Below are 72,089 nucleotides of genomic sequence, written 5' to 3' on the forward strand. Positions count from 1 at the left end.
ATTACATCTGCAAGGTAAACATATTTCATGTAATGTTAAAAAATTTGTTGCACTATTCTGCTTCCTCCCGGAAAATTTCAGAAAAAAATTCACTCGCGAAAATGTAAATATTAATAACCAAAAACAGGAGGGAAAAAAAAATTTCGAGCGAGAGGAGGGGGCGCCTCGGCAGTGGTTCGCACAGAGGCCGATTAGGGTAAGGCCGGCCCTGTGGGGACGAATGTTCTCGTGTAATTATTGCAAGGAGGTCAAAGTGCTTATGAACCACCTCAGCTGTTTTCAACCAACATTCACTTTACAAAGAACAAACCGCCGGAAGGGTCCCTCTTCTCGACTTCCACTTCTCCCAGAGTCCTAATATAGCAGAAAACAGTCTTGCGCTCCTAATATCTTACTTAGAGTAGCTTAAGGACGCTTAGTTGGCGAAATCAATTGAAGACAGCATTACCCTTTGTCTATAATATCTGTCTTTTTGAAATCGAGACGGCCCTTCAGTCTCCCACTGCAAGCATGGAACTCGGTTTTGAGACATCCATAGCGACGTAGTACGAGATAGCCAATTCAGTCTTCGATTTTAGGTCGACTTTGTTTACGCTGCAGTTGTTGGCTCACCGGAACTCACTTCAGTGCCGATCCTAAACAGCGAGTGGGGTCCGCAAAATGCTTCTCAGCCATCAACTGCGGTTCTAAGGTTGGAAACGAGGGCAGCCGACCCCCCCTTCTTTTTATTTCGTCTCTACTGCGAAACAGGATTGTGTGTATCACCTTCACCAGCTGAAAGACCATGAAAATGGCCGTCCTTTTTTTTCTTTTTAGTTTGCTACAGTTAACATTCTCCTCAATGTCAGACATCACTTCCACTGCTTGTTAGGACGCCGTGAATGTGTGTCTTGACAGCACAGAAGAGCACTGTTGTGTAGCCCTCCATTCTATGCAATGGTAAGGGTCAGTTAAAAAAAAAAGGATGAAATGACCAGCCTACAAGCGGCTAACAAATCGGCGCCTTTGGCTCTTAGTATGTTCTGTGATCAATAAGCGTGTGTATTCAGTGTGGCTGTCTATATGAGTGGCGAACTTGCCCAAACGCTGGAGTGTACGAATGTTGACCGAGCTAAACTCCTCAGCATGCTTAGACTGTCTTCATCATCGGCTTCACGCGCTCACCGAAGAAAAGCCGGAACGCGCAGAATCCCGCCGAGCTACTGCTCGCGTCTCATTTACGCGTTCAGCTTCCATTGTTGGCGTTTTCCGATGGTTTAGCATACACTGGATACTCGAAGAACGCGGGCGCTCGATCGAGTGACGAAACATACCTTGCAGCCAATTTCGAATTTCCCAGAAAAATGTAGTAAAAAATTTGTTAAAAATGATTCCAGCAGAAAAACTTCTTCATTAGGCCCACGCTTGAGAAGGATTGTCAACGCAACGCATGAAGCCTATTCGTTGCTTCTTAATTTACAAGTGCTTTGCTTCAGTATTCTCACCTCTGGGTTATATATAGTGGTGGTTTACATGGAATCGACGCCAAGCTGCAGTGGAGCCGGGAAATCGTCCAAGAAGCAAGGGGGAACAGCGCAAGCTACACACGGACAAAAAGGGGAGGACGAGATGTTTTTCTCGGTAAAAACCCGTAAGGTGGGTCGTCCATTTCGTGTAATAGTTTCAGAGACGGAGACCTGGCAGACGTCTGTTGCATCATTTTTACAGAGACAACTCAAGCTAATAACTGTTGACGACCCATTTTTGGTAAAAAATACAGGACCTCTGGTTGACTTTCTAAAAGCTAACTCCGAAATGACATTGACAGGATGTTCTATCGACGTAAAGGACTTATATTATTCCATCCCCCATGACGACTTAGTCAACTGCATGAAGGTCGACCAGCATGGAGCTATAAAATTTGAGCTACTGTCAACATACGTGAGATCCACCTTCGCGGAATGGAACTTTTCACTTTTCATTCAGAAGCATGGCATCTGTATTGGATCATCCATTGCACCCATCCTCAGTGATCTTTACTTGGCCATGAAAGATAGAGCGTTACTCAGGTCCATTCACGGAAGCAACGTGAAACAAATCTTTAGATTTGTGGAGGATTATCTTGTGTTGTTACAGTGTAAACAGGACGTCCTCCCTTCCGAAACTTCCAAAGTTCTTAGCAATTTTACAAGCACTCTGAGCCCATTGATTGTCACTCATGTACTTCCTACTAATGGCTTCATACGGTTTTTAGAATTGGGAATTTAGAATTGGGAATACGGTTTCTAGAAAATCATTCGATTTCGATTCTTTTCGCATTTCCATTGCTCCTGTTCTCACGATAACTAGAGTCAGCCAAACCGAGAGCGGATAGCAAAACTCGAATAAAATCGGGCTAATACAGTTGCAGTAAATCCCGAGAAATTATGACACTCCCTTCAAGAAACACTGACGCTCAAACTGAAGCACAAAGAATGGTTGATTGCTTCAAAAAGGCAGTTCGTGTGCAAATTTAGGAGCATTTATTGTTCTCATTTCCTGCCTGTACACAGGACTTAAAATTATTCTTCGTATTTTTTAAAGCACGATGTTACCAAAATTTATCGGCTAAAACCGTAGCAGGGACCTACACCATTAGTTTAAACTTAAGTGGTCGTGAATAGCTAAACATAACTGTATTGTTTTCTGCAAAGCAATGGGATAAAATCAATCATTATGCCAAGGTAACCAGATTTTTTTTGTTCGCGACTTGTAGGTGCGGCTACATCGTCAGTGAATTTAATTTCTCTCCCAAGCAAGCGCCAACCGTCTGCTTGTCCGCATCTACTGCAGCTGTTTCTAAAGACCATACATCAAATTGTTTTTCTTTTACGTCCGTCTATATTGCGAAACTAATATATTGCGAAACTAATCTCGAGAAAAATGTCTTGTTTATGGAACGGATGTAATTGGTTAGCAACTGCATATCAGTGCGTTGATACTCCTGATACGGCAAATCCCACACTATGGGGCTGCAGCCGAGCAGCCAATCACTTAATGCAGAGATTTAGTCGCTAACAAATGTTTGTGTGATATCAGCCAACTAGAAGTACGCAAAGTTAGGAGACAGAAGAACAAAACAAGGCGCAACAACGATTTCGCACTATTTTAAAATTTTGAGCCAAAACCGTGCAATTTCTCTTGTTCTCTCGAAACAGTGAAGCTGTTTGACTCAGACGCGGTTGCCCTGAAATAAAATCAGAGGAGAATTTAGTGTGCAGCTCCCGAAGCTACCGCCATGCGAGACATCTTTTTCACTTGCTCGTCTCTGGTAAGCTTTCATTCATAACGTGACGTCAATCATATTCGCATCCTCCTAACTGACCTGCACTGTCCCTCGGCAGGATTTTAGGCTTCCCAGTTGGCCAAAAACGCACACCACTGGTTCCCAACGAGAGTCTTAATTGCTCGCTGTGAGCGCACGGTAAACTCAAGAAACACGATTTTGGCACGCATCGGAAGCTGCATCTTTTCTATCAGTAAGTATTAGCATTAGATTTATTTTATATAATAAACGCTATCACAGTAGTTTCCCTACGGCAGTTTAACCGCGGGACAAACATTTAAAAACAAATCTTTGCTTCGTTTCTGAAGCATAAGCAAGTCCCACCAACATGTCCATCACAGTACAATACCTCATAATTTCCACAAAACTGACTGTTCAGAAGACTGGACTTAACTGTTTGCTCACGATAGTGATGACAACACCGTGCTACAGCTTGGCAGGGAAGATTTGTACTTGGCGGAAAAAGACGCGAGTAACGTTGTGACGCTGACATTGAACACACAGAAAAAAGGGTCTCTTCAAATCCTGTGAGTAATTAAAGCACCTCAAGTGAATGAGCATAGCTTTATTTCATCGTAACACAAGACAGGAAAGAGACTGAAGGAACGAAATAATTTTTACAGGGTGCGAGGTGTGGCATCCACTTTCATCGGCAGTTCTGATCATCAGCAACAAGAAATGAGAGGTCTTGCGAAGACGAATCGACAGCCGTGCTTACACAGCCTGCAGGCCTGGCAACCAAATGATGGAAGTGGTCGCGATGCTGTGACGGGTCCAGGATAACACTACATTTTCGGGTATGTAGAAGAGAGTCACAACACTCGCCTGTGTTTCTTTGACGCCGAACATGTGAATATGGGACCGCGAGCACTGTGTTTAAAGAATTGGCTCTCTTGAGGTACATATATAGTGAAACGTGTGCCCCAGCTCACGTCTTTTTATTCTTAGCACTAATTATATTGTTCACAGTTCCGTTACTCTGAAGGGCATAAAGAACGACAACCATTGCTTCGATATTCCTGTTGCTCCATTTCTTGTATACCTGAAGAGGATACGAAAAAGACCACAAAAATATCACGCACCTGATTCGATGGATGCTCATTGAAAAAGACGGGCTTTGATAGAAGCAAGCAATACGGCTCGTCACTGTGTTCATGCACGGCAGCCTCATATATGCCGCTCAATACCTAAGACCAACACAAAACAGAAAACTCGAATCTTCGCTCAACATATCGTCCATATATCTATCCTTAGCATAGCCATATGCAGCTCAAATCAGCGATATCAGCACGTGGGACTCTTTCACACTCTAGGCGAACGCACTTATTCTCTACGAATCAAGGATGAGAAATTTTGAAACGAATGGGGACCACACCCATCTATATCACAACAGTTATTCAAGGCTGTCAGCCACCACCCAATATCGTACTTGCGACCATTCCGAAAAATCTGCAGCCATGCCTTCATGACTGTCAATGTGACGTACAAGCAAAGCATCGCCGCAAGAATATTACGTATAGCAATATACATGAGTGCCACATGCTTTTAAATGGGGTCATACGGGCCACACAATATATGTACCTGGACAAACAGCACCGATCATTTATAAATCTGGGCCATATTACGAAATTAGAGGGCCTCTTAGATATCTTTTAGGAGGATAATGACGAAAGCCTACCCTTCCTCTCCTATCATTTACCTCTCACTGTTTGCCTTTAACGGCGTTCGTTGCAGTACTACATATAATTATAATTGGTTTACAGGAAAGGAGAGGCGGAGTATCTGTCACACTTTCTCCGACAGTGAGCGTTTGGACGGTACACCATCGCTCCTGTGGCTTAGTGTTCGTTGATGCGCGTTCAAGTGTGGGATTACAGATGGCAGGAACGCAAGACAAGATGAGATTCCTGGTTTGTCGATTCGAATTTAGCGGCTGGTGACGTCAATTCTCTGTAGACCAATCAGGTGCGCCGCTCGCGCGGACAGCTTTTGTCGACGACAGTAACATCCATTCAAGGCTTTCACGTTAATAAACTCAACATAACTGCATAAACCCAAGCCTATATATAAGAAATACAAGAAACCTCTGGTAAATAAACACTAAGCACCAAGCACCAAAAACCCGAAAATGAACATCTATTCCAATTTCAGTCAAGCCTTTCGAGACATGCAACGCCGGCTTGTAGAAGAAACCAACCCACACGACACTGTTATAGAATCCCGTCAACAAAACATTAGTCAGCTGCATTGGATGCCTGGTCACGCTGGAATCAAAGGAAATAAGTTCATCCAGCAACATTATCAGGATATTAGTTTCTTGGCCTAAACAAACGTCAGTGGAACACCCCACAGCATAAAAAATAAAAAATGTTTGAGATCACTGCGGCCAAACGCATTTGAGGAATCTGTAAGCACGTCATGCGTTAGGCTGCGCCTTGACGACACGGCGGCAGCTAACGTTACTAGACTAGGTTGAGCACGGCCGGTCTCAAGGGAGAGCGCGCTTCTCTCCCTCGAGACCAGCCGTGGGTTGAGTTGCCGAACTCTCCACAGGCGCCGCGTATCGCGTTCGCCTCCATTCCTTGGCTCGCCGGCAGATGGCGGAAGCGCCGCAGGCAGCTCTGTGCGGTTGCAGCACGGCGTTGGCGAAGGTATGAGAAGGCGCTGAGTTCCTTGTACAAACTAGCTTACGAACACGACAAACGTTACTAACGGTGTCTTTTTAATATTTGTAAAGCCTCGCGTTTAGGAGGCTGACTAAAAAAAAATTTGGAGGACGCTTAAGCTTCGCCTTCAAGAGTGGAACGCGATAGCGTTATTGCACCTCGTTCTCACCGCCCACTCATTCGCTCGGTAGGCTCTTGAGTGATCTAAAGAAAGGAAAGACGCTTGATTCTACAACCCGTGAGGGTGCACGGCGAAACGTCAGGGGCGAGTGGCGCGCCACGTGTCGGGGCAGCGCCGCACATTGCGAGGAGGGGTTCTTCTGTGTTTGCCGCAAGATGGCTCTGCATGTGCGCAGAGCGCAGAAGAAATGTAGCGGGAACGTACTTCGCTACTCGTGTAACTGCGACTACTGAAGTAACATGTTCATAATTAGCGATATACACCGCAGTACAACGTTCTACGGCACGTTTCTAAGGCAACACCGCATTCACTAGAAGCGATTTTGTACCGCCTTCAAACATCGAACTCGTGGCTGAGTGGTAGCGTCTCCGTCTCACACTCCGGAGACCCTGGTTCGATTCCCACCCAGCCCATCCTGGAAGTTGCTTTTTGAAGTGCTTGCCGGGATTTATCGCTCACGGCCAACGCCGCCGACGCCGACGACACCGGCTTTTCTGCGACACGAGCTCCTCAACGCTACCGTGTTAAAACTGTAAAGAGCTCTGAAAATGCTGTTGTCGCTTCAACAGCCTTGGCGTCCGCTAATCAGCTGTTGCTGGTTTTCGAGTGTGTAGATCAGTGTCATGATCAAGATTCCAATTACATTTTGTCACCGCCACTCACACGTCAAAGCTGCTTTTGAAAATTCGTTCGTTGCCTTTCAGCTCAGGTGGAGTACAATCGCGACCCAAAGTTAATGGGACGCCTGTTCTCGTGGTAAAAAAAAATGCTATAGCTCTGCCTTGAACAGTGACGTGGTATTAATAACAGCAGATAGAGCATGCACAGCGTCTCATACCTTAAAATATTTAAGACGACTGGGTTTCATGATTCCTTCGAAATATTTTAACCACAGTCGCTTCCCCTAAACACTTGATCGCGATAGCACATTCCACAGTATTTTAGCAGTAATTGGCTTTAGAACGCGCTACACGTTCGTCAGTCGCAGTTAACAGTGTTTGACAGGAAAACGCAAATAATTCGCTGAAGAATTCAAGTGGCAATGTGAAGGTCAACCGACTCGTTCTTTTAAAATAATGTGAATCCAAGGCACCATTTAATATATGCATGCCTTGTTAATACTTTAAAAGGCAGGTTTACACTGCGTGTTTTAGCGCTTAATTTTCTTTCCGACTACTGTTCCTAAGGGCGCGGGATCGAATCCTGGATGGAGGTGAAAAGCAAGGCGCCCGTGGGCTGTGCGATGTCAGTGCACGTTAAAGAACATGCGGTCGAAATTTCCGAGACAACGCGCAACACACTGAGAAGTCTTCCGAGTGCTTTCTCTTCTTTTCCGCTTCTTCTGAGAGGGCTTGGACAGGTAGGAAGGAAAGTTTGAGAAAACCTTCGGGACAGCACTTCCAACGAGGCTCCAACCTAGTCTAGTAACGTTGTCGGCAGCTACCATTGGCCTCGAGATCGAGCAGTGTCGCCACCTTGAGACGCAGCGCGAACCCTACTCAGTGTGGATGAGTGTTCGCGTTGTGTGCCAGCAGTGGTTTACGTGCGCGTGTGCAGCGTGTACAAGCGTGTCTTTTGTTTGTTTCGCGGCTCTTGTGCGCTTTTTTCTACCTATCTGCCTTTTGCAAAAGAAATGTGAGCAGGCTATCATCCCACGCTCCCAAAGGAAAAAAAAGAACATACTGGTCCCCATCGAGTGCCATGCTGGATATATAAGGGCACCATCAGTCGGTCTTTGGCGCTTATAATTACGTGACGCGCAGTGTCTCAAACGAAGCAATTCTGTCGGTAGGCGCCGTGTCAAAGCACAACAGGCCGCTGTCGTCAATACAACGCTCAGAAGTCGCGTATATTCTCGTTGCTGAATGGAATACCACAGCTACTGAGCATGCTGCTTCAGACAGCTTTTAGCAGAATGCAGTTTGAACAGGCCACTCTGTGTCCCCTGTATGCACGATCGAGTTGTTTGAGTACCTTCTTTATTATTATTTTTTTTTTTTTGCTGTTAACCCTCCGTCGTGCTGTCTCAGTGGTAGGGAGCTCGACTGCCGAGTTCGAGGAAGGGGGTACAATGGCGCCCGTTTTGCAAGCCGCTCCTCTGCTGTGGGATTTGATTGCACGTTAAACAATGCCTGGTGGTCAACGACACCGAAGCCCGCCGCTACATCGCCCGTCATAGCCGATGTCGCTTTGGTGCGTTAAACCCATAAGCTTTATGTTCTTTTTTCTTTTTTTTTTTATTTGCTGTTGAAGGTTTCTGTGCATTCGTAACAGGAACAGTGAGCAAATTTAGCTTTAGAGAAATGCTCGAACGTTGGAGAAACATATCTTCCCATCACCTAATTGTTACACTAAAAATTACATAATACACCTAGACAAATGTACTTCACCGGTAGCCTATTAAAATCCCTTTTCGTCTAAGTGCTACTGCTGTCTCCCAAGCAAACTCGTTTCTGACAAGGGGAGTAAAATATAGCTTCATATGGGCTTAACTATTGGTGTTTAATTCGGGAATAAATACATATTTATAGTAGCGTGATAAGACGAATTCCATTTCTTTCAGGACAGTTTTATATCCGGGATCATTTTTCCATGTAAACCTAATATTTTGCTTCGCATAAGATTGAGTCAGTGGTCAATAAGTATAGTGTTAAAGAAATCTTTGTCCTCAAAATTCCTTGCCAGAACATGACAGCGCCCATGCGCAGTGTTTTTGCGGCGTCTTTGCAGCTACTGACTCGTAGCCTGCACTTTATTGTTATTGAAATTTAATCGCTGATCGACCTAATTGTTGTCAAGCGTGGAAAACTGCTCTCACAAAGTGAAATTTGTTGGCACTGTAAAAAATCATTACAATACTAATTTACCGTTTATCATATCGTGACACACATATTAGAAATCCTTATACTTTCCTTCGTTTCAGGAACTCTTCATTGGCGCAGTGTTGCACCATCAGAATATCGGACATTGGCCGCAAGAAGCATTCGCCTTCTTGTGAGCGCGGTAAACTAAATCCACTCAGTGCTCTGCATGTGAGCAGTCAGCTCTCCTGTGCAGCGAGATTTCATGTACACTGTCGACGTAACCTCATTTTTGGGGAATACTTGTGCCTGGGTGTCTAGACAGAGTTGGCATGCACTCAATCTACGGAAACCCGCCGGGCAATACGTTGTCAGTGCTAAATTTAACCAGCTTAATCCTCGAGCTAAGTACGATATGTTGAACCAGACTGTATCTCAATTCTAAAGTCAGAGCATGAACCTTGCATCTGGGTGGGCTTGACACTAAATTTGCCTATCTCACACTCGTATAAGACAAGCGCGCACTTTTGAAAAACGACAAGAATAACAAAGCTGTCATTACGTAAGTTGTACACAGCAAAAATATCAGGCCCATGAGCGTGGTACATCGCAAAAAGCGTGCAAACAGTGAGTCTAAAAGGCCGGTAGTTGCGTGCCTTGTTTTCCTAACTCGCGCTTCTTTTCCGCATCATTGGCCAAATCCACGGATTTTCTTCCTGTAATACTGGAACATTCTAAACAGTAAATCACTAATGCATTGCAGAAGGCACGTATTCTTCGCCAACAAACCCGCCGTTAACTTTGAAGCAGACCTACGCCTCGTGCGTTTCTGCGAGCGCTGCCGATAAACACTATTAGAGTGAAGGTGGCGCCACCTCTAAGTCGATCTTGCGGTGAATAGCAACCACGTCTTTTGTACGTCATATACTCTGAGTATTTTGGCGTTGCTAAGATACTCAATGACGTCAAACCAGATAATGCTATAAGAACTTTGTCATTTTATGGTCTTATTTTGCTTTCAAATTAAGTCACATTTAAAAAAAAAATTTCATAACATTTTTATTCAACTCTTCCACATATTACACATCGGTCTTCTGATACGACAATCATCAATCAGGTTCGTCCACGACCACTCCAATTTATGCCCATATACGATCATGTGATCTGACGCGTCACACATGATGTCACACCTTTGACGTCATCACTCTCTAGCCAAACACCGTCTGACGCCAGACAGCCTCCTTTATGACCTTATATGGGCATATCAACTTTTGCAGACACTCAAAGTTTTGCAAAGAGATACAAACTTTTGCGGTGACGTCACGCCTTATGACGTCACACCGACGTTGACATAACACTCACGTCTTCTAAGACACGTGACCAGAAGTTCAGAACCGAAACCAAAAGTTGGCTGGGGGCCATCTTGCATCATTTTACACACATAAATAGCTCTAATTAACTAACCTAAATCGAAAGTCCTTAATTCCAGTACACCTTTTTTGATTCTCTATCCGTCGACACCATTCGTTTTCCGATATACCAACTAGTTCTCTTTCTAGAATGCCGATCAGTACTGGACACGCCAAAACTGCCGACATACCTCCTTAATGCTTACGCATTAATGATAAGCAGTGTGACATCACCGGGACAAGTGGCAAAACCGTACAAGCTTACCCCAGCCGCACACATCACGCAACACGGATTAAGCGCATGTTCTTCGCACAGGTCGAACGCTCTCTTTACCGCACTAATGCTCTGCAACTTCGGAAGGCGTGATATACCTTACTGCACCAACTATCCTACCATCAAAGAAGGTACAGAGAACATTCTGTACGCATTGAACACTCATTACATCTTATTTCTCTCATCCTCCTCTCCTTCCTGGAGTGCGTGATTGCACTTGTGCTCGGTAGATTACAAATGGGCCTTAATTAGTGGAGCTGGTGCTTTTGCTCACTAGGTCCCTGCCCTCTTTCCCTACGAATGAAGGCTTTCTCTCCTTTATGCATGCTGCGCTATCATTGTTTATCTTGCCTTGACAATGCAGCCTGAGGCTGCATAGAAAGCGTGGACACGAATACGTTGAAACATGCATGCAGGAGGATGCTTAGAAACCGCTATTCCATTTCTGTCTGTGGAAGTAGTATGTGGTTATTTTGTTATGCATCCAACAGGAAGGAAAAGGCGTTTGGGAGCCCCGGTATCTGCTCTCTGATACCTGAAGCATCTGAACTGGGGCGGCGCAAATAAAGGGATAGTGAGGAAGCAGTAGACGAAATCTAAGAGGTGAGCGATAGGGAGAAAGGGCAGGTAGGTAAAAATAGAAATAACCATAAATATATACATTGTGGCACAATGTGTGGAAATACGATCGCCAAATTTGGGAACACTGAGCATGAATTAGTGGCATCATCACCATCATCATCACCACCATCATCAGCAGCAGGACTATATCCATTGCAGGGCGAAGGCTTCTCCCATATTCTTGCAATTAACCCGGTCCTGTGCTATTTGCATACATATTACTCCTGCGAACTTTTTCACCTCTACCGCCCACCTGACTTTCTGTCGCCCCTTGCTACGCTTTGCTTCCCATGGAATACATGGTTACCCTAAGAGATCATCGATTATCCTCTCTTCGCACTGTATGCCCTGCCCATGTCCATTTCTTGTTCTTGATTTCCACTACAATTTCATTAACTCGAGTTATTTCTCTGACCCACTCTGCATGCTTTCTCTCTTTTAACGTTCTGCCTACCATGTTTCGCTCCATAGCCCTCTAAGTTGGCCCCCAACTTAAGTAGATCCCTTTTCGTTAGCCTCCCCGCTTCAGCCCCATAGGTGAGTACAGCTAATATGCAACTGTTATATACTTTCATCTTAAGCGATGCCGGTAAGATGAGTCAATCTGCACTTGCCAAAGGGACTCCATCCCAATCTTATTCTCCTAGATATTTTCATTTCGTGGTCCGGATCTGCGGTTACTATCTGCTCTAAATAGACATATTCGCTCATCACTTCCAGAGCTTCGCTACCGTTTGTGAGCTGCTGCTCCTTTCAGAGGCTGCTTAATTAGTGGCATGCATGTTTGTTATTGGTACAGAGTACATGAAACGGCAGTATATGATTTGATAGTAAAGTGTACTATACAGCTATCAACTAGTTTGCTATCAAGCTCGTTAAAATAGTTCGGACAGTAAAATATGCCACCACCTAAATAAACATTAGAAGTACAGTTGCAGCCCATTAGGTAGCTTGTCAAATGGATAAAACCGCGCAGGAGAGGAATAATAAAAGGCGCACACGAAACATACAAACAGTACTTGTGTAAGAACAGGATGCGCGCGCATACATTTTGTATGAATGCACTAAATGTTGGAGGGTTGAAACAATAGTGGCCGAGAACCAGCGACACTGAGGCTGCAGCGAGATGCAACGAAACCCGGCTAGGAGGACGTGCTGGAAAGTTTCTCGAGGATGCTGAGGGCATACTTCAGCCGCGAAAACAGCTTCGGCGGGCAGCCATGCTTCAGAGTTGCGATGCGGTACGTGTGAAACGCGCGGTCGCTGTCGACGTAGGACACAGCGGCCATCAAAGGACACAGCATGATCTTGGTATGGTCATGAAAAAAATTCATCTGAAAGGAGTCAAGGATATGTCAAGGTTATTTTGGCAGTATGAAAAGAACAACCACTGAACAAACACACACAAAAAAAAATGCCGTTTAATCTCCCTTAACTGAGCTATAGTGCTGCGATATGGCACTTAAAATTGGGCGCAGGCGCATGCGCGAGCGTCTGCTCGCGCAAGTCCAGATTTTTTTACCCCTTTCAAGTGTGAGGCAATTGCGGGATGTTGTAAGATACTTGTTATGCGCGTCACGATAGGAATGGTTCGTGCCTGCAATGCGTACCAAAACCTTGCTGTAGTTTTTTTTATGCGCGCTCACCAAGCAGTTGAATCTGCTTTAGAAAAACAATGGGATGGGTTTTTTTTAACAATTGTCAGGCAACAGCACAACTTAGCAAGTTACCTTTCACAAGGTTACTGATAGCAACTGTGTAAGCTTTTGACGCGAAGCATAATTTTGCTTCTGAAGTTTGTCCTGCGCTGACAAAACAACAACAACAACAAAAAAAAAAAAAAACAAGTCAGACTGCTATACAAAACGAATGAGCCGAGGTTATGGAAATGCAGAGCTGTAAGCTACAAAGCCGGCCAAGGGGAGGTACGCGCATACATCGATTGTTACTGTGAAGTTATAAAATATGAGCGAAATCGAGTTCAAAAACTCCCAGCAAATGCCCAAAATTTCTGATTATGTGCGCCAATCTCCCTCCCTCTCTCTCTCTCTCCATGCTTGAGAAGATATGTCCTGTGCGCGTATGCGAATGCTTACGAGAGGGCTGGCGCTTTGCATAAGTGTGTTGACATGTGCGTGCGTGGGTGTTTTGTGCCTGTCTACTGGCGTGCGTGTGCACGCGTGAGCGGGCGAGTGTGTACGAGCGTGAGTGTGTGCCTGTGTGTGTGCGCGTGATTTTATGTCTAGTACGTGCGCTGCAGTTTCAACTATGCATGTGGCGCCATTTGGGAACTGCCGTGCCAAATGGCGGATGTTTAACCGTGGCCTCCATGAAACTGGAAATGACGCGCCTGATCGCGGACGCCACTGGTTTACTTAATCTAAGGCTCCTCCATTTTTTTAAGGTAGCGACAGGTCTTGATCCAGCCGCCCCTCCCTCCGATAGGCCGGTTGGCTGCACGTGACCTCTTCGCCGCCAAGCTCCGCCCAAAGGGTCCAGCGGTGCTCGCTGCGCCGCTGAAATGCACGGCGCTCTGCGCTTGCCAGCGAGATATTGGCCGATTAGTTAAGCAAAAGTACTTCACATGCCTCTATTGCATTTTTAGGAGTGTATGTGCTCTACTTAGTGCTTAAGCGGACGCAAGAGTTACATCTCTAAACTCAAATTTTGAAGCACACGCGTGACATGCGGCTGCGCCGAGCTGCTGTGCTTTCGTCTGCCGGAACCGTGCGAAAGACGCGAAAAAGTTGTTTTCCATTCCTCGCGGTGACGATAATAGCAACAGAAGGAAGCTATGGCCTCATGAGATCGGGCATAAGATTTTTATGGCCACGGAAAACACCCGACTATGCGAAGTGATTTCTGTCTGCTTAAAAAGCCGTTCGTTTGCCCGAGATGGCCTTTGTTTGGGCATGCTAATTCATGAGCAAAATATCAAGAACGCTATGACTATGTAGCCATTACTTGTACTGTGGATGCCTAGTGAAAAGTCACTGCCGTGTCGCGCCCCCTTACTTTCCCCGAACAGATCAGGACTGCAATATAACGCGTGGAATCAATGGTGTCAAAATGCTCACAATGAAAATTCAATGCTTGATAATGCTTGTTATGGAAATTCAGACCATGCATTGATTAGTTGATTAATATAAATGAAAAATGAAACATTAGAAAAACAGGAGGGTGCAAGTGTGCCAAAATGATCGAAATAAAAAGTCAATATTTTCCTCTGCTAAATATCGGTGTATAAAGATTAAAAAACAAAAACAAAGATTTGTACCATAAAAAAGTGTAAAATCAACCGTGTGTGTGTGAAACGCTATTGAGCCATTGTTTTAACGGAGGAGTTTCGTGGCGTTGCATCGAAGTTCCACTGAACGCGCACAGGGACTCGTCAAGTTTCAAGAGGCGGCATCCAAGCTTACTGGTGACATTATTGCCCGACAGGCAAAGGAAAACAATATAAAGCAAATTAAGAATATAAAAGTGAGAAAACGTTATCCGTGAGCTTGAGCTCACTTTTTCTCCAAAATAAATATATTGGAATACTGTGTAAACGAAATAAACTCGAGCCAAAAAAGTGTTTAAAACGGAGTATACCCAAACGGTTACAAACGCAATGACGCCCATATTACATTAGAGCTTTATGCGCAACGACGTTCTCAAAAGTTGCAGAAAACTCGCAGTCTACTTATTTTTTAGTAAGGAAACGAGCCCAATAAGTTTACTAAAATATCGTTTCTACTTCAAGTTCTCCACTAACTTCAAAGCATAAGAATGAATAGTTTTCTAACCGCTGTACTGATGCGAATGGTTCAGTAGAATGGGCTGGCTCGTTTAACGCCCGCGTTTTTTTTTTCTTTTTTGGCGTTTATGCTGCACACGCATATTTAAATTATTATTCCTGTCCTTTGAAGCTTCTTGAGCAGGATAGGACACAACTCTGTTGAATTAACCGGTTTATGTGTGCACCGAGCGCGGCTTCATGAGTACGAAGTATGCACGAAAGAGTGCGGCGCGTCGTCTGCTAGCGCTGTCCCCTGGACCCCTCGAGAGGGCGCTCGAGTAGTTGTCGCTACCTTTAAAAAAATGGAGGAGCCTTAACGTAATCTTGCTTGTGGCGCCATCTGGGAGCCACCACGTCAAATAGCAGATATTTAACCCTACATAAATCTGGTTATAAGGAGCGAACTCGCCCACCGCGGTGGCTCAGTAGTAAAGATGCTCGGCTACAGACCCCGGGTATGCTGTTTCGAGCCCGACCGGTTTGAATCCGCTCTTATGTTTTTGTTTAGTGTGAAAGGGCTGCTCATGGTCATGGTCAGCCATTTGTCAGTCAGAGGCTCTATCATTCTCTGTTGGTTGGCGAACGTGAAGGATCCGTAGGGGAGACTCGCTCTTTGGAGCAGCTATATTGGACTTAGTTTGGATTATCCGCGCAATGTCACGTGGTTGTGGCCTCAGAAACAGCTTAGTCTTCGAATATTCGTTATCCATGGACTCACTACCATGTGTCACAAGCGCAGGGGATGGTGGCTCTAATCCACAAGTCTGGCGTGAGCACCTTGTTAACAAATATCGTACCAATGATATGTATAGCTTCGCGTATGAAATGTTGAAGCATGCCATATCCGCCGAAATTTCCACCCAACTGAACAGCCATTCCTTCTTTCACGGTTGCCAACACGTTTCCAGGAAGCGTTATTCGTATGAAAAGCAGCTGGCATCAATGCAATGTCGATCGTGTATTCTCAGACCTTACTAAAGCTTTGACAAGGCAGGACATCGTTCTTTAACCTAAGCAAATTAATCCAGATCATACATTCAGGAAGGGTTAACCAGTTTTCTACTAATCGCTCCCAACCTGTAGCATGTGACCAAAATGACTCATGCTTTATTTAATATCGTCTACTCCAGGGCTCCGCAAAGTACCGCTCTTTGCACATAATATTTCGAATCTATATTAGCAGCCTTCGCAGCAAAAACCGATCCCGCCCTGGCTTTTTTTGGCGATGAGTGTGCAACCTCATGCGAAAAACCGAACGCTTCTTCAGTCGCAGCGTTAAAACAATCACTGCGTGGTGTAGAGACTCGCTAATGATTTTACACGGTAAGATGTGTAAAAATGCATGCACAGCTAACTCTTCAGCCTTTTTGTGTGAACTACAAGGTACTGCGCTGAGCTAGCCATCATCATTAACCGGAATATACCCACTGCAGGCGAAGGCCTCTCTCACAGTCCTCTAATCCGCTCCTGAGCTACCCGCATCCATTTCACCCCTACAAATTCTTAACCTCAACCACCCACCCAACTTTCTGCCACCCCGTGCTACGAGTTTTTTTCCTTGGAATCTGATTTCTTACTTTAAATGACCATTGGTTATCCTCTCTTCACATTACATGTCCTGCTCATGCCCATTTCTTTGATTTCCACTAGAATTTTAATATCTTAAGTTATATCCCTGAGCCATTCTGAATGCTTCCTGTCTCTTAACATTACCTGCCGTTTTCCGTTCCATGGGTATCTGCTTTGTCCTCAAATATTTTAAAACTTTTCATTAATATCCATGCCATATGTGAGTTCTCGAACAATGCAACTAATGTTTACTATCCTCTTGAGCAATACCGGTAAGTTGCTTCTCATAATCGGCGAGTAGTTACCAAATGCGCTCAATCAAGGTCTTATTTTCATAGTTATTTCCCTTTTATATGGCGCGGAATTGGACCTGCGATCACTGCCTCTCTTAAGTAGACATTTTCGCCAACCACTTCCAGTGCTTTTCTACCTATGTTAGACTGCTGCTCCTTTCCAAGGCTGTTGAACATTGCATTAGTCTCCTGCATATTAATTTCACGCCTAGCTTTCTGCTATTCCTGTCTAGGTCATCAATCATAACTTGCAATCCCTTCCCCGAGTTACTTAGCAAGGCACTGTCATCATCGAATTGCAGATTGCTGATGTATTTTTCACCACCCTTTATCCCTAATGGCTCCTATTCTATGTCCCTGAATAAGTCTTCAAAGCAAGCAGCGAATACTAATGGAGAGATCGTGTCTCCTTGCCTAGCATCTTTCTTATTGAGAATTTTAGTACTTCATTATTTCTTGCTAAAATCGTACAAATTCTTCGACGTCTTAGTCGACCCATCATGGGAGCAGCACACCTAAATATGAATAGCAATCCTATTCATTCGAAAGTTTGCTTGAAATGAAATGTTTCGGACATCGTCATATCATCGAGTTTATTCTAAACTCGGCCATGCGACTTCTCCGTGCACTCCACTCTTGATTTTCTAGTACCCTCCTGCAAACCTAACAAGATATGTTTTTAATAACTACCATCGTACTGCCAGTACCCATAATATGAAAACTACTTAGTACCTTCTGCTGCGGTTATCGCGTGGTCCCACTCTGAAGCTACGGTTACTGTATGAATTTGCTGCCATGATACCTTTCAGCATCTGTTGTTTCAGTGACCCTTACACCATAGCCTGTCATAACGTTCCTACGACACACGCGCTGCGGCTCTAGGCCTCTGTGAGCAATAAAAGCTCTATTATTGAAATACGACTGTTTTACTTAGATAACTGCGTAATTATAAACAAGTAGCAACTTTCGTGCAGCTTCCTACTGTGGAAATTAAATGAGGCGACTTCCTTTACTAACACAGATACATGGCTTGTCTGCTCGAGCAGAAACCCAGACTGCACTGCAGGAGACTCCAGAGTGTACAGGTTGTAATAACTTCGTGTAGTCAAAAACAATTCCTGATTGCTTAATCGGCAAGTCAGCTGACAGGGGTATAGTGACGCGCGCGACCAACTCGCACATTCTTTTCGACTGCAACTGCAGATAACGAAAGAACTATAGCTCAACCAAGTCGAACACAAGGTACGATGTTGCTCTATAGTTATTTGCTTACAATATGCACCATCGAGCCCAACAAGAAGTTCTTGTAAACTGTAGATAAGTTCCTTGATCCGCTGTACTAAATATTCTGTGCATAATTATGAGAGGAGAGCGTAATTATGAGCGCCTTGCGAAGAAGTGCTTTGTATGTTGCTGCCGGAGTGCCTGCGCGCCCTGCAAGAAGGTATTGTTTTACAACGTTCCTGACGACGGAATTCGAAGCACAGTGCCCCACAAAAAAGTTTCTTCAGCTTACAAAGAGCCGTTCATTACACGCGAGCATGATATATCAATCGAAATTAAGCGCCTGCCTGCGCCAAGCGCCAGCCTAGAAAATGGTTCCTCTAGTAATGGGGCTTCTTGTAGCTGCGCATCGGCTAGAAATATGCTCTTCGCGGCTCTGTCGAATCGCCTGTTGCAGCGAGTGTTGCGGAGCCAGAGTATAGCTGTGGCTGGGCTGCAAGCGCCCCCTTCGCGTCGAGCGAGAAAACTAGGTGTCGCCGCAAGAATGAGTTACGCGCCTCACCGTATTGAGGCGCGCGCTCCGCACTGTACGACTCGCAAGCAAGGTCAATGTAACAGGTGCCGTTATCTGGAATAAAACGCGTGCAGCTGCCTATTGCCAGCGGCATCAACTAGATGATGATGAACGATGCAAAGGGGCCCCTGCGAACTGTGCGGTAATATAAAAATAATATTACTCCAAAGAACTACAAAGTAAATATAATAACGCTCAGGAATGAATGCGGTTTTCGTTTCTTGCGTAAAAAAAAAAAAAAAAAAAAAAACGTGTTATATTTATTATAATATTTTAACTTGTTTCTTACGACCTCTCTCGGCCATTTAGTGTCTGCTGCGCAGTTGCCCAAAATTCATATATGCCTCAGACCAAAGATGTTTCATCCGCGGGATGGGTGCGTCATCAACCCCGCTTGAAAGTTCAGCGTTGCGTGCTGCGTACAGAGTGGGTTATCTGTGTCAAACAGTATTTCGTTCTACTGGTTGTGATAGATATTTACAGTAAGGCGAAGACTGTGTGTGCTCGATGGGAAACTGATTGCCGCTGCATGTGCGCATTTCCGGACGATGGGACAATGCTGCGTCACAGCTCGGCCTCCCAGGCACGTCGCAAAAGTGCTGGCTTGTTTTACGAATACACGTCTCTATGAGCGGGGTATTGTTGCACCTGTTTTAATTGAACGGTGAAGGTGGTATTCCATTTCCCCCAAGACGCGTGCCTCCCCAAGACGCGTGCCAAAGCCTTCCGTTCCGCTTCCTTTGCTACTTGTTTTGCTTACTGTGTCGCATTACCGCACCAACGTTCGTTGAATGGGCTTTAGTTAGCATCACAGGGATGTTCCTATTGTCAATGGGATCTTTCTCATGAACATGTTAAATGCTTAAGTTGTAAATTTGTAGCCTCATATTGAATCCTTTCAGTGACAAATGAAGCGCGAGTAAAATAATGGAATCGGGAACAGGGCGAGACTTATTGGAGCGAAGCTATATCGCAGATATTTTCCCTTCTCAGATGCATTAACTTCTAAACACTAGCAATCCCAATTTGAATTTCTTACCAAAGCTCTTACAGCTGCGTGCTATAATGCTAAATTTAGTTATTCTGTTCGTTTTTCTTTGTTCTTGGACACTGATATGTACTTTGCTTGTTAGCAAAATCTTTTCCCCTTTTATAATCTAACCGCGTCTCGTTTGGAGACCTACGCTCAGGTCATTTTGTTATCACGAGGATTAGTTCACGATTTGCATTGTCGTGAAGCGTCTATGTATACGTAATCGTGAATTAATAAAGCCTGGCTTTCTATGCAGCACAGCTTCACTCATTTATGTCCTTAGTGAAATCCCTCAAGCCATGTGATTCTGTCCATGTCCTTGCCGAATTCTTTTGAAGGCCCTTTATGTTCACAAACGTACCCGAAGTAATAAGCCCCAGAATGCGTATGCATGATGCGCGACGGAAGACTAGGCTAACGACGACGGACGCAGAACGATGCTATGATAAGGTGGTTAAAGATGCCGTAACATTTCAGTTAACGTAAAACTTGACAGTAGAAATCCATGTCAAGTAAAGTTGGCATAACAGTTACGGTGCCAATTTTTCTGCCTTATCTGAGCATAGTTCTGCTTCCGTCGTCGTTGGCCCTGTTTTTCGTCCAAAATTAAAAAAAGACAATCGAATTCCCCGCCAATAGTACGTCACTGTGACGTCACAAGCTTTTCTGACATCACACCGTCGCATGTTTGCTTTACCGCAGAGTTCACGGGGGCGCCGGGAAACTAAAGCCTCGCTCAGAGTACACAGGCTCCTATGAGAGTTACGCTGCCAATACTCTTTCTACTAAGTCGCAAGCGCATATCGCCACGCAGAACAAAACGCAGCGAACGAAGCCGGAGTCATGCAGATGCGAGCGCCTCGTTGCGGAAATCAGCTTTATCTCGACGAACACTTCATAAGCGTGGCTTTTTGGCTTGTTGGTGCGTGAACATAGCGAGATTGTAGCACAGAGCAAGATAGGACACAAGAAGAAACGAACACCACAGATAGCACAAGTGATATCTTGCCTTTGGCGTATAAATGTGCTGCATGAGTGAAATTAAATTTGTTGGAAGTTAGCGCTCGTGGTGTCCGTTTCCTCTTGTGTCCTGTCTTGCTGTGCATTACAATCTCGCTATGAACACTTCGTGTTTAGCACGCGTCACGAAGCGATCGACGCTCACAACTCGAGCATGTAGATACAATCTTGAACGGCCGCTACGGAGCGAATGGACGGCCATGAAAAATATAGGAGGCTAGGTGTATACATATCACATTGCCTGAACCACCGTCATGAAATTAGATTTTTTAAATGCCATTCACCAATATCTGTTAGCATTCATTTCCGCTCGCTCAGTTGCAGACTGGAATTACTTTGCTGAGATAACAGTTTCAATAACAGAATAATTTGTTTGAATTGCTCTAAATACTTAATTTCCTTAGTGAATGCATCAGTATTGAACTCTCTATCATTATACACAATCATTATATGTGCGTTTGTGGCCTCATTTTTCTGTAATGTATGAAAACGTTGTGCTCCTGCTCCGCTCTGGAGTGCCATGTACAGTTCTTGATACAGCGCAGCGGACGAGAAGGGGACACAAGCAAAACACAGACGGGCGCTTGTATTTGTCTCCCCTCCTGGTCCGCGTCCATTGGGCTATAACTCGAACTATGAACCATCGACTCGCCAAAGCATCCACTTCAGCCCGGTGCGGGCCATGAAAGTATCACAAATAGAAATAATACGAATAAGAAACAAATACCGCCTACAATAAACCAGAATTAAACCTGGTAGATCAAGATAGGAAGGGCTCAACAATGTCATAGCTCTCGCCTGCCATAAAGCAACAGGGAAAATGTTTTCTTGCATTTGGCTATAGCCTATAGACTGCTTTTATAGGCATCGTCTATGCTTTTCAAACTGGATTCAGTTTTCTTTTGTGTATTTGACGGGGCAAGGTTAGAGCTCTGAAACAACTATTCGAATATATTGCACAAGAACTTCAGCCCTGAGCTAGAAAAAAAAAAGAACAACAGCAATGATCGTACCTAAAGCACTGCAATCCAAAAGAGGTACCACCAGGCTTACCTGGACTGTGCCGTCGGTTAGGTAGAATGAGATCGCGCAACGCGTGCGGAGCCACGCGCCTAGGCAGGGTAGCCTGACTAAGTTGTCGCACTGCCGGGGACGAACGGCCTCCCCTAAGGCCAGCAAGTGCTGTTTCATGTAGGTGCAGAAGTATTTGAGCAAGGTGATTTTTTTGTGCAGTTTAACTGGGTAGTCCTCCAGCGTGTGGTAATGCTCCAGTCCCGCTTCGTCCACGTACGTCACACTCCTGATAAAAGAGGCGGAAAGGCATTGAAACCATGCATTGCAGCATCGACGGAGAATAGGAAGTCTTCCGAGGAAAGAAGAAAGGTTCAAACAGAAGAAAAATACAACACAAATGCGAGCAGTCCTTGTCGCCACACTTATTACAGTAAGCTTAAAACATTTTCGAGATCAGGAAACTGCTCCTCAGAGTTCAAAAACAAGTCGGTGCCTCAAACCGTTAATTTATGATATAAAGAGAGAAGAAAAAAAAAAAACACTCACGAAGGCATCACAGTAATTATGCCGATATAAAGTGCAGGTTGAAAGTTTCCATGCCTTGTAGTTGGATTTCACAACTAACTGCAGTACTTGGCAATGCGAGCTTTTCACTGCTCAGCATTATTGGCATCAAGACTACGGGGTGGAGTGCACTTTCAACTCCGACAATGTATCTGTGTTAGCGTAGAGAACTCTAGTATGAAAGAGCATACAAATAAGCGTCCAACCAAAGTTGTCGCGAGTTTTTGAGACCCGCAAATTTTCTAATACAGGTCGTTTGTGTCTAGATGCATAACCCCGCACACCATATTCTACTTTAGTGCAGAGATCAAAGAAAAATTGTCGCACTGCATACTTCCTGCTCCCCCCCCCCTTAACAATGGCTGTACCTGCATCAATTTGACTGTACAAGTGCATGAAACACTAAAATACTGAACTGAAATAGGACATAATATCCTTGCAACGCATCCTTTAAAGTATAAGGGTTGCGGGGGAGCAGTTTATTTTTTTAACAAATGGACCTGTCTTCGTGTGGGCTATGTCTTCTCAGACAAAGACATCAAAACGTTGGCTAGGGAATTTAAGCTCCTTCCATCCTATTTCGGTTTTCTTTGCCCCATCTTCTGCACCTCATACGACCGTGGAGCCTTGAAAGAGTTATTTACTAAGCGTTGGACTTCGCAAATTGTTTTTACTATGTCGTGCACACGCTGTTCGACTACTGTATTAGCCTTAAAAAGCAAACACTGATGCGAGAAACATATGCAGGTAACAAGCCCGCAGTACATTCGATGTACCCAGAAATGAAATATGTCAGTAACACGCTAAAGAAAAGCTAAGGATAAGCTTCTTCTCTAGGAGTGCAATTGGATGACAGGTCCTCTGAAAAATACTAAAAGCAGAAAGGAGCCAAAAATCTTTTCCCAGGTTCCCGTTGTAAATTAGAAGGACCTGGCCTCAGGAAGCTTTAGTATGTTTTTCACAAGGGTGCTTTTAATACGAAAAACTGCTATCGGCAAAAGTTTCCTCATAATATGCTTTCGATTTATTGATCGATATGCCGCTTTCCTGGTCGTACACAAAGAGCGGAAACCTAGGACTTGTTGCTGAATCCTGGTACAAACATGAACGAGAAGCTGCAAGAATTCACTTTTCTCAGCAAAGGACTACGCTACCTCTATCATTAGAGCAGATGATCCCATGCGTATGTATTGTTGATATACAGCCAGCAAAAGGAGGAAGAAAAGGGAAGAGAAACAGGCTGAATGAGTATGTCAGTATACACTGAAACAATGTCACATGCTAGAGAGATGAATTAGCACTCAAAATGAAAACGTAGCCAATAGAAATTTGCACTAATGTTTTATTATGACAAGCCACATGAGTCCAATGATAGGTCAAAAGATCCGCGACCCATTCGCGCTCCTCACTTGCAGCAAGCTGTAGATAAAAACTCACGGTTCAAAAGATTCGTTCATTGAGAGGCGCCCCCCCCCCCAAAAAAAAAATAAATAAAACATAAGAGCACTGCAGACTAAGCATCGGAGTAATACGAAAGCACGGAGGCTGCTGTTCGTTGCGTCTAGTTGCTCAAATTACTTCTTGTTTACCCATTTTATTCTTTAATACTTGCGCGCCAATCCCTTCCTATTCCCTTTTTCGTCTCTACTTCCGGTTGCGCGACGTCACGCCCTTGACGTCACATTATTTCACTTCTTGTTTACACACTTTAGTCTTCGGTACTTTCAAATTGCGCGAAAATCCCTTCCTATGCCTTTTTTTCGGCTCTACTTGCGATTGCGTGACGTCACATTGTTGACGTAACCCTAACTGACTGTCTTAACTATCTTTGTCTTCGGTGCTTTCAAATTGCGCGCCAATCCCTTCATATGCCCTTTTTGGCTCGACTTTAGGTTGCGTAACGTCACATTATTGACGTCACCTTAATTGACTGATTTAATTAACTATTTTAGTATTTGATACATTCAAATGTGGCACCAAGCCATTGGCTAATGAGACCATTTACGCTTTTACTTTTTACATGTTTGCCTCTAAAACCTAATTAACGTAATGGCCTAGTTATTTTTTGGAAGACAACATTACGTCACCCTCTATCGATTGACACCACTCGTTAACCTCTACCACTTCTGAGATTGACACCACTCGTTAACTTCTACCACTTCTGAATTACTCAAAACTGCTGCGGACAAATGCCAGATTTTTGCCAGTAATTAATTACCTAATTACTAATTGGCCTATTTATTTTTTCGGCAACAACATTACGTTACTCTCTATGGATTGACACCCCTCATTAATTTTTACCACTTCTTAATTACTAAACTTCGGACACGATTTTGCTGACGCTGTCTGCTGACGCGACCTGCTGACATAAATATGTGAACAAAGTAATCCTTTCGCATTAATAATTTTGTAAGCAAATAAAGTTTTCTCAGAAGTTACAGAGGAACTCACATGTTGTTGTTCAGGCGCATAATGCGGGTGTTGTCATTGAAGAGCACGCCAACGCTTTTGTCGCTTAATTCGTAGCAGAGTCCATACTTCTCGGTGAAGTCGACCCACTTGCTGATCCAAAACACTGGCACCGAAGCAGGGTCCTCCACCTCGTCGGGGCACTCAAAGCGACGCTCTGGAGGATGGGTGCTGCATAGGTGGCGCAGAAGGCGCCGCAGCTCTTTTAGGTGCGCCTCTTGCTGGCCTCTCCTCTGCGCAGGGCTTGCAAATGCTGCTGCAGGAGCCGTGCTAGGGTCCTCGCCCGCATTGGCTGCTCCGAAGAATGAGTAATGCCGTTTTGGAATGGCAAAATCAAACAAAGTGTGAAGTAAAATAAGAGGTGGGAATTGTTCCGAAATCGAGCGACCAATGACTGCGGTGCTACGTTCACCAAAAGCCAGGCGCGTCGACAACTGCCATTGTGTGAGGGTTTGGAGCGATGGTTTTCTGGTAAACCTCTCATCTCAGACTGTAATAATTAAGCTCTATATACAAAGAAAACAACTCACTTTGGCCTAATCGAAGACCCATTATACCCCAAGTATATTACGAAGTAATGGTTGCAGGAAAGTAATCTGCAAGGTCCCTAAAGATAAACGCAAGCAGGGGCAAGTAAACTGACACACATCGAGGCGACAAGGAAGGCTGAAGACAACGGTGTCGCTGATGTGTGATTTGCAGTCACTACAGATGGCCTGGACAGGCCTAAAAGCCCGTTCCAGGGAATGTGTGGAGGGTTCATGTCCATACACGACGCCAGACCCCTTACCATACCTTCCAGCGCTTCTGAATTTTACTTATGGATTCTAACCGGGCGTCTGCATTGCCCCGCGTGCCTTCGTAGCCCTCGCGGCGTCTTGCTGCTTTGCTTTTAGTGCAAATCTTGAACACAGTATGCAAGTATCTGCCAGACCAAAGGGATTTTTCTCTGCAAAGATACCTGCAAGGACAACCACTGTACCAAGCGAATCTCACGTACCCTACGACAGCAAAAAAAAAAAAAAAAAAAAAAAAAAAAAGCGGTTTCCTAAATGCACCACCCGAGGCAATTGAACGACTTATTTAAGCGGCTGTTGAACCGCATACACTGAATACAAGATAAACTCTGTCTCTGAATTAATTTTGTTACACGAGGTAGCAAGTTCTGCATCGGAGCGGCCCCACGTAAACAATTAAGAACTCTGAACGACTAGACTAACGCCCTCTCTGTGTTTGTGATAGCATAACTAACCGCTCGCCTGTGACTCATTACGTACCGTCCCTCTCCAACGGAACACTTTAATTTGTTTTTATTAAGCGATTGCAATGACCTTCAGTATCTTACACGATGTATTTTTATCACGTCGGCATTTTCCATGTTTATCATGTCACAAACGTAACAAAATCTATGCCGCAAGTGGAAGGTGACTACATAAGTGCGTGGCCCTGTCCTACAGTTTGTACTAATGAGCACAGCAAGCTGAAACTCGTCCGCACATCCAGGAGGAATAGGAGGCTGCAGTCCACCAGTCAGGAAACCTTAAGGCGCACTCTGCTTTATAGACAGACGAGTTCCACACGCTATCGTCTAAGAGAATTATTACGTACTCTGCTTTGTCGGTATGCTCTCCATCAGCTTGGGCTTCTTTTCCTGGTGATTGCTAATAGCAGAATTGATGGCCTCTGCAAAAGTAAAACATGCAACCAATGCCATAATTACTGCAATAAATACACAGCATACGTCCCAATCAGATTACGCTTATATACACTTAAATACTCTCCAGTTCCGTGTGTGAATTTTTACAAGTAATAAAGCGTTCATATTTGTCGTGGTCTAAATAACCCTGTCACACATTTAACACACACTACAGATAGTATAGGTACCTTCGCCAAAGCCCCAATTCAGTGCCAAGTTCGCTTAAATCATTGGCTGAATAAAAATTCGTGAGAATTTAACTTGAGTCCACCATTTCAGTCTCAAATTCCCATGACAATAATGTAATAATGGCAATACGTCAGTCAGAACCGTGCCGGCAGATTCACTTCACCTGACCACTCTTAGGCTGCGAGCATCTCAGGAATAAAATCTAGAATGCATTTACCCGTACTCGTAACGCTCACAAATCGTAACGCCCAGCATGTTTCCGTCTATTCCACAAGTTTTTCCACAATACTAGAGCAGTCAGCCAAATCATCTGATACGAATATACGAACACCGCATTTCCGGCCTTAATTATATAAATGCTCTTTATCCAGAGAGTGCCCATACTACAAGGTTCTAGCAACCACATTCAAAGGCTTGCCGCGAGGAAACAGTTCCTGCGGCGGAAGTGGTGACCATCAACCACTGACTATTCGAATTTTCCATCAAAGAAGCAGGCACAAGTTTATTCCCACCACTCACGTCATGATACAGAAGGCACTATGGAATAATAAATACAATAAACATTTGGATACCGCTTCGTTTTGAACTAAGAGATGACTCGATCGATAGCGCCTTTAAAACCGCCTTTTCAGCCCGCGATGCTTCAAAAACATTATCCATATTTTGTGTATTTTAGTGTAGAATTAGCACGCATCCCACACACACTTTACCAAGTCATACGCACTTCTGTTGACTTTGTTTTGGTGAAATGCAATGTTTCATAACCGGGCAATATAGAAAAAACACGTTCTATACGTGCTCCTCTAACATGTTTAGCCCCAGCGACCCCTCCTGGCGTACGCGTAGCGTGCGCGTCTGGAATGCGAGAGGGCGTGGGTTGAAACCCCAATGGCTAGGAATTTACTGTATTGCCATTTCTATTTTCTGAAATGCCCAATTAGAGGAACGCCTCGTCAAATTTGCCTTCATATGAATCCTCACCCAATCCATAAGCTTTATTTAACCATGGGAAATTCCCGCATGAAGTGATGTTATTGCGACTTTATGTCCCTATCGACTATTAAGGATTTTCTTCCAGCGAGTCAGCGCGGGCGGCGGCGGTTTTTATGCGAGGCGATGTGTTACGCGGTCGTGTGACGAAATGTGCGCTTCTTGGTGCAGTTTTGACGTGTTGACAAACTGTACGATGGGTGTGATGCTTGAGTTTAAGAGTACCATGCTGCATCAGCGCTGCCGAATTTCAGCATTCGGAACTTTCATACAATGTGGCATTGCAGGCTCGTGTTGAGACGCCACTCACGTCAACCGTATGACCTCGCCCCGCTGCTGTGGCTTAGTGATAGGGCATCCACTACTGAACTCCAGAACGTGGGATCGAATCCAGGCCGTGGAGGCCGCTTTTCGAGTGAGGCGAAAAGCCAGGCGCCCGTGCATTGTGCGATGTCAAAGCGGGTAAAAGAACCTCAGGTGGACGAAATTTCAGGTGTCCCCCATTATGGCGTTTCTCATAGCCCGACTCGCTTTGGCATGTTAAACCGTATAAATCAAACTAAACTAAAGTAAGCAGACAGAGGTTACCGAGGTTGGCTGCGGTGAACTTGGGACTAGCGGTATTTACACATGTGGTAGAATCTCACTCTCAGGGAAAGAGAACTGCGCTCACGTCATCCCTTCTAGACGCCACGTGTCGACAAGTTTAAGACTGTCGAAAGGCGGCAGCTAAATGTTGTGGAGGTAGCTGCTGTTGCCTTTCCGTCGCTTTCGACATCGGCTTCGGAAGCCCACAAAACGGCTGTGCTTGCAGCGTGGAACGTTCGACCAGTGGTAGTTATGAAAGTTGTCGCTCGCATAGCATGATTAACGGAGTGTGGCTCTTCGATATTTTAAAACTGCCTTGGTGGCGTTTTTTTTTTAATACGTTAACGCTAGAATCCCTACTCGGGGAAAATACTCCGGCATCGATGCTGATTCTCCGGCTGAAGCCTCGACGCTACAACGCTGATAGGGAAAGTAGCTATCAGGGAAGGGAGAAAAGTGGGAAATAATTCCACTAGAGTCAAAGCCTAAAGCGAAAGACAGCAAGCCTTAGGAAACTGAAATATAAACTATTGCTACGCTGCTACACCTCTTCAGTACGCGTACACTCGTATGCTCTAAAGTTGGCTGTAAAAAAGCGAAGGATGTATGCATTAATGCAAGTTTAAGTAATTTGTATAAAGATCTCCGCCAAAAATTTGGCGATACTTTAATTCGAAGCCACGTAAAACCAACATTCTATCACCGAGTGAAGCTGTCGTAAATGCTTCAGATTTAAATAAATACTTTATTTCCGTATATACACACGACAAAAAAAAAAAAAAAAATACGACGTCGTATCGCTTCCAAACGACACAGCGAGATTTGATTTAGACCTAACTGAATCGGGAATCATTTCCCTCTCACTTAAAATAGATCCTAAACGAAAGTCCTGGAACTGATAACATATCAAATACGTTCATGAAGCGTTACGAATAATGAAAACAAATAAAAATGGTCAGCATGACTGACAAATAAAATAACCCTAATGTCATAATAAATGACTCATACTATCTATATTGTCACGTGGTGGTGACCAGGGTCGATGGCACAAATGAAGAGTCGGTGATTGCACTGAAGAAACTTTATATATATATATATATATATATATATATATATATATATATATATATATATATATATATATATATATATATATATATATATATATATATATATATATATATATATATGCCGGCGGCTGTTAAAAACAATAATTACAGTTTTAAAGGTTTCGCATATGGATGTTAAAGACAGGGGGAAGAGTATAAATAAGAATACGTAATTACATTGAATTTAAAATCGAACAAACAGGTAGCATATGTTATTAAATAAGCCCTGGCAGCTCTTTAGTCCCTAAAACGCTCGTTGAGACCGTATCATTCCACATCAAATGCTTAGCATACAAGTCACTTGATCGCTTTGTACTCTAATATGGAATACGCTGGTTCCTCTTCAGTAAACAGTATATAGAAAAAATTGGAGAACATACAAAGAAAAGCAGCTATATTTTTATCTAGTATCGCAGTCACGACTCCCCTACAGAATTATTAAGGTAGCCTACCTTCCTACTAATCAAAACAGAACAAGACTGTTTCGCCTCCCCCCCCCCCCTTTCCCCAAGTTTTTTTCTTTTCCTTAATGGCAGCACGTAAACTGATACCAGTGTACCGTCGCTTGCACGCAGTACCAGAACAAAACACAGTAAACATTCAACTGAATGCTGATTTCACAAGGAGATATTCAGATTCTCATTTCTTCCAAAAGCAATCCATGAGTGGAACCATTTGTCTTGCGATTCTATCAACTGCGCATCAGTCGAAACTTTCATCGCCAGCATATTAAACCACTGCGGCCATGATCAAACAAAGCTGTGCAGTGATGTGCAGCAATGACATCCCGATTGATACTGATTCAATAACCTGTTTCTTGCTTTGTGGCTTTATTACTTTTAAGATTTTTTAATGCTTGTCTGATTTGTGTGCGCGCGTGAACGTGAGCATGTGTGCTTGTCCTACATCCTGGAACATACCACTTACTCCTAATTGTTTTGCACTTGTATTATGGACACAATACGCACATATACTGCTTTGGTTGATTTTGTATGCGCCTACTTGAACGGCGTTTGTTTCAATGTATCTTGCGCCCCTTTCCTGCAGCGGCCTCAAATGCGAGGCTAGCAGCATGTTTAAAAAATAAAAAGACAAATTTTCCGTACAGTAAAACTTTGCAGCCGCATGTCGCTCGATCCTGTAAACGAGTATAAATAATCAGCCTCTTGGTAGAGGCATAGTTCAGTTGGTTGGTTTTGCCTGGCGGAAACACCGTAAATGAGGTCAACTAGATTAGAGGCCGCAGCTGACATCATGGGAGAACTCACCCCTGCCTTCATTTCGCCCCTGGATGGTTCTCTTCCTTCCGACCGGAGAATTGGCCTTCAGTGTGTCAAAGCGAGGCTCTGTCACTAGACAGGACTCGGGCAGTAGAGATGGCAGGTATCCTAGAAAGATGAAATACCAGTTACGACCGCGTGATGAAAACTGCCATACCCGTGCCTATGAGGGCAGCAATTATGGGTGGCAGTGCTCCTGCTACAGGTACTGGGAACTGAAAGGGAAGCTGTTCACATATCCTACTGCGAATATGTTGATGCCAAGCATTTGGCGGCAGAGCACCTACAGGCGCTATGGAATAAAGTAATAGGAGATATCGCGAACGCATTTCATTCCTCAAATATCCAGAGAGTGAAAACTTAGTAGCATCAGCCTAGACTTGTGGGATCCATAATAACTCCTTTCCCACACCTCCCAGCAGGGTCATTTCGATTGCGAACCGCAGATCTGATTCCTTGGATTCACAATTTGGAACATAACGATGACCACCCTCGGTTCGCAGCAACCCGGAGGTCAAAGCGATATAGCGTAACGCAGGGACTATATCGTCAAAGGGAACAAATGTCACTAAGGTAGCCCCGCCATTTACAGCTGCCGAGAAGCATGGATCAGAGGGAAAAATGATAAACTACAAAAACGATTAAAGGCCCACTGTCCACCCTCCGGTCGAAAATATTTTCTTCCCCGGTGACTGTGAGACTTCGCCCCTAGAACGCAAGGCCGCAAAATGTTTTTGAAAAGAGTAACTAATAACGCAGTTACAGCCACCGCAATCACCCGATTCTGTCATGCTTCACTCCTTCCGTTCCCTCCCAAAGGTTTTTCACTCTCCTGCCAGAGGTCGTCTAGCCTCCACAAGACAAATTCCCCTTCTTCCTCCGCGTTTGGTGGGAGGTTCGGCGTGGCACTCCGCGAGCGCGAAAAAAAAAAAAAAAAAAAACTGCCGAGGGAGTGCGCGCCGTTGGATTCAGTCTGGCCGTGGCGAGGGAAGAGGGCGCAGCGAGCGGTAGACACCCATCCTTCTCCCGTCAGTGAGCGAGACGGACCAATGGACGTCGTTCGCGGTACGTACGTCATTACTGTGGCCCGTCGGGCCAGCGCAGGAAACGGGGAAGCTGGCTTCCCAAAGGAGAGCATGAGAGAGCTTTGAATTGTATTTTCGATGCTTTGCGGCGCGCGTGTCACTGTAGCATTTTGCACAGACTATCTCCGGTACCTGATCGAAACACTGGGCTCCTTTGCTTAAAAGGGCCTTCCCTGGACAGTGGCCCTATTAAAATACAAATCCCAGATCAGTTTAGTGATTAGCGAAGGACACAGCGCTCGCTATTAGCGAATACAACGCAAACGAGAGTGCGGCTTTGACCCTGTGCCCAATTTCACGCCGAAGTACAAACCAAGGTACAACAGAGTGACAGAGCGCGGTACAATCTGCACTGCACTACTTCTTAGTAATGCCCTTCCCCCTCCCCCCTCTAACAGAATACTCACCACACGTCATGAAGTCATCCCGCATTATGTCCTCAATGCTCGGTCTGTTCTGGGGCTCTGGCTGAAGCATCCGCCGGATGAGGGCACATGCCGGCTGGCTCACCGTAGAAGGTACACTGAACTGGTTCTTTTGTATACGGGAGTACGTTTCCTTCAACGTGGAGCTCTCAAACGGAGGTTGCCCCATAAGCAGTGTGAATCTGCAGGAAACAGCATTACTAATACACGGGACCCCACCCCGTTTGTAATGTAAACATCTGCTGCATTACACCATCACACGCAATGGGTGCATGGGGAGAAAGCAGAAGTGCAGCATGCAAAGAACAATGTCGCAATGCGGGCAGAATAAAAAGTGGAAACCGTGGAGGGACATGGCAAGAGCCTGATATATTATTTCTGCCAAAGCTGTCATGCACCGTGGGTACTTTTGGGAATCCAGAAAAGATATAAGGAACCTCGAGAAGTCTTAATAGAATTCTAATTCCTTGGCCGAAGAGGAGGGCCCCAAGAATCATTCCGACACTTTTTACATTGCTTCAATTATTGCTTTGACCCGTAGCATGACTCTGCTACAGAGCGCTGCAACATTGCAGCTGTAGGGAAGCTTTCGTGGTGACGTAGTTGGGTTTTGTGGTGTTTTTCCCAGCATGAGCATCTCTTGCATTGTACATACCCCCTTGAATATGCGTACTCAAGGCATGCCATTCACGCCATAGCAACTCTGAAAGTAAACCCCAGAGCCGCGGAAGCTGGTTCCATGGTTCCACGGTACTACTCCTAGTAAAACGTTAATACTTCGAATTTGTGCCTTTCGTAAATAGGGCTGTGCACGGACAATAGAAATCATTTTCGTCTTTCCGTTCTATGCACCCCTTTTTCGTTACGATACAAACATGTTTTTAACCTGCGGCGGCGTGTAACACTCACAGGATGCAGCCGACGGACCAGACATCCGCCTCAAAGCTGTGCCCCTTCTTGGCCAGGACCTCGGGAGCAATGTAGTTGGGGGTGCCACATACTGTCTTCCTGAGTTCACCCACGTGATCGAGCCGAGTGGCCAGACCAAAGTCTCCCACTTTGAGCTCCATGTTTTCATTGAGCAGCAAGTTGCTAAGCTTGAGATCCCGGTGGATGACACGCTGCTCCACCAAGTACTGGCAGGCGAGCAGCATCTGGTATAGAAAGTAGCGCGCCTCGGGCTCGGTCAGCACCTTGCGGCGCCGGATCATCTCCGTTAAGGACTGCGAGAAAAAAAAAATACGTAGAAACATCTCAACGCCAGCTCAATATAGAGGCCGAAAAGTTATTTTTGGTGAGAATAAATGCTAGCCATGAAGCCCGAAGAAAGGAGCCATGCCATTAACGGAAGCCAGGTGCCGGTCTTATGCTGCTACGCAAAACGTAAGTGGCAGTTATTACACTCAGTAGCACTGACACTGATATTAAACCAGGGATTCTGCAGGAGAAAATCAAAGCGGCAGGCAGTTGAAGCCTCTTATACAACACGTTGATCTCAAAAGAACCACTGAACACACGCAGTAATTGTAAGGCACCGCCTGTTGAACGTACGGCCGCATTTTTTCAGAACAGTCATCATAAGCGGTATCGCACTCTAACCAAAACATTTTTAAATTTTTTTTGTAAGTCAAAATAGACGACAGATATGGGCAGCGTTCCTTTCAAAACCGCCTTATTAAACAGTGAACAAAAAGCAGCCCACTAAATGGATCCGCTGCATGTTCAGATCAGCTTTCCTAACTTATTTTCGTAACATTCATTATCCTGTGATGCCTGCATTAACGTTCGAACCTCGTGGAATTTGCAAATTAATTGAAGCCTTGAAACTGACGTACACATCAGCTGGAATTGATATCAACGCAAAAGTACTTAAAAACACTAAAGAAATTACAAATGCCCTTTTGTCGCACATCTTTCAAGAGTCCTTGTCTTCTGTAGTGGTGCCTTTGGATTGGAAAACAGGTAAGATCATTCCAGTCCCCAAGAAAGGATCTTCGACACGTTGCCTTGACTACCGCCCGATTTCTATTACAAGCGTATGTTCTAAACTAATGGTGCATGTAGACTTTTCCCAAATAATGCGGTTTCTTATTTCTAACAAATTCTTTCATCTTAGTCAGCATGTATTTCTTAAGAACTTATCGTGTGATACACAACTCGCCCTTTTCACTAACGATATCAGCTCTCAACTGAAGAAGGGGAAATGTTTTGGCGTGTGGGTTCATCGTTAACAAAGCAAAGCGGAAAAAAAGGACAAACGACAAGGTGAGGACCGGACAAGCACTACTATCAACAAACGTTCATGGCATATGTATATATCATCATCAACCTGAATATACCCACTGCAGGGCGAAGGCCTCTCCCATATTTCTCCAATTAACCCGGTTCTGTGCTAGCTGCATCCACTTGACCCCTGCGAACTTCTTAACCTCATTCGTCCACCTTTCTGCCGCCCTCTGCTACGCTTTCCTTCCCTTGGAATCCAGTTTTTTACCCTAAGCGACCATCGGTTATCCTCTCTTCGTAGTATATGTCCTGCCCATGCCCATTTCTTCTTAATTTCCACTAGAATGTCAGTAACTTGAGTTATTTTGCAAGTTTCACTACACAACAATTAAATGTAGGAAATGCGGCAAACTTTCTATATAGCAGGGTCAGTGTCCAATAAAATTAAGATGTAATACGCCCCGACTAATTGAAATGGTACCACTCGGAACACAGCTCAGCTCAATCAAATTTTCGAATACCTAGAGCCTGGCGACCAGAAAGAACTGACTTGAAAATACCGATTCGGAGCTCACACCAACTTCAGTTTTGCCAAACAATGAACTCGGAAAAACCGGAACCACTGTTTAGCATGTATTTCAGTTGTTTGAAGCTGCACAGCCGTAAGGAAGACCTAAATAGCGTTGTGGAGGAAGTCGGAGCTTACAACCAACTATAGACATACCCATCGGTTGCAGAGCTCCATGATTATGTAGACGTTCTTGCTGTCTTCGAAGTAGCCTTGGAAGCCAACAATGTGCTTGTGACTGAGGCTTCTGTGTATTTCAATCTCCTGTACCATCTGCATTCAACAAGTGTGAGAACTGGGATGGGGGATGCATAATGACTGAGCATAGCAACAAACGAGGCGGCAGGCACCGTGCCTTTATTCTGATTTCACCCCCCCTGCGGCTGATACGGAGCTGCCACAATACACGTATCTACCCAATCACGAACGCATGCGTTGCCAAACATGAGTATGCTTAATAGCCTAAAGAATATTCATTCAATGATTATCACTCTTACAGTGGACACATGATCCTCACCTTTTGCTTGTAACTGGCCTTTCTGAGGAGAGCCTTGGGGACGACCTTACCCGCAAAAATTGTGTTTGTCTCTCTGTCCACGAGTTCATAGCATTTCGCGAAAGCGCCCTGGAAAAGAAATTTCCCGTTTAACGCAACAACAATGTGACATAAACTTGAGCTTGAAAATGTTAGCTTACAATTATACCCAAAGGGCGAAATCTCTGGTTACGTCTTAGTGGAGCTTCAAGTTCGCTCCCAGTTATTGACGGACAGGAAACCACGCAAAAGGTTACACGGACATAGAAAGGCAACTGGACAATAACTAAAATTCAACAGCCCCAATTTGATGAGTAGGGCTTATATATGCCATTGCTTTACCTAAGCGCTCAAGGGTAGATCAAAAATAATCCCAGATTTTAAGATATGCAGATAGAAAAAAAAAAAAAACCTTACACGTTGAAGCTTTTACGGCAATTATAGATAGCGACACATAACAGGCAAGCTGCGCCGAGCCGCGCTGTTTGAAACCGGAAGCCCGGGTATTTGTAAACAGAAGCAGCCTCAAAACAGAAGAAACAACACTGAATTAATGCGGATGCAAGAGAACAGACCAGTTCAGTTTTGAACAGACGGTCGGCCTTTTGGATTAATGCCGAGATTCACCACACACGTGTTCACAATTACGCTTCAGGAAAGAAAAAATTGAAGACTTCACTCTTGCGGAGAGCCGCTGATGTATAGCTAATACAGTCTCCTCCTCGTTCCTTGATGTAGAAAACATCTACAATTTTGCGCGCCATTTTCTCCCGTCTATTCAGAAAATTTGGCCCTTTTGTGAGCGACGCCCGCAGACACAATTGTTCTTCGAGCAAGCTTCGCATTGATCTGGAAGATGGGAGCCTTTCTTTTACATTCTGCGCTCATGTGTCTTCCTGAACATTGAACAACACGTCAAGCTACGAGTACTTCTAGAGAGGATTGGTTGCAGATAATCACGCTGTTGGCTGCAATACAATCCTTGTTTTCGTCGGCGCGCTCGTTCGTAGTGCTCTTTTTTTTTCCATTAGATATTATATATTAGTTTGCTAAAGTCGCTACTTTATCATAGGGTCACTGTGGACAGTGAAGAAGGGAGCGATATACTTGATAAACAAAAGACCGGTTAACGCGTGACGGAAGCGGCGAACACCGAACGCGAAAGGTATCCGTGTGACCCTTCCCCCCCCCTCCCCCTCCCCCCTTTTTTTTTTTTCTGTTATAACGTCAGAATGTGCATTTGCACCGTATGCAAGCGAAAAACATGCGAGGCATAGGATAGCCAGTGTCTGTGGTGCTGACACCAGTCCGTGCCGCCATTCAGACGCTTCCCTTTTGTGGAACAAGCGGGAAAGTACCATACGGCAACAAAGCCGTGCAGCATCGTAAGCAGTTCGAATTTACGCGGCGGATGCGGTTATACTTTCTCGAAGAACCATTGAAAAGAGTAGAGTCATCGCAGGCGTCGATACACGGGCTGGGCAAAGCAGAGTAGCGGTGGCACTTGCTGAAACAGACTTCAACGTTGATACATGCGCAGACGGAGCAAGGAATGGACAGCTGAGCCAAAACGATCAGAGAAGCGATGGTAGACGGAAGGGCTATAATGCATTACAGACCGAAGTATGCCTATCAGAAAAGGGATAAGCGCAACGTTGCGAACTTCCGTTCTAGGTCCCGCCGTCCAACCCGAACAACGTCATTGAGCGGCTGGCAACATTGCTAAGCGATGTATCACCTGGCAATAGACCAATTACTTACCTTGCCGAGGAATTTTCCCAGAACATATTCTTTGTTGCCTTTCCTGTCAGTGACAACCTCCGGGGCTTTCTTGGATGCGGTGAAAGCAAACTGGGTAGGTGAAGCGGAAGCCATCACGAACAAGAAAACTTGTGTTCAGAGTTTGATCCACGGTATACAGAAAGTTGCTGGGCGTCGGCCACCAAGCATGAAACCTCGCCCGCGATTGCTGCTGACAGCCTTACGACTCTGGTTTCGAGAGGAACCGGTGGTGATAAAAGGAACAAGTGTAATTTTTTGGTCTATGATCACGTGTTGCAAAAAAAGAAAGAAAAAAAAAAGGCTTCCGTTTGCTGATAGGGCCGCAGCCTCCTGACTGGCACTCCAGGCAGTTACCGTGACAAAGTGACGATGCTTCCTTCGCGGTTTCCGTGGGATATCTCGTAAACCCTTCCAGCCGCTCTCGCTGAGGCTTTTCCTTATCGCGCGACTTTGTCAACGTCAGTTGCGAAACAGGAAAAAAAAAAAAAAAAATCAACACGCCTGCTGCCGATGGTGTCTTTTTAAATAAGCGCTTAAATACACGTCTCAAAGCGTGATGCTTTAAAGTGTGATCGCAGTATAAATCTCTTAAAAATATATTCTTGATTTTTTATTCATTTTAGAATTTCTGATGTGAATTCGAAAGACAGCGCGCTGCCGTGGTGCATTTTTTTTTTTTTTTTACTGCAGCAATTTTTCGAAAAGTAAACCGAGTACGTATTGGTTAGTTTGAGACAGAATGGATTACGTTTCGTTCTTTTAGCACTTTCTAGAAGTACGTTAAAAGACCGCAGTGTAGATGACAGTTTAATACCGCTAGAGGTAGAATACCTTGTCCTGCGTTCCCTTCGCCTGTTCGACCGGGGTGTTTTGGTGCCCACCGTAGTTGCTTCTGTTTTCAGTAGATACTTCGACAACACTGGCGCATTGAATCTAATAATGAGTGATAGTTTTAAAAAAAAAACGTTCTCATCGTGGTAACAACGCGAAGCTCAAACCCTGATTAATTGAGCAAATAGTATTATATTGCAGTGCTTCCGAAAACAGCCGTACGGGAGTGTGCCAGCTAAGATCGCCATGCAGATAAACCTACTGCGCCGCTTTTTCGCCCGCACTCTTGGTTCCGCAGCATTTGAACGTGATGCGCATATTCCAGCCATTATGCTGATGGCCGCCAGGCTATGCTTCGCCAAAATACTGACGCACTTAGCGCTCTGCGCGGGATGCACATGCGGCTGGTGTAAACACCATCCCTCAAACCCACTTGACACTTTAGGGTTCTGCGCATGTTCAGTAGTGTCCTTACCTGCGCAATCAACAAAGCCGGCCGTTAGCCTTTTCTACACTAGGTATACAAAGGAGAAAAAAAAAAAATGGCCTTTTCATCAGCTCACAGATCGAAATTTCATAATAAAAATGACAGGACAAAGATAATTAACCGCAACAACCTAATGAAAGCGTTTTCATCTGCCAGTATTAACTAAAACGTTTAACAAGAAGCACTGGACCTTCTCGAATTCTAATTTCATATATCTAAATAATCCCATATATCTGTACTCGAGTTGAATGGAAGGAATTCTTCGTTCTAAAATAAATTATTTTGGACCTTAGCGAACACTATCCTAACTGCTGCATTATAGTTAAAATTAAAATTTATCGCTGACGTTCTCACAGACGACCTGTTAATTTTTGTCAAATATTGTTAGACCAATTCATCGCAACGCGACAAATTTTCTGTGTACACCGACACACTGACTGATACTCTCATTGCATGACACGGACGAACCACGTCCTGAAAATATGCATGTGGGACGTTTTCCGTTCCTATAGCATACATGGACTTGACTAACGGTAAGCTCAGTCTCCGTCCGCTTTTGTAGTCGATGAGAAAGATTGATTGGCACCGAAAATTTATTGCCTCCTAAAACGACTCTTAATTCTGGACTTCTTCAAGTACTGCGAATGAGTAATTTTGAATCCAGTCGTCAACCATTTCTTTTGCGGCCACTGAGATGCTGATATCAAACCAGAGACTTTGTTACAGATACGATCAATCAATGCAGAAATCACAACTGCAATGCTGTAACCAGGGCTTGCTATATGACAGTGTCCCATATTCCCGGCGGTCACCGACAATGTCCTTTAGAAACCATTTCGTCCCTGCAAAGATTCTCAGAAACAGTGCCCTAGGTGCACAAAATGCACGACTCATAATATAGGTAACACGATATACAAACAGGTAAGGCACCTTGAGCAGGCTGAATGACATCAGCTCCATTCATCTACGGGATTAGCCGGAAGAAAATCAGCACATTAAAAGTAGTTCAGTAAGTTCCAGGGACGCGACTATCAGCCGAATGTTTACTCGCTTCCCTTACATGAATGTCAACCAATGAGACGAACAGAATGACAGCCATAGTTGCCACTGAAAAAGAAAAGAAAAAGAAAGAAGAATGGAATTGATTTTCGAGCAAATGTCTACGGTGGGATTGAACGACGTGAAAAAATAGCTCATCGCACAGTTACCGGCTATTCTCGACAGTGTTGAAAGTGAACATGCTTTTTTTTCTTTCTTTATTCGCACACTTCTCTGGAAAATGACGCTTTATTCCCTCAGGTTACCCCTATGGCGTAGTACATTGCAGAAATTCTCGGGCTCTTCAGCAGAGTTTTCTTCCGCAGATCGAGAGAAAGCAAAATGTCGAGCATGGAGCCATCAAGCGTACGGCGCTTCGTAGCCTATTCCCTCACGCCGTAACTATATAGATACTCACCAGGCACTGCTGGCAAAAGGCCACCGCTTGAATCCCTCAGCGAGCAGTAACTTCCTCCATAAGGAGATCTGGCAGTGAGCCTGGCGGGTTCGGTCCCCTCTCGCTGAACGCCATATGCGGCAAGTGAAACCAGTGGTCGCACGAAGGACGGAAAGCTCGGGAGATGCCTACGCAATGTTCTGCGAGAAAAGCACGGCGGAAACCACGCCGTTTTTTTAACATGGTACCGTAAAATGACCCGTTCACCGAATATCCGGCGTTGCCGTTGAGGGCAAAAAATTACGAGAATGGCGATGCCAGGCGGTAGGTCGCAGCTAACATGGCCTGAAACTGACTTGTCGTAGGGATGGATGCCTGTCGTTACTTTTGGCAGGAGCTGCCAACTCGGACCTCTCCTTTTATACCGAAGGGTGATATCAGAATCAATATGCCAGCACCCTTGTATTCACTTGGCCCCTAGGCCACGCAGGCACATTCCTACTGCTCGTTTAGAGTCGGGTAAGCTCTAAGCCGGGTAAGCATTCATACTGCTCGTAGAAAACGTTATCACTTCATACCCTCAAAGGTGGAGCTTAAGCGTCCCCCATAAATTTCTACTATCGGCGGGCCATCTTGTCTGAGAGTTAACTTAACAAACGGCGAAGTAGTTACGGTTTACCGACCGGGCGGTACCTCATGTGAGGCGTGTAATATTCTCAAACTGCTCGAGCTCTTTGGTTCAGCGCTGGCTGGACAACGTTCTAGCTATACCCAATATTGAATTGAGTGAAAAGAGGACGTAGTCGTCACATTGATGAACTTTGTGTATTGTGCTCCAGTCTGACGTAATCCATGACTGCGATCACGGCGATTACGAAGATCGCTCGGAACCATCGGCTCTGGAAACGGACGCTGTATACACTGAGTAGGTCTCGCGGTTTTCATTGACCTCATTCACCAGGACTGAAATTGGCGTGCGCTGCACATAAGCGTTTAGTGCGTCTGCTTTGTGTGTATGTGTGTCGTGCGTGCATGCGCGTGTGTGTGAGAGCTACTTGCGCTTCCATTTTCCCGCTAGTTTAGGTTTCCACTCGCTGCTACTTCTTACGTGCGTACCCATCGCAAGGCTCGTTACTGGTGACGGTTAAAAACAATTACCAGCTTTGCTTTTCGGCGACTGAGTACATGGTTCTCCACTAGAACTGTCCAAGTAGTACCTGGATTTTGTGTTTCATGCTTCGTGTTCCGTATAAAGAGTTGCTTTGAACTTTAACAGTTTATTAACGCTCTATAATGACATTTGTATGTTATAAACATGGTACTAAAATGAACAGAATACGAGCGCACCAGGAACTTTAGACAATTATGGTCTCCGCAGAGCACCGCGACTCATTTACATCCACCGTCGGTAAACGGCACATGCAAAAGAAGGGAAGTACACTGCATACCGTAGTGAGCCGCCGCAGTAATTGCAGTAACTGCAAAGTAAGATTCCATTCCCCTCTTAAACCCAGCTGCGATAAGTTCCTTCGGCGGATGTTAAATTAAAAAAAAAATGGAGAAGGGAACGAAGTTTTATCACGGACTGCTGTCCCCTCACATGTCACCACTGCACTATACTGCGCGTTCGCGAAAATAGTCAGCTAGTTAGGTAGCTAGTTTAGTCAGCCAAAGCCGTGAGACTACTGTTACAGCTGCAAAATGGCTTCCAAGAAGGGCGTCGACTCAAGGGCAATGCTTTCGCGTTGACTCAGTCTGTGCTGAAATCGCACGCAAAGAATCCGTGGGTCTGGTGGTATTCATTCTGGACGTGCGCAGAACATATGAAAGTATCCCGCACGAGACTCTGCTTCTGCGGGTGGCGATCAACGGAATGCCACCAGAGTCAATTGGGCTGTTCCGCCTGCTCAACAGTAATGTACTGCCATGAAGTTTTTCGCCGACGCTCATTCTCAGCCAATTACTATACAGAGAGGCCTCAGGTAAATCTGGCTGATGCCTCCGGTGCTCTAGATGTTATACACATCAGAGCCCGATCATCGCCTGATTCGGTCTCTTTTCCATTTGAGATGATATTTCGAATTCCTGGATTATTCTACGCTCTGTATTCGCGGATTACATGGTGCTTCTGACCGAAAATGAAACGCAGCTACGAAATTTGTCTTGTTCTCTTCTGACCATCTGGCTTAATCGGGAATATACTTCAACGTCAAGAAGTTCGCCATGCTATCTTTTTCCAGTCCCAAAACTAGCTCATCTCTGTCGTAGCTACCAAATGGTGAGAACATATTGGAGGCCCCTGAATGGAGCCAAAAAGGTGTCACCCTTCGCACTCAGAGTGATCTATCTGCACCCGAGGAGATCGCACGAATGTCCTCCCAGCTTGCGCTCTGCATACTATGCAAACGGAGCTCATGGAGTTGCAACCGGTTCCTGCTGGTTAGCGAACCTGCAAATCATCGGCCTAATCTTTGCCGACGCTTTATTTTGTTTGTCGGTCGCCACGCTCACATGGCTCGACGTAGACAACTCGAAGTAGACCGAATACACTCCTTGGATGCAACGGTCTTGTTTCCTTGGAGGCCATCCAGGGTGTACTCAGATAGTTATCATTCGAAGCCTGGGGAGTTCGCGACCAAAATTGCGTTTGACGAGCGCTTCCGCCATTTTCCCGGGGCTCGCTGGGAGCGCCAAGTGCCCCACAATCTACTTTGCAAAGCCACGAGGACACAATAGAGTGCGCGGGCTCCTCGGCTGCGAGGCACCACCGAAATCTTCGCGCTACGCACTGGAAAAGAGAACGGCACCAAGAGCAGCCGCATAGCACAAGACCACAAGCGGGAGTCAGAGACGATCTAGTGACGATCTGGCAAGCGAAGTCGACGCTGAGACTAAACAATGGGAGCTAGCAGTAGATCGCGCAAGTGTCATTGTACGAGAAGAGCGTACGAAAAGCAATAGTGTTTGAGGCGCGTGTTGATGCACTTCGCACATTTGTATACCCGAGCCGCTTCGATTCTTCCTCCGAAGTGCAAGCCTCTGTATGCAGGGCCTCTGGAAAGTAGAGGGACTTACGGATCATTTACTGTTCGAGTCGGAGGCTTCTTCCCTCCTAACCCAGCTGGCGCCATCCTCTCATGCGCGCCGAGATTCGGAATCCCTAGCGATGTGGGAACGAAAGCTTGCGAGCAATAAATCACGAACGATCGGCAGCAGGAAATGCTGCAAATTATTCACGGAATGTATTATAAGCCTTCCTTTCTCCATTCTATAGGACCAGAACACAAAGAAAAATTATGCGCTATATTACTGAAAGTTCATAAATGCCACGTTTTTGAACGCGGAGTTAATAACTGCTTGGGAACTGCCACGGGAGGTGACACTTGTCACACGTCACAGAGCGTACACAGGAGAAACGGCCGGCATGCACCTTAAACACTGCGCTACATTTTCATTATTGGCCCAGTTTTTAGTTATCGACATTGGTTATTCTGCGACAGAAGTCCGCGAAGCAATGCAAGGATGCTTCAGTAATGTCTTCAGCAATATCTAGAAACCGCTCATCAGCACCACTTGCTATCTCGCCGTTTGACATGGGACTTCCTGTACAGGTGGGTGGCATTGTGTGGTTTTATCTGCTGTTATCTCGAAACCTTTGAGACAGGCGCCAGTCGCGAGTCTCCATAGTATGAGTTTGCGTGAGAGACAAGTTTCGAAATGAGGGAACTGCTATAAATCTGGAAACACTGACGAAGAGAGATCCACTCATAGCATTTGATCACTCGGGATACAAATCCACTCGAAGGGGTTTTAACAAAAAATAAATAGACGCGATAGCGCTTTTACACCACCTTTTTCATTTCGCATACAGAAAAGGATGCGTTTACTAGGTTCGAATCACAAATGCGCCAAACTTTATAAAAATACTTACATATCAGGAATAACCCTATTAAAGAAGCCTACTCTATAATTATGGTGTGTTTCGAACCCTTTGTTAATTAGTTAGCTTTATTTGAATCCGGGCTATTTGAAATTCCGTTTCATATCATGTGGTTGCGACGTCACGGCCTTCTCGATCAATCAAGATTATTTTCCTACCGCGCACGACGGCTACAACGGGAGCCAGGTATTCAGCAGAATGAGCTATACATACGATATCTCGTGAAACGGTTCCATGGTGAGTTACTGCACTCGACCAGGCTGCTCGGTTCTGTCCGTCGTATCCACCGCACTGTTTCGAAGCAATAACGATAATCGATTCCGCTAGCATCGACATAGCGAACAATTACAAAAGCAGAATAAAACAAAAACTGCATAACAGCCCTTGCTGCAGGCTTTACTAATTTTTCTAGTGTGCCGACAGACGAAATTAATAAAAGGTTTCGTCCTATACGTGTTCGACTTCTGAAATGCTGCCAAAATGCCTAAAAAAACACTGTCACTGAACGATAAACATGTTGCGATGACCTTGCCATAAGGATGCGCATATTTAAAAACGTTACTTGCTAATACGTTCCAACTTAGCCCAATAGTTAGTTCTGCGCAGCGCAGACAGTCTATCTGACGCAGGTCATCTTTTATAACGCTAAGGGGAAAGAATACAGGCTGAACGGCCCGCAGTGGCAGAGTTCGCAACACACCTCGAATACGTCATATAGTGCTCAGCTATATTAGCCAGCCGCCTCATACACGCTGGTTGTGAGAAAAGGTGAATACGGATCGACATTTTGAGCCCCAGCGAGACCCCGGCCTTATGCTATAGACCCGAGCCCAGCCCGGCCTGACACTGAGAGGGTTTAAGCCTGCCCGGCACAGTGCCCAAACGTAAAGGCCCGCGCACGGCCCGACATGGTATATTTGAAGTTGAAATGTTGTGACAGAGAGAAATAATTTAAGGGTGATGAGTTTATCTAAAATATCGAGATATAGAGTCCTCACGTTTAAGACAGATTTGTAGGATATACAGGGGCGCAGCATAATTGTACAATTATTCTAATTCAGTACGCAACAACAAGTTCTGCACTGATGAAGGCTAGGTGCATTTGCGTCGCTCCTATGAATCCGGCAGGCTGGAGTTTCTTTCGGCGCCATAACTTGAGGCTGGAATGACTGACAAGTTCTTAGTAAGGAAGGTAAGTTTTGGGTAAGCGCCGCTTTTTCTTCTCCAAAATCGCTCTAGCTCTAAATCTAAACAAAGGGTTCATTTAGCGGTGATGTACACGGTGATCTCGTTTGGCTCACTTTGAGCCATTGGCGTGTGCTTTTCAAGGCACCAGCAAGGCTCCCCTATTGCAGTCCCTGAGCCGAGAAACAAAAGGAAGCTCACACACCGCAGATGCTTTGATATATTAGTCGCTTCAATCGAGACCAGCCGAGGCAGAAGGAGAGCCATAAAAAAGACGCCGGAGAGATGACAGCGTGGTGCGAATATCGAAATGCCGAGCGTTAAAGCGCTGATCCCTTAACAACTGCGCCGTTGTTACCGAAGAGACGAGAACGATCGAAACGACCTCTAGCTGCGCTAGCTGCCCCTCTGCTCGGCCATTGGCAGCTGCCAGAGATCCGTTCAAGGCGAGGAGGTGGGAAGGAAAGGAATGCCGACTCTATATAGGAGAGAACTTGGAAGCTCTCGCGTGGAGAGTGTGCAGGAAAAGGCTGCGCATTCTCGAAGCCTATCGCACCATGGCCATGTTCGCCCTTTCGCAAAAGTTGCATGTACTCAAGATCGGAGCGCACCTACGGAACGGCCCCTGCGCGCAGCAATTCCAGTATGCTCCAGATTCTGGAGATGGTGGGCATGGACAGTGCATTTCATATTGCGAGAACAAAACCTACTTTTTCTATTGACTAACGGCGTAAATTATAATAGAATGCAAAAGTTGCAGCCGCGGAGGAGTACCAAGTGGACGGATGAGGTTGGTAATTTTGGATGTAAAAAGAGATATGCGAAATGCGGAGCGCCATCTCTGTGCGCTCCGAGAACTACGCCCGCCATGTTGGCTCGGTCAACAAAACAAAACCACCGCCGTGCGCCAGGTGAACAATCAAGTCCAGATGCGATGTTCTGCTGCGCTATGCACCTTGAGAGAATAATGTTACGAGGCGTGTTGGAACCAGGCACGTATCAACCTTGCCTTTATTATTTTTTTCCTGAGCGCTAACATACAGCAAACGAATTGCGAGCTATCACCTGTAAACATGCCTTCCAATGCGCAGCGTTTATTTCCTGCGTTGATTCTCCACAAACCATTGTTGGTCGTTCGCGTTAAAAATACTGTACGAACTGTGCTATTAGTGTTCTGCAGGCAAAAAAGCCAATTGAGTGACTGAAACAGTTTATTGAGAGATAAAGGAGGGGGATGTGTGGATGGGGTCCCTAGTCCGGGAATCCAGCGGCTGCCTCTGGTATTCGTGCGCGTGTCACGAGGGCTCTTGGGCCTCTAGTGCAGAGCTGGATGGGGCAGAATCAGACCCATCAATATAGGTGGCACAACTTGCATGTTTATCAACTCTGCTGTAGAGCATATTTGGCCAATCAGATCCAAACAATGAAACGTTTTTTTTTCTCTCAGCCGGCGCTGCTCAATCTCAGAGTCTGGCCGCAAAGAAAAGATTTACTGGCCTATAAAGGATTTACTGGCAAATCGGGCCCATGATACGTTCTCGGCGCGCTGCAGCCACAAACTTCTACCGGTCATATCGTGAGCTACTAACTCCTATCCACATGCCAATTTATGCTTAGTTCACTACGTGTTCAGTGTAAAGAAACTGATGTGCGGCATTTCATTTTTCAGGGTTTCTGCAATGGCTATTCTCTCCTTTCAGGCTGTTTAAAAAATTGGTAATTGGTTGTTTTATCCCGCGGAACTCGAGCAATGCATTTCAAGGCATGTATACAGCATGCCTAAAATGCTCCAAGCCATCCAATTTTACCATGGATGCGCAAAGCGGCGACTGGTTGCTCCACAACAACGCCATTCCCGCTCTGTACAACTCTGGTAGGAAAATAAATAAATGTAGGAAGCCACAAAATCATGCAGACTTCGCTCTGCACACGTACGGTTTAGGCCAAACAGCTATTGCCGTATTTGTCAAGCGTGCTTTTCATGGTGGTAGGCAAGGCCACTACGATATCACAACAAGGAATGAAATTAAACAACTGCGACGTTGCTTGCAATATTGTAAATAATGACCACTTGGCTCTAAAAGCAACACAAAAGAAGACAACAAAATCTCCTGGCCTCTGTTAACTGTGACGCTGAAAAGCCGACGTGCATCGCACGTTGTACGTAAATGAATATCGCACTACGCAGCTGACCGAACATCGCGAACGATCGTGTCTGTAGTGCACGCGGCTACTACAAGCATCCCGCCCTCGAAAGTATGCAGTGCCACAAAAATTGCTTCGGCCAGCACATGTGTGCACGCAGCGTAAATTAACCACTGACTACCTTATCACAATATTGGTCCACTTGAGAATAGAGATTGACGATAATGCGCAATGATTGAAGCAGTGTCTAAATGCGCTCATTAAAACGACAACGGGCAGATACTTTTTTATGCACACACTGTTTCGATTGCTGCCAACGTGAACGAGAAACTTCAGGCGAAGAACAAGACGTGGTAGAAATCATGCTGGCACTCATTAAAGGGTTAGAAAAGGACCTACCAGGCGAAATATGATCAGTAAAAACAGCGGAGTGGCCTAAAAGTGGATCCTAAAATTCTTATCGAGATATTGATGACAGTTTCCCCGGTATCAAGAAAGAAAGCACAGTTGACATGTCGATGACGCGACCGCTTGACCGAGCCAATATGGCGACTGCTGGAAGCTGCAACCGCGGTGTTGCCAGGCCATCATATCATCGATTGGCCGCAGCTCATGGATGCAGCCTCAGAAGTAAATCCCTTTCTCGTGCCGTGAACTAAGGCCTATGAAGATGAACTTGTAATCTCATACAAACAATATTCCGTTATCTCTTCGGAAATAAAAGGCGTTCAAATATTGAAATATATAGCATTATGAATCCAAGTCTTATTGTAAGCCACTGTGCCAACATTTATTGCGTCTGGGTGCTGGTGCTGCAATACGCGGTAGTACCATGTCCAGTGGTGCGGCAGAGATGAAGGCTCAGCGTACAGCACGGAGTTCTCTATAGAGAGCCTTGGTGCGCTCCAGATACCCAGTCTTGCTTCCGAGTGGCCGCACGGGTATGGATTGGGAAAATGAATATTTGGCGTACCTTCCATCCCAACATTCTGCGCGGAAAACGTTTTTTATTTTTATAATTTTAAACATTGTAGAACTTTGAAATTCCATTTTTACTTAAATGTGGTGTCAGTGTAAAAGAGGTGCTGCTTGCGTTGTTCCTGTTTCAACACAATCTAAGATTAACAAGGGCCTATTTGTTTCGTTGAGATATTGCCTTGTAAACCAAGCTGTCACCTTCAACGGCGCATCCGGACTTTCTATAGCTAAGGGTACGCAAGAGACGCAGCCTGACTCCATTCATTCCTTGATCCATGATACCCACCAGCGCACGAAGTGCATTCAGCGTTGGGCTACGTATACCGGCATTGCACCACTGCTATCTACGGAAGTTAAAGGGTAGAGACAGCAGGTTTCCAAATGCTGGTAGGGACTGCATGTTCACGCATATCTAAGCCACAAAATCCCATCAGTACCTGAACAGTAAAAATGAACAATTTTGGATACGCCAGAATACACTCTCCTCTCGTTGATTATACTGTTTCTTTTTTTTTTTTTTAAATCTACTCTAATATTTCGTTACAAAGGCAAATAAAATATGGTCATGCATTTCTTGCATGTTGGTTTGCTCGGCACAGGAACACATGTTAACAACAAGTTATAAGTGTTAAAAGACTCGCGTACAAACGATCGTAAGAAAGCTCCACTATCTCTAGAAATCTAGAGCTGTTGTTACAAGTTTTAAAATGCTCTCTAGAAAACTAGAACAGTTGTTACAAGTTTTAAAATGTTCTATAGTAGACGACGCTTAAACCTGGCGGCACGTTTAGTAATTGGGCAAACTACTGGATATTGTGTGGAAACGGGTATAAGACGCGAACTTCAAGTCACAAGGCATTTTTTTTTTTAATTATTAGTTGTCAGGACTATATGAATTGGGCAGAAATGTATCCGCTCTTATCTGAAGTAGTGAAGTGTCACTCATATCAAGGATATAATTTGACCCCTCCGACCGTTAAGGGTTAGAACAATCATGAAATACTGTAACACAACTTCACATTGTAAGAATGAAGCGTCAGGCAGTCTGTTCATCAATGAAATCGGCGCCAAGAAATAGGACTAAGCCTTATATTCTTCAAAGTGTGGACGTGTAGAGGGACGTCCCGCGCCCTAAATGCTGTCAGCAACAAGCCCTATGGCGCACAACGTTCGGGCATTGTCCCCGATTGACCCCTGAATGGTGAGAGTATGCACATGCACTTAGCTGCACGCCCAAAATACTTGAATTGTTTCAAGTGAAACTCTAAATTGGCGGATGTTCGACGAGAGCAAGATCCACCGGCACGATTGAGCGGCTAGCTGACGTGTTCAAACTAAATGTGAGAACCGTCACTTATAGCTGTAAGAAAGGAACGTATTTTCTTTGCTGTCTTTCCTTCCTTCATCCTACATTTTTCTTCCTCTGGAATCCCAGCGTGATACGACCTGTTTGTAAAACAACTAAAATAGATATATTTGTTCCTTGAAAGCATCAATTTCGTTTTATAAGGTCGTAGTTATGCCTGCATGACATTCCTTAGGTCTCACATCAGAGAAGGGACGATCTCCTATGCCTCACGGCAGCCGCCGTGCACTGGCTCATCGGCGTATTCCTTTCGGCTAACCTCTCGCTGCTCGTGAAGGGTACTGGAATCGGAATGCTCGCACTTAGGGCGCGATGGTATTACGGATCGTTGGATGCATTTACTTGGAATCTGTGAAAGGCACACTGTGGTGCAAAACGAAGTCATGGTCGAAAGCATTGCAGTGCGCAGGTTGTGAGCAGGCTATTTCTCTTTGGTATTGCGAGGTTTCCCGCATTGATGGCTTCGTCAGGAAGATAAATTTTGTTTCTTGACAAAATCCGCCTTTTAGGGTAGAAGTCGCTAAACCTAAAAGACTCATTTGAGGCGACTTTATCACATCAAAGTTTTTAGAACGTCTTTCTTGAAGCACCGGACTTTCTGGCAGAATTGGGCCTTCGTACTCTAGACATGCGAAACACGGCAACACATTGCCAGGACATAGTAGCTCACCGTCCGATGATGGAACCCGGTCGAACTCAAAGCAATTGCTCAATTGGGAATCGCCATATATTGCTCCGACAGGTAACGGCCATTTGATGTCTTCGCCCAGAGGGGAACTTTGGCTAGGTTCCGGATGGTCTTGCAGCTGGCTCGGGTGCTCTGGCGAAGCAGCTACTAAACTTGTATGTAGCACTGGTCGGGGTGCCGGAACCGGCGGCTTCACCCCGTCCAGCGGTATGGCGTCTTCATCCTCAGACGTAGTTTTCATCAGCTCCATGACCTTGGAAGCCAAGCCGGGACGGTTGTCAAGGGGAAAAGCCATCAACAATGAATATGCCCTTGTCAGCAAGCTCCTGCGATACGTGCGAGAACAATGGATGCTCTTCTACTTCATCTTCTCGCCGCAGTACACATGGTACATGCACAAAGTGATTGCCAGGGTTCAGTGCAGGCACAATAATCGAATACACGACTCATTACGTTAGAACATGTTTTTGTTGCTATCGCCAAAAATAGCGTTTTCGTCTTCGATGCCGATTTCAGAACAGCTCGGATTCGAATGCGTCAATGATAGTTTCAAATTGACAGCTAGTAAAGGACGCTTACAGATATTTCTTTTGCTTTTTGGAGCTGAAAGAAGAATGGTTAAGTGAAGCCAACTGTGATGCCGGCCCTTTCTTCTGAAAGAGCCTTGATTGCTTGTTGCTCCATCGACAGCATCAAAGTGCGTAGTCACTGAAATATGACTACTTTTCGACTAACCTTATAGAATTATAAAAGTTTGGACAGTACACTAAAACTTACCCTGCCAAGGTTGACCTTTGAAAAGCCAGAAATTATTCGTATTTACAGCGCGAAAAAGTTTAAAGCAAAACGTCAAAACAATCAAGCGGGATTCAACGTGACAGCTGCAGGCCATTGCGACATTGCTAACCGCACGGATGGTTCTCTTCTACTCCAACATTTATACGTGCGCTTCCGGTCCCCATTGTGTTTCATGCTGCAGAACCTAAAGCGATTCGCCTGTACATTAATTTGCCATCTGCCGCTTTGTTCGATGCCGGAACATTATTCTTGGCACATGATGGCCTAACTTGTTGATGCACCAAAAAACCTTACAGGAAACATTATTCTCTCGCTGCTCAGATCCTTCAAGTTCAGCGCGAGCATTTTGACGTCCTCAGCCCCACGTAGCGCGAGCGAGTCACAACTCCGGCGGCCAAGGTGCAAGCTGCAGTACCACCTCTGGTCTTCTGCCTGGGTATTTCAGACTGCATTTAACGACAACTAAGAAGCGCAACATTTTGTCGCATGCTCAACGCCTCGTCGTGTAGGAGACTGAGGCTTTGAGAGGGGCCGTAGTGGAGGGCTCCAAAAATTTCGATCTCCTAGGTCTCTTAATTGTGCGCTGACATTGCTCAACACAAAAGCGACTTGCTTTTTACCTCCAACGGAAAGCGGCCACCACGGCTGGGATTCGTTCCTTGGGTACAGCAGTCCAGCGCCATTACCACTGCGCCAGTGCGGCGGGTAGGAAAAATGTGTTTTAATAAATGGCTCACTTTTTTGTTTTCAGGAAATGCAAATGATGAGGCGAAAGCCAAAAATTTGGCACTTTATACCACGAGTGGTTCCAGTGAACCTCAGCTTTCAGGCGGCCAAATCCAATTTCTCGAACAGATGAGGAATCTTCAATTACAATGTATAGAATACTGGGAAGCTTGTCTCTGAGTGGAGAGTGGGTCGTTTCTGTGAAGAATATATCGGGGGGGGGGGGGGGGCTGTGTTCAAGTGGAGTGCTATTAGCACGGTGGAAAGGTTTGGCGAGCTGTCTCCATCGCGTATTGCCATGGCCCGGAAACTACAGCGATTGAAGTGCCGGGTACGGCACTAAAAAATAAAACACCACAAAAAGCAAAGTCAATAAAGCCTTACGCTTATCACAAACTGAAAACCACTATTAATAAAATAGTTTTCCGGAATAAAATTACAGCAGAGAGGTTAATAGATTGGTTGAGTCCGTCGCGCCATCTTTGTTTGCTACGTTGAACAAGTCAACTTGGATATCGGTGCTGCGTAAGTCCATTTTCTCAATGATAGGGTCCGCAACTTCTTCCTCGCTGGTTGTCTTTCGGCGAGTTAAACATCGATTGCTGCTGACAGATGACTGAGAGGTGAACCAACAGTTCTTTGTGCCCTATGCAAATTGCCGGACCATGACATGCGCTCCCCCGCTTTTCCAAAGACGCGAACGGAATCGTTGCGCAAGCCGCCTGGAAAACTAGATATTCATACAAGTAATTGCTTCGCTGCTCTTACATGTGACGAAGCCGACTTCCCTGCACTCCCTTCACTTGACCCCCCTGCTCACCCCAAGTCTTCTCAGCGGCGTTCTTACGAACAATCGACTCACCCTCGTGGATCAGATGGTACAGCAACACGGCCAGTGCACCCATCCCATCTCACAGATGAAGACGCTGCTTTAGACATTGCCATTGCAGAGGTTCTCCGACGTCTAGAACTCATTTAGCGACGAGAACAGCGTCGCTCTCACCCCTCTCGAGGATTTCTAACACCCCGTAAGCGAATTTCAGAGGAATCACCTCCAATAAGTACAATACCCCAATCACGAGCCGACCACCCGTTACCCGTGACTACATCGACAGTGGATAAAATATTAGCGCTTATGAAGCAGGTGACCTCCCTCATCGTAGAAGCTGTTCGGCCTCGCAATGGATAGTGCACTATCTCTGGTGTTGCAGTGGAACTGTCGAGACTTTGCGAATAAGGCCTCTGAAGTGAACATCCTTCTTGGCGGGAAAAAGCTAAAGGCGTGGGCCTTCCTACTTCAAGAGCATAATTCACTTCCTCGCCTTTTAGAGTTCTGCGTATCGCCTCTTCCCTCAGTCCAGTTAAATCTGCAATTTATATTCACTGTTCTGTTCCACACACGCCGATCGAACTTTCACTGTGGTATAACACACGCCAATTGGTTGTAGCACTTCTAATTAAGCCTGTACGCTCTCCACTTATTCTAGTTTCTTTTTATGGCCATTCGGGCTCCGCATCTCCAAATCTTGGATGGGCTAGTTTTTTGCGCTCTACCTATTCGGGTATTCCTATTCTAGTCGGTAGACACTTCAACGGCGCACACACTTCGTGGGGTTACCCATCGGGTTCCCCCAGGAGTGCATACATCCAGGGTATCTTTACAGACCATTATTTTCATATTTTAAACCACCCGCATGCATATACCCGTCTACGAGGTAGCCCGTATTCTCCTGAATTAACTTGGTGGCTAGGTCTCGGTAGCCCTCGTTGGGCTATTGAACCAGATACCTAGGGTAGTGATAACAGTCCTATCTTTATCTCTCTCTCTCCTTTGCGTATACGTAAAATACGCCGCAGCGTACGCATAACATCATGTGACTCTGTACGCGCTGAAAATCGTCTATCAGCATTCAACCCATGATCAGCACTGTCTTCTCTCTCTACTGTTCTTGCGTTCCACACGATTACTACCACTGTAAATGAAGACGATCCAAACTCGGACATCTTCCTCCTAAATCTTTGGTCTCTGCGTCGCCAGGCGGACCATTATGGTGCTCGCCACCCCGATAAATTGGCTCTCCCCGCTCTTCACCGGGCTAGCCCACGTGCGCGGCGCTGTGCAAAGCGTCTAGGTAGGCAACGTTGGGCTGCATGCTGTAATCACCTGTCCTCCAAGCAGGGCAAGCGACATCTTTGCGAGTGTTTCACGCCATGGAGCCCTCTTCTCAAGTTTCTGATTATGCAGAGAGCATTCGCTTTGCGTTGAATGTGGATGAGAACACATTTGGAAAACAGGCGGCCAGACAGTTTTTTCTACACAATGATTCCACTTCGATTTCTCCATCTTGTTTACTGGTCCCCGAGCCCACCGATATGATTATTTCTGACCAAACCATGGCAGAGCTGCTGGCCTCCATTGAATGCCTTAAATCTATTGCTGCTCCCGGGCACGACGGCATACCTAACTCCTTATTCCGCAACTTGGAGGGGACTGCTTTGCAGACCCTGCTTGATACATTCAACGACGTGTGGTGTTCTGGTTCCATGCTGGGCGAGTGGAAGTATTCTATTGTGGTTCCAATATCGAAGTCAGGCCATCCTCCAGTATCTCTCTAGGCCCTTCATTCAATTTCCCTTACGCCTACAATCTGCAAGCTTTACGAAAATAATCTAGCTGCTTGCTTATCGTGGTGGTTTAAATCCCAATGTTGCTATCCAGAATTCCAAATCGGCTTCCGCCAGCAAACTGGAAAGGAGGACGACCTTGCAACTTTACCTGCTGACGTGCTTAACCGCTATCCGAATAGTCACCTTGTTAGAACCGTGATCGCCAAAGGCACAACAAAGGCATATAATAACATTCCTCACTCTGCCATTCTTGCCTCCCTCAAAACTCTTCGTCTCCCTCACCGGCTTCTCCTCTCCATTCACGTGGTTCTAACAAATCGAACGTTCGTTTGCGTGTCCATGGAAAACTCTCTACTCCCATCCCCCAGTCAATGCCCCAGGGCTTCGTTCTTGCCCCAACATTATTTAATGTGGCCTTTATTACGCATGTTCGAGACCTAGAGACCATCCCTTCTATCCGCGTGCTTGAGTACGCTGCTGATATAATCTTATGGCGCTGTCACCCAGATACGTCAGTCCATCAGGTGGCCCTCCAGCATGAGTGGATGTCTTAGTATTTCGCCTCCCTCCTTTGAGTCAAACTCTCTCGCATAGTAAATAATTTTTCATTCGCTTCAGAAATAAAGCTTGCTTACGGAAAGCTCCCACTATAAATTTTATAAAAGATAATTACCTGATTCCACAGGTACAAACTGTTCGCATTCTTGTTCTTAATTGCTCTGGGACTGGCCCCCTGTGGCTGAGACCGTCTAACACCCATACCCGTGCTTCGGGAGTACGCTCAACTCAATACGTTCAGTGAACTAATTGATAAGCGGATGGCAAATAGAGCTCGCAAACAGTCTTTACAACTTTATCGTTTAAAGACACTACCTCCGTTGTCGTACTGCTAGATCACGGACAATCGCCTCACTGCTTCCCCTTCGGTATCATCCGCACGTCTGCTGTAGGGTGCATTATGTATACTGATGCATCACATACTGGAGAGCGAGGAGTTACTTTGTGTGTAGTCCCTCTCATCGGCATCTGAACTTTCACATGACACATACCGCGGATACGTGCACCCCTCTGGCATTGAAACTTCAAGCCATTTACAATGCCATTTATTCCCTTCCGCCGGTTTCTATATTCAATGCAGTTCATCTTTAAACCGACTCTGTCAGTGCTCTTAAATAGCTTTAAGCCATTCGACGCACATTCCAGATAACTCAGTCCATTAATCTGCTCTGTGCAAAGTACCGATGTCCTGTGCGCATACACTGGATTCGCGGCCATGCTCGCGATCCACATAACATTCAAGCGGATGCTATGACAAACATTAACACATCAGACGACCTCCCATCCTCCCCTCTTCCCCTAGACCCTTTCCTGTCCCACGTTTCCGATTCACAAGTTCTGCGCCAGCGAACATGCCCTCTCATTTCTTCGTGTTCGCATTCTCTCCCCGTAGTCTTACTGGGCAGGAGGAGGTATCCGTGCGCCGGACTAGGGCAGGGGCAGCTCTGACCACATCTGTACCTCATCGGTGGCGTGAAAAAGATCTGCCAGTGACTGACAGGTGCCCTCACTGTGATGCTGCACCGGAGATTAGTGATGTTCGTCACTTGTGGACGTGCCCAGCTATCACTCCGGTTAGAAAACCGCGGCTCATGAAGGTGGGCATGCGGTGGAACCACGAATTACGAGAAATGGACAATGGACAACCCGTGCACCGCCAACCTCTGCGACTACCTCAGTGAAACTGAACTTCACTCCTTCTTTTAACTTTCTATCACCTGTATTCCAATCCCCTTTGTCAACTTGTGCCTTATGGCAAACTTCTCGAATAAAAAAAAAAAGATGTCTCTGAACGCAACCTGAAGGTAACATATACACTCAATAAAGGCAGGCTTTGATTAAGGTGAAAGTAACTGCATAATGTAACCGAATTGTCATACCGTCACCTCGTGGCTGTGTTCAGGGCTGATTTTGAGGCTTATAAGCATCGAAAACATCATTTGCAATCGAAAGGAAAACGCACCTCAAGAAAGATGTTAGTGATTTATTTGAATGTTCTGCATTAGAAAAAGTAGAACAATTGCACTCATAGGATTCCAATATATTGTTACTGGGCGGAAAACCGATGAAAACAGGAGAGCAGAGGGATGTTCGATGACCGTGAGATGACGTTTAATGATGTGTTGGCGGGCCTAGCGCGAGCGCTTCTGTCCGTGCCACTGACCGCTTCTTCCTCCTTCCTCGTCCGTAACAATATATTTTATTTCTGCGATAAGTAATGTTATTCTATTGCATCACACAAGCAGAGCAAATTCCGGGCCTTGCAATGTAAGCTCATTGGTTTTGATATTGAAGATGGTTCGACAGACGCAACTGGTACGATTAGCGGATTGCTGGAAGCAATTTTAATCCAGCAAACGTTTTCTGCGTATGCATTTCAGTTAATGTACCGCATTTTACACTCAACAAAACATATGGCATCAGTGAATTGCTTTTGGTTGTTTTATTTTTGAGTCACGCACCAAGATCTTTCGTTTCTGCAGTTTTCGGAAAATGGCAATACGCGTCTCCGTCGCTGCACCTTGTGTTGATTTTTTTTTTATCACGGCGCAATGTCTCACGTGGTTATGAAGGCTCCGATTTGAAAAATTTCCGGTTTATATACCAACGCCTTCACTTATTAGACAGTGGCGTTTAGCGCCTAATGATCGTAGCTGTATAGAAGCATGGCGCATGACATCGAAATAAAAAAGGGGCGCATGCCGGAATTGTCAGTTGTGACCACCGCAGTAATATAGAAAGTGGCTAAGCTGAAGTGAAGAAGCATGTAATTTTCTTTATGTTGTGCGGGATTTTGATTACTCGCAAAAGTAGGTTATCGAGCGGGCAATGTTACCCGAGCTTTGCAAGCACGGCCTGCGTGTAACATGTGTGCGTAACACTTGAATACAGGAAGTAAGTCAGTGATCTTGGAAACTTTATTTCACGATTTATGCTTTGATAATAAACGGCGCCTATAGCAAATAAGCAAAGCTATTTTAGTGGGATTAAAAGAAACTTTCAAACAAAGCGCAAAAATTGAGAAAGACCCCACCCCTAGCAAAGGCAAAGTAAAAAAAAAATAGTGAATCAATGTGGTTTGCAGCAAGACTGGGAGTTGCTGGCAGGTGGGGATGGGGTAGGAACTGGCTTCTTTAGAGCCACCTCAAAGGCACTGTGCAGGGGGAAGGGTTGGGAAAGACAATAGGGGAGGGAGGTGGGTCCGGGTGGGAAATGGGCAACGCAAGAGGGAACACTAGGAAGTGCAACGCGCACGAGTTCTAAAGTTTCTATTGGAGTTTCACCTTTCGTGTGAAAGTCAGTAGGGTACAAAGGGCACTGCACTAAAGGTTTTAAGGTCCAGTGTTGAACAAGAAAATCCTCATCATCATCATCATCATCAGCCTGATTATACCCACTGCAGGGCGAAGGCCTCTCCCATATTTCTCCACTTAACCCGGTTCTGTGCTAGCTGCATCCACTTGACCCCTGCGAACTTCTTAATCTCATCCGCCCACCTAACTTTCTGCCGCCCCCTGCTACGCTTTCCTTCTCTTGGAATCCAGTTTGTTACCCTCAGCGACCATCGGTTATCCTCTCTTCGCACTACATGTCCTGCCCATGTCCATTTCTTCTTCTTAATTTCCACTAGAATGTCGGTAATTTGAGTTATTTCTCTGACCCACTCTGCACGCTTTCTATCTCTTAATGTTACCCCTACCATTTTTCGTTCCATAGCCCTCTGGGTTGTCCTCAACTTAAGTAGAACTCTCTTGGTTAGCCTCCACGTTTCAGCCCCATAGGTGAGTACAGGCAAGATGCAACTGTTGTATACTTTCCTCTTGAGCGATACCGGTATGCTGCTAGTCATAATCCTAAAGGAAATCCTAGGTAAGGAAATCCTAGTTTCCTGTAAGTGGCTGTTAAGTCAGCTCGCGTGCCAGCGAGCCCCGCACACTCGCACAAGATATGGGTGAGGGTTTCGTCAGCGATACATTTGGTACAACGTGCACTTGGAGCACAGCGCAGTCGATACAGTCCATTTCCAGTTCAGAGACAGCCAGAACAGAGTCGTCGGAGGAGCGCGTATAGTCAGGACGGGCGTAATGATGAGCCGGCAGTGGTCGCTGAGGATTGCCTCCTTGGCCAGACAATCAGCTTCCTCGAGCCGCGAGCCCTTGGAGCTTGAGATCCAGAAGGCGTAAGGTGCAGACATGAAAATAACCGTCGTAACAAAAACGATTGCTGCCCGCAGTGTCCTCGTGCGCAGAAAGAATTATTGCAGTATAGGTCTGCCCATTCGAAAACTGTTAACCGCACGATCGCTCAAATGTGTCTTGACGCTTCACTGAAAAAGTCATGCCGCCATAAAATACAGGAAAGCTTTCAGGCACAGACTCAGAAGTTGGAACGAGCTCGGTATCCTACTTCGGTGATAACTGCAGTCGGTGAAGTCCTAATGAAAAAGTGGAAGAAAAATAGGTTTAAGCATAGTAGTCAGGACGAGGCTATAAAATAAAGTAGACCAGTCATGATCCCGTAAAACCATAAGGTAGCGCATAATTTGAAGCATGTTGCAAAAAATTGCAAAGTACATGCGGTGTTTTTCGTCCCTAAAAACGCTTGCTTCCCTTTGTTGTAAAACTGACCATAACATGATCAAGCAAAAGCAACGTGAAGAATGCACGCAGATCCGCTTGTGGATTGCGCTGTTGGCATTGTTTATCAGGTATACCTTTGACATGCGGGAAAATGCACATCGGTCAGACTGGCCGATGTGTTAAAGATCTCCTAGAAGAGCACAAGCACAATTTGAAGAATAGAACTGGATATCATCTGCCACACCACTGTAAAACCTGCGGAGGAAAATACAAGAATTTGTGCGAAGCAAGGCAGGAAGGAGACAAAAATCTTAAACAGTAATAAGGATAAGACTGCACGGGTACTGTTGGAGGCATGCTACACGAATGAAAAAAGTAGCGATTGCCTACGCACACTATCTATTTCTATGTATAGTAGTTAAACGGTATTTTTAGGTAGGCACGTGGGTGCCTAGATTCTGTGTACAGTTCAGATTATGTATCCCTCGTCGGCATGATTTTGGTTCAATTGCGTCAGTCCTGCCTGTATATGCATGTTGTCCGTTTTTCGGCGCTAAATATGTTCAGGTGAACATGGGATTCATGACCTGTATACCAAACAGCCTTTCACTGGGACGGTAATTAAATTGCATTAATCTAACCAAAGAAAGGAGTGATTGAAGTGTAAATGCATGAATGTAGTCACCAACCTCCCCCTCCCCCCCCAAGAAAAGAAAGCATGCAAAACTCTTTACATACACGAAGATGAATGAGGGCTAGAACCAGAAACAAGTTAACGTTACACACACACACACACACACACACACACACACACACACACACACACACACACACACACACACACACACACACACACACACACACACACACACACACACACACACACACACACACACACACACACACACACACACACACACACACACACACACACACACACACACACACACACACACACACACACACACACACACACACACACACACACACACACACACACACACACACACACACACACACACACACACACACACACACACACACACACACACACACACACACACACACACACACACACACACACACACACACACACACACACACACACACACACACACACACACACACACACACACACACACACACACACACACACACACACACACACACACACACACACACACATAAAACACACGCATGTTGCACTACAACAGCGAGTACTCCCCAGCTTCAGGTGTGCTGTTCTGTTCTGTTCGGTCATGTTGGTAAAAACAGAACCGATGAAGGAAATAAAGCTTCACTACCATAAGTCATTGATTATCCCTCAGTCATCTGAGACAATATGTCAATAAATCACGGATTGATCGCCCGCCCCAAAAGAAGGCCAACTGGGGGCCAACAGCTTCAAAAAAAAAAAAAAAAAAAAAGAAATCCTCTTGAACGTTGCGACAGAGAAAAAAAAAAGAGGGAGAGAAGGAATAGAACAGGTTTGTTGACTTAATCCTTCGCCGTTGGGTCGCTGTTTTTCTGTACTTTTTTCCCTTGCTCACTTCCAGAAGACTCGTATGGTGCATTAAATTGCTAGCTCATAACTGGGATGAATTTGTCCCCGGGGATTTGCTCATTGCTTTTCTTTTTCTCTCCAATTCCTTGTGACATTTGTGTGCTTCGTTTTAACACTGCGTTCGTTTATGGCACAGGTTGAATCCAGTCTTGGTTTTCAATTTTCATCTGGCGCTGCCTTCGCGCGAGGCACGAAGTTGATTTCGCGGACTGTGAAACGTTAAGGGGAAGCGTGTTAGACTAACCGCACTTTTAAAACTGGTAAATAAAGGACCCGTTAAATGAAACTTTTTAACGGACATATCTATCTACTCGAATAAAGGTCCAAATACGTGGTTTTAAAACTGCGCTGAAGACAGCGCTAAAAAGCAAAAGTATGACCGAGAACTGCGTGCGTTAGCAAACGACTCAACTTAATCACAGCTGAAATTAAGGGGTAGTAAGAAGTTTAACGAGACACACAATGTGCGGAGCCGTTCAGCAATTGTTCTCGGGAGTTACGTTGTTCTGTCTACTGGAAGTAAAACTAACCTGGAGCCGTCATGAAGCCGGTAGGAAGCATTGGAAAAGAGAAGAAAAGAGCAGAATAAACCAGGTCGGTCTAGGGCGATGTGCTCGGAAGTTTGTCGAGAATGGCCAGAGCATACTTGAGCCGCGAAAACAACATCGCTGGGAAGCCATGTTCCAGGGTTTCGAAGCGGTATGTGCGGGAAGCCCCGTCGCTGTCCATGTAGGTCACAGTGGCCTTCAACGGGCATAGCAGGATCTTGCTGTGGCCATACTTAAAGCATATCTGAAACGAGCCAAGGCGATGTCATGGTTATTTTGATATTGTGAGACCAAAGTTGTCAGGGCACACAGATGAAAGTAAAAATCCCATTTCGTCGACCTGCTTCGCGGTAAAAATGTGTTCTGAAACCGTGCCTACATGCTAGTTACTACATGCTACTACGCTATTGTTAAAGCCATGTTTTGCACGGTCCGCCGAAGTCCTGCACGTGCACCATAGCAACCAGTTGTGTCGCTGTGAGGGTGCACCGTGGCTGAAGAAGTTGACGGTGACGGTGAGCTCTTGTACGCGCGGCATCTTCGCCGGCTACGAAATGACGCCTCGAACGACCTGAAAATAATTGCGCGGCGTGAAATGGCCCGTGAGCGTAGGAATGAAGGTCGAAGGGCTAAGCGTGCGTCGGAGACTCCTGAGGACGGGAGAGACTTGGAGAGACAGATACGTCTGTATCAGGCACGTGTATGACGGTGCGTGTCGGCCGCTGACATGCGCGGTGCGAGCTGCCTGTTATCACTTGCGGGCTATATAATCGGCACGCTTCAATAAACGTACACTCTTCTTGTTCTGGACATCACGCTAAGGCCACGTTCTTTCCAACACGGATACATGGTGTCAGAAGTGGCTGAGACGATTTAGCTACACCGACGGCGGACGAAGCATGGAACGGCTTGTCGCACCGGAACCGCTGCCTCTGGCAGGGAACGTCTCGGCATCATGGAAGCGTTTCAAGCAGAAATTTAAGATTTTCCCGCAAGCGTCGGCAGTCAAGGACCAACCGAGAAGTGAGGCTTCGAAAGCTTCGCTCCTGCTGAGCATCGCCGGTGACGAGGCACTCGATGTGTTCAACAATTTCAAGTTCGAGTCGGGCGAGAACAAGGATGACTACAGCACCTTGATACGAAAGTTCGACGCCTACTGCACAGAGGTGAGCAACGAAGTGCATGAGCGGTGCATTTTTCGCACGAGGAACCAAGCGGAAGGAGAGCCATTCGAAAAATTTTTACGTGACTTGAAGAAGCAAGCTTCACAATGTAACTTTGGGACGTTACACGACTCATTGGTAAGAGACCAGATCGTCTTTGGTACCAACAGTCCTAGATTACGAGAGAAGATGCTTCAAGAGAAAGGATTGACGTTGGAAAAAGCGGAGCAGATGTGCAAAATTGCAGAATCAGTAGCACAACAAAAAGGTGTGGCGTAAAGAAGAGGGTTGTGTGGATTTTGTTTCAAGGCGCACAGACTTGCAGCATGCACAGAAAGAGCCCAAGTGCTACGGGGAGCAATGGCAGTGTAGAAAGTGTAATCGCAAGCACAAACCGAAGCAATGCCCAGCATTTGGTAAAAAGTGCTACGTGTGTGGTAGGTTTCATCACTTTGCTATCTGCTGTAGGAAGTCAAAAGAAGTTGGCGGAGTCGACAGACTTCCGGGGAACGACTTTGACGTACTGGACGTAGGAATTGAATCTGGCACGAATGAGTGGACTGTAAATGCTGAAGTCGGCGGTCAGGAGATTGCCTTCAAAATAGACACAGGGGCGCAAGTGAGCCTCTTACCGTTTTCAGTCTATCGAAAACTGCCATCAGCTGGAGCACTAACTCCGACGAGCACAGTACTACGGGCATATAACGGCGGCGTTATTACGTGCTTTGGGACAGTGTCGGAAACTGTTCGCGTTGGAAATTCCCACACTGTAGTGAAACTTTTCATTGTGAAAAACGGTCGTCAGCCTATACTCGGACTGGACGCCAGTGAAGCCTTGGGACTGGTTCAGCGTACCGTGAATGTTATAAATACGTCTCCTACAGAAGGTTCTCTCAAGAATTTCAGGCATATTTTCGAAGGACTTGGTTGCTTGAAGCAGCCATATCACATGGTCCTGGAACCTGGAGCAGTACCGGTCGTGCAGCCAGCCCGCCGGGTTTCTTTGGCGCTAGAGCAGCCTCTCAAAAAGGAACTCGAAAGAATGGGACGAGCTGGCATCGTTGTGAAAGTGAAGGAGCCTACTGACTGGGTAAGTCCACTGGTTGTCTTCAAGAAAAAAGATGGCGGCTTGCGAGTTTGTTTGGATCCCAGGCAGATCAATCGGCACGTTAAGAGGCAGCATTTTCCCCTCCCGAGACGCGAAGACTTGGAAGCTAAGTTGGCGGGTGCGAAATACTTCAGTTGCTTGGATGCTAACTCGGGGTACCACCAGATACCACTAGACGAAGAAACGTCAAGGATATGTACTTTCTCGTCACCATTTGGGAGGTACCGATTTTTGCGGTTGCCGTTTGGAATATCATCTGCACCGGAAGTGTTTCGCCAAACAATGACTCAAGTTCTGGACAGGCTGCCAGGCGTGCTAGTATATATTGATGACATTCTGGTGTGGGGCTCAACGAGACAAGAGCACGACGACCGACTAGTAGCTGTCCTGAAAGCTGTCGAAAAAGCGGGGTTGACTTTCAATGCACAGAAGTGCAAGTTCAATGTGACCGAAGTAAAGTTTCTAGGTGACATAATAACCGGAAATGGCATATCTCCTAACGCACAGCTCGTTAAAACAATAATTGACATGCAGAACCAACAAGCAAAGCGGATGTTCAACGTATGCTGGGTGTCCTCAACTATTTTGGGAAGTTCGTGCCGCGGCTGTCGGAAAGAACAGCGTTATTAAGGGATCTTATCAAATGTCGCTCCGATTTTCAGTGGACTGAAAACCACGCTAAAGAGTGGAAAAACGTAACAAGTTTTGACTACCGCTCCCGTGCTCGCAATCTTTGACGCTCGAAGGGACACAAAGATTACATGCGACGCTTCGAGGAACGGGTAGGGGCGGCCCTTCTGCAACGTCATTATGATGAATGGCGACCCGTGGCATACGCATCCCGTGTTCTAACACAAGCAGAGCAGAGGTATGCTCAAATTGAAAAGGAGGCCCTTGGAATTTGCTTTGGTTGCGAAAAGTTCCATCAGTTTGTCTACGGGCGACAACTGCTAATAGAAACTGACCATAAGCCACTCTTATCAATTGCGGAAAAGGCAATCGATGACATGCCACCTCGACTGCAAAGATTTTTTTTGCGCTTGTTTATGTATGACTTCTCTTTGCAGTACATTCCCGGCAAGAACTTGGTTCTAGCTGGTATGTTATCACGATCAACGGCTGATGGCAGCAGCAGCAGCCGCCAAGACACTGGCATGGATGAAGTGGAAATTCACGCAGTCGAATCCCTGGGTTATATGGTGACGCCAACGACGCAGCGCGAACTGTAGAGAGAAACTGCGTGCGACGTCTATCTGCAAGCCGTGGTGCAAAGTCTGTCAAGGGGACAACCAGTGGAAGGTGAACTCAAGCCTTTTACACAAGACCTTTCTGTGGTTAATGGAATACTTTTTAAAGGCTCCAAAGTGGTCGTACCAAAGAGCATGCGAAAGAAAAGTCTGTCTAGAATTCATGCGGGACACCTTGGCATGCAAAGATGTAAAAAGAGGGCACGTCGTCTTGTTTTCTGGCCGGGCCTAAACAGTGAGATTGTTTCTCTGGCAGCTAGCTGTCCAACCTGCAGGAAATTCGCTTACGCGCACGCAAAAGAACCACTCCTTATGCGGCCAACTCCCCGATGTGCATGGTATCGGGTGGGAGTGGACATCTTTTTCTTTGCTGCAGACTCGTACTTGGTTGCTTACGATGCATTTTCTAACTTTCCAGAGGAGCAGCAACTTCAGGACACTAGTGCAAAGGCTACAATTACTGCACTCAGCGCTATCTTCGCAAGATATGGCGTGCCACTAGAAGTGTGCACGGACAATGGTCCTCAATTTTCGAGCCACGAGTTTGCTGTATTTGCAAAAAACTATGACTTTACGCATGTGACTTCGAGTCTCCATTATCCTCAGTCAAATGGGCTGGCTGAAAAAGGTGTGCAGGTTGTCAAACGCATCTTGAAGAAAACCCAGGATTCCAGGGACGATTTCTGGCAAGGCCTGCTGGCCTATCGATCAACACCACTCGAGGACGGCCGATCCCCGGGGGAACTTTTGCAAGGAAGACGCCTGCGAGCCAACCTTCCCGACTTTGAAGAAGTGCCGCGCAGCAAGGTAGAGAAGCATCGCCAGAAAACGCAGGGCAAACAGTTGCCGAAGCTTTCTCGAGGCGACGTGGTAAGGCTGCGAGGAACTACAACGTGGGACCGGAAGGCGAGGGTCGTAGGCGCTCCTGCTCCAAGGTCGTACCAGCTTCTAACGAAAGATGGACGCGCTGTATGACCGGGCACACTATTCGGTTGACGGCCAGCGCATCGGAATGGAGAACGTTCAAGTCTGTCTTTGTAAATATCGAGCTTGACCCAGTGTGCTCCGGGTGCGAAAGGCTGTGGCCTCCGCGGGGCGTGATAACAGAAAGTGCATTCATGTACCAATCCTTGGAGCTAGCTTTGCCCGAATTGTCTGCCGAAACGCTTCAAGCAGCTAGTGTTTGCCCCACCTGTAAGGGTAATTCTGGTGCTAAACAACAGATTCCCATTTGCACCGTTAGCCACGGGCACCGGTACTCACCGATGCCTTCCTGTTTACCCCTACGCAACAATGTCGCCTATTGGTAGGTCTCGCTACATATATCCCGGCCTACCTGAGCTATGCCGTCGCCAATTTTTGTTGCAAAGGAGAGACTTATGCAAAGGAAGTGCTACAGGGAATTCATTTCTTCGCGAAGAAAAAGGTTTACCCTGAATATGCCTGGTTTTGTAATTCCGACTCCGGCTGGGAGGCTACAAGAAGGCTCCCCACGCGATGATGATGATGAAAACGTGTATTGAAAGCCACATTGGCTTAGATTAAGGGAAGGCTGATCGGGTCCTTAGTCCGGGACACCCTTAGGAAAAACCGCTGCCCGTGCTCTTTCGACGAGGGCTCGTTCTTCCTTGAGGTCCGAGCTGGACAGGGCTGCCTTCCAGCCTTCCCACGTTGGCTGATTTATTATGTCAATACTAGTATTTTGTTGACAAGCCCATACCATATGGTATAAGTTTGGCTTGTGGCCACAAAATTTGCACTGCGCCGAAAAAGACTCGGGCTCAATGGCGTGAAGTGTTGCTGGATTATTAAATGACATAGTTTGTAACCTTCGAAGGTGACACTCTTCTGATTTGCTAAGACCTTTAGCGGGCTTCGGGAATGTTTGCCTTTCTGTGCGCTAATGCTGCAATATCTCTGAATATGTTGTTAACGGAGAGGGAGAGCCTAAATCAACAAGGGAGGATGTAGAAGGATTCCGGGGAAGAAAAGCTCGGGCCAAAGCGTGTGCGTGCTCGTTTCCTTCAACTCCCTGGTGACCTGGTACCCATATTAGTTCCTTCCGTACAGCTGAAGTCCTACATTGACTCAGAATTTTGCAGGCTAGCGGCGTGATTCTGCCACGCATATAGTTTTTTTAAGCTGCCTGAGAATCTGTAACAATGTATTTCGATGCGGAGTGCGTTGCGGCTAGAGCTGTCGCCACTTCCTTCACAGCCTGCGTATCCCCGTTACGAACTGAAAGCCCGTACATGAGCTGTACTTGGTGCACCACAGATATTGTTGATATCCCCGCTACAGGACCCGCAAATTCCAGGAAGAAGGCTCCTTCTTCTCTTGAATAAGATTCGTTCATCTTCTTGCTTCTCGCTACTCGTCTAGCATGATGATGCTCCGGGTGCATGCTTTTGGGGAGCGGATGCGTAACGAATTTGGAATTCCACTATTGAGGTATATCTTGTCTCCCAGCCACTTGTGAAAAGGAAATGTTCAAATTTTCTAAGACCTTGCGATCAATCTTGGTTGTGGCCAGTCGCAATACCTGGCTTGTAAGATGGGTGCTTATCAGTTAATCAGCCGTATTGTGTGCCCCCAGTTGTAGCAGAGGCTGCGTAGATGCTTTAACCCGAGCGCCTTCTTACAAGCAGTTCGAATAATAACGTTCAGGTTGTTAAGATCGGTTTTTCTCATACGAAGGTACGGGGCCACGTACAAAATCCTGCAGATGATAAAGGCTTGTATTAGTCTAAGGGTATCTTCTTCTTGCATACCTTTCCTCTTGGTTGCGATCCGAGATAGCATAAGGATGGCCTGTTCGCATACCGTTCGGAGCTTGGTGATCGCTGCTGCGTTCACACCCTTGTTAATAAGCAGCCCCAAAACCCGCATTGTCTCCACCTCGGGAATACGTGTATCATGGACCGCGTTTTCCAGCGGTGCAGTATCCCCCTTCCCGCGCAGGTCGAGGAGCTCCGACTTGTCCGGGGAACAGCGCAGTCCGCATCCTTCTGCATACTTGTGGACCGTAGTGGCAGCTTCTTGGAGGGCCTCCTCCAACTGTCCCAAGTTGCACTTCGTTGCCGATATGGTTATGTCATCCGCGTAGAGGGCGTGGCGGATTCCCTTTTGGCATTATGTTGATCTGGCAGGTGCATGAGGACAACGTTGAAGAGGAGTGGAGAAAGGACCGCTCCCTGAGACGTCCCCCTGGTGCCCATGGGTGTCGGCTCGGACCTTGTGTCGCCAATCTTGATTTGTGCTTGCCTATCTTGCAAGAATGAATTGATATATTTAAAGGTGCGCTTTCCGCAGTGAGTACCCTGTAGGTTTTCCAGAATCTTGGAGTGCTTCTCGTTGTCGAAAGCTCTCTTAAGATTGAGCGCAAGTATGGCCCTACTGTTGCTTTTGCACGGGGGATCGATAACCTCCACCTTCAGCTGCAGTAACACGTCCTTGGTTGACAAGTGTGCCCTAAACACAAACATCGTGTGAGGAATAATATTTTCGTGTTCTATATACGTCGAAAGCCGCATTTGTGTCGCCTTTTCCATCAGTTTACCTGCGAACGACTATAAGCGAAATTGGCCTCAGGTTATTGAGGTTCACGTCCTCTTCAGGCTAGCGAATAAAGTTCACATCAGTCGCCTTCCACGCGTCGGGTAACTGTCCACTTTTCCGACACTCATTTATGTACTGCGTAAGATAATCAAGCGCTTGCCGATTGAGATTGACAAGGAATCCTACCGTCACCCTGTCGTTCCCTGGTGCCGTACCTCTCCTCATGGCCATAAGCGCCGCCTGTATTTCCTCGACATCGAACTCTTGATCAAGGTCTGGATTCTCCATGCACTGATAATCTCTTATTGGCTCGTTGTCTTTCATTGTACATAGGTACTTGCTGGTGAGTGCTGCAACCAGCTGCTGGGTCGTGTCTGCGAAGCCATGTAGGGCTCTCTTGTGGTTACGCTGCTGATTCCCACGCGACTTGGAGAGCTCCATCAAACATCTAAGAAAACTCCAAGCCGCCTTGGCGGTGAGGTTACCTTTTAGCGAGTCGCATGGAGCATGCTCGTGGCCCATCTTTAAACATTTTGGTGCTGAAACCAGAGATCAAACCAGGGACCTTGCGAGGAGCTTCGAGTGCTGCTTCCCCATGGATAGGCTGAGATCTACGTAGATGGCTCGACGGGCTAGAACACCCGACTTATCGATAAGGCAAGTGTTCATTTGTCATCCGATTTGATGACGCTTAACCAACTGACGTGCCTCTACGAGCGAATCAAGGCCAATAATGACGATCTGAAGAAGAGCAACGACGAGGTTGAAGAGCACAACGATGATGACGCCTGTTTCGAAGCAGAATACGCTACTGTCACCGAGTGTGAAGACAGCGCGACGCATACGCCGACCGCTCTTCTGAGTCGTCGCCGTAGTTTGACGTCCACAATGACCTCGCCATTGGACACTGCTGCTCTAGTCATAGCTTCCGCTCCCGAAAGCCCCGGAGCCAAGCTGCCGAAGCTCATCACTATAACTTTCTCTGGAGACCTGAGCTGCTGGAATGAGTTCTGGGAGCAGTTTGACCACCTTATTCACCCCAATCATGGTCTCAATGTGACGGGCAAATTTCGCTACTTGCGACTATTCTTGAGAAGTGAGTCAGCTTCAGCCATCGTGGACCTTCTGACAACCGGGGCGTGCTACATGGATGATTTTCCTATGCTTAAGAAACGGTTCGGCGATAAAGCACGCTTGGAGCAAGAATACATCTTCAGACTTAGGACGCTGCCAACCACATGTTCTCCAACCGACACCATGGCTATCCGAAAGCTCTACGAGCAATTACGCAGTAACATCAGAGGGTTGGAGTTCTTGGGCATGAGCAGGACATCGTTTTCTGCGATGCTTTGCGACATCCGCCTAAGAACGCTCCCGCGTGCTCTTGCCATCCAGTACCACCGTTCACTAGCAACTGGTGTGACAGCCTAAGTCCACGATACCGCAGCAACTGGATTGGAGCTAGATCTCTTGCTCGCGTTTCTGGAAATTGAAGTCGAGAGCTTGGAGAAGACCGACTACAAAGCATGTGGGGACCCGGCAATACAGTCAGACCTGGACCCAATACCATGACAACCAATATAAGACAGCGCCTGCGCAACGACCGACATTGTCAGTTTTTCATGCTCAATCTTCAAAGATCACCGAGGCCTGTGTTGTTTGCCAATCAAGCGACCATTTGACTTCGTCATGCCGTGGTGACCTGCTGCTATCAGACAAGAAGCTCCTGTCACAGATCATGCAGTGGTTTCGTTGCACGAACAAAGGGCACGGTGCGTGAGGCTGCCGTTGCAGGATTACATGCTTCAACTGTGGCGGTCGACACGGCACTAGCAGGTGCAACGCGGACGCGATGTAGGAAACCCGCCAAGGAAAAAATAGAATGGCCAGCAACGCAACCGTATGTACCTCCCTTGGACCGTCCTCGCGTATTTTGCTGCAAACGTTCGATGCCTGCGCAGTAGGTGCCGCCACCGGCTGCTATGTTCGAGGCATCTTCGATGTAGGCAGTCAGCACACGCTTATTACAGAATCGTTGGCAAGGCAGCTGCAAGCAATGTACGTGGGATCCATAAAAATTGCCCTTAATAACTTTGCAAACACCTCTGACCAAGCAGCCAAGAAACGATGCATTATAGAGCTGCGCTTGAAGAGCCAGTTTTTGAATGATGAGATCACAGCATGCTATCGTGAGTCCTCACATTTGCAAGAATATCGAGGAGATGCCCATAAATTCTTCATTCGTGGCATCACTCAAGCAGCGTGGCCGATATATTGCAGACGAATTGTCATGCCATGGAGTTGGCAACTGCAGTGGGATTAGAGTCCTAATTGGGTTGGACCAGATATGGATTGTCTTGGCGATGCAGGTCCATAGATACGACATGATGGCGTCACTCATCGCTTTGGAGTCCAAGCTGGGATGGACCTTTCAGGGTGTGAGAACTTGCTTGAGAACGGGGAAACCGACATTAGAACGATGGAACACAACAGAGAGCGACGAATGGCTCCGCTTCTTTTGGGAACTTGAAAATCTCAACAATGTCCTCAAACAGGCCACTGAACCGCGCCGCAGAGCGCCTTTCGACTTAAGCAGATAAGCAGCCAGAGCACTTCCGAAAGCCTTCTTCAGGACTTGTTCCATTTCAACGACATTCTCGGACCACGTTCTGGCAGAGTGAATGAGACGGCCACAGAAGATACTCTAAGTAGTCACCCGGACTGCCGCCGGCTGGCACTGCGCCTAGAAACCGTGAGCAGAACTCCGTGGATCCCTGTGCCAACTTGTGTGACCACGCATGTGGAACAAATGGAGAGGTAGTGAGTATCCGTTCGATACATGGTCTTAACCTCCCCCGCCTCCATGGTTGTGGCCACCATGGTGGTCAACCTATATTGCTACTTCAATTATACCTCTATGCCGCTGCTCAACGACAAGACCAAGCAACGATTCCTCCACCAGGTATCGAACTAGTGCATGGACTGCACCATCGAGCACAAAGGAAAGAATGATTGAGAGAAATTGCAGGATGCCATGCGTGACATCTGCCTGCAGGATACTAGCCATGAGGAGAACCTGACTAGCCTACTGGGTTCCCTAGACAGGGAACGGCGTGTCTTTCCCTTTGTCAGAAGCAATGACACCCAACGAGCCGCGAGTGGAGGTCATGCCAGCAGCTAGGCTGCTGAAAGGATGCTACTTGTTGTGGGAGCGTCACTCCGATGAAGGCTGCCCAAGAGTCGTGGTTCGAGGTCTTGGACTCCTAAAGCCTGACGTTGACATACACAGGCACGCCCAGAACGTGCACGACTTGAACGCAAGCCGTAGAAATTCTTCGTGGCACTTGTGCGGGCTCACAAACTGCAGACAGAGGCCATACCTCTTCTGAATACCTGGGAGGAATACCACTTTTTCTGGAAGCGGGACCAGTACTTTGCCGTTCTTCTGCGGGATCGAAGAGACTTTTGCATCTCCAAGCTGGTCGTCGAGCCCTCCGAGATGTTTCAATACTTTCCACAGTGATTGGGGAGATTGACCCACGTGCTATCTTCCACTACCTCCGCTACCGCTTCTTGACTTTCGTGTCGCCGTTCCTCTGAGAGAAGTTTCAGTTCCTTATTCCCTTGGGCCAGACCCACCACCAAGATAATGTTACGGCCAGGTTGCTTGCCTGCCTACACTCGACTGAGAACATCTACCCTTACGACATGTGGTTCTTTGATTCTGTGGCCAACCAGGAGAGTGTTAGAAACAAACTTTCGAACGAACTACAAAAGACAGTAC

General features: G+C 46.0%; 1 protein-coding gene across 1 annotated transcript; it reads right to left on the reverse strand.

Annotated features, from left to right (window-relative positions):
- Positions 1 to 11,617: 11,617 nt before the first annotated feature.
- LOC146183720 (serine/threonine-protein kinase PLK1-like) lies at positions 11,618 to 37,559 on the reverse strand. The gene is made up of 10 exons (XM_084609187.1): positions 37,253 to 37,559; positions 35,474 to 35,581; positions 35,113 to 35,229; positions 33,072 to 33,385; positions 32,145 to 32,344; positions 30,641 to 30,760; positions 26,409 to 26,483; positions 24,783 to 25,092; positions 21,807 to 22,053; positions 11,618 to 12,590 (listed from the first exon to the last, which is right to left on the reverse strand). Exons 1-10 carry the CDS (start codon positions 37,364 to 37,366, stop codon positions 12,399 to 12,401), a joined length of 1,797 nt encoding a protein of 598 aa, XP_084465313.1. The 5' UTR covers positions 37,367 to 37,559; the 3' UTR covers positions 11,618 to 12,398.
- Between the last annotated feature and the right edge of the window lie 34,530 nt (positions 37,560 to 72,089).

This window comes from Amblyomma maculatum, chromosome 7, assembly GCF_055883805.1.
Source record: "Amblyomma maculatum isolate TAMU_Amacu chromosome 7, ASM5588380v1, whole genome shotgun sequence".
Taxonomy (NCBI): domain Eukaryota; kingdom Metazoa; phylum Arthropoda; class Arachnida; order Ixodida; family Ixodidae; genus Amblyomma; species Amblyomma maculatum.

Excerpts from the sequence above, each read along its gene's own strand:
- LOC146183720 (XM_084609187.1), bottom strand. The coding sequence starts at position 37,366 with ATGGCTTCCGCTTCACCTACCCAGTTTGCTTTCACCGCATCCAAGAAA. Across the intron at positions 35,230-35,473 it reads AGGCCAGTTACAAGCAAAAG|ATGGTACAGGAGATTGAAAT; the intron begins GTGAGGATCATG and ends TGTTGAATGCAG. Across the intron at positions 12,591-21,806 it reads TAACCGACGGCACAGTCCAG|ATGAATTTTTTTCATGACCA; the intron begins GTAAGCCTGGTG and ends GACTCCTTTCAG.